At 39.3% G+C, this 62,966-nt stretch overlaps 2 protein-coding genes across 4 annotated transcripts in view; one reads left to right on the top strand and one right to left on the bottom strand.

Moving 5' to 3' along the window:
* Positions 1–2,528: 2,528 nt before the first annotated feature.
* LOC135203495 (uncharacterized) lies at positions 2,529–42,679 on the top strand. Of its 2 annotated transcripts, none has more exons than XM_064233222.1 (3): positions 2,529–3,081; positions 33,012–33,081; positions 40,724–42,679. In XM_064233222.1, exons 1-3 carry the CDS (start codon positions 3,017–3,019, stop codon positions 40,859–40,861), a joined length of 273 nt encoding a protein of 90 aa, XP_064089292.1. In that variant the 5' UTR covers positions 2,529–3,016; the 3' UTR covers positions 40,862–42,679. The 2 variants fall into 2 exon arrangements, with proteins under 2 accessions (XP_064089292.1, XP_064089293.1); XM_064233223.1 differs by lacking the exon at positions 2,529–3,081 and adding an exon at positions 29,215–29,294.
* A 4,528-nt stretch (positions 42,680–47,207) lies between these two features.
* The window catches only part of LOC135203492 (armadillo repeat-containing protein 2-like), a 136,636-nt gene continuing 120,877 nt past the window's right edge, over positions 47,208–62,966 (bottom strand). For both annotated transcript variants that reach the window (XM_064233218.1, XM_064233219.1), the window contains exons 9-19: positions 62,632–62,766; positions 59,220–59,395; positions 58,366–58,641; positions 57,087–57,283; positions 55,366–55,534; positions 54,102–54,239; positions 53,703–53,919; positions 53,050–53,163; positions 52,398–52,530; positions 51,147–51,307; positions 47,208–50,645 (exon numbers count right to left, since the gene is read on the bottom strand). In XM_064233218.1, coding sequence (XP_064089288.1) covers positions 50,482–50,645; positions 51,147–51,307; positions 52,398–52,530; positions 53,050–53,163; positions 53,703–53,919; positions 54,102–54,239; positions 55,366–55,534; positions 57,087–57,283; positions 58,366–58,641; positions 59,220–59,395; positions 62,632–62,766 — 1,880 coding nt within the window. In that variant the 3' untranslated portion in view covers positions 47,208–50,481. The remainder of the gene's footprint in view (positions 50,646–51,146; positions 51,308–52,397; positions 52,531–53,049; positions 53,164–53,702; positions 53,920–54,101; positions 54,240–55,365; positions 55,535–57,086; positions 57,284–58,365; positions 58,642–59,219; positions 59,396–62,631; positions 62,767–62,966) is intronic.

Genomic DNA, 62,966 nt, shown 5'->3' with positions numbered 1-62,966 from the left:
AATAATAATAATAATAACAATAATAATATATAATAATAATATAACAACAATAATAATAATAATAACATTTTTGGTAGAAGACCCTCTTTTAGGCAAATTCTGTTAAAAAGAATGGCAGAATTAAGCGAGTTGATTTTATATGTTTTTTCTATTTTCCTTACAATTCGCTTCTCAGGCTCAGCGATGTTTCTGAGTAACTGGCCAATATTCATATTGGGAATTTTCAAAAAATTGTAAATGCTGAAGGAATCTTTTATTAGAACAGGATATCAGGTACAGGTCAAGCAGGGGTCGTCATCAGTGCCGGTATTATTCCGTAAGCGTAGTTCAGTTCGGGCCAGGGTCGTCTTTGGTTTAAGGGCTGGTATTGGTGCTGGTATCGCTGGTATCACGTGACGTTTCGACCTTCTCGAAGATGACCTACGAGAAGGTCGAAACGTCACGTGATACAGCTATACCAGCACCAATACCAGCCCTTAAACCAAAGACGACCCCTGCCCGAACTGAACTACGCCTACGGAATAATACCGGCACTGACGACGACCCCTGCTTGACCTGGACCTGATATCCTGTTCTAATAAAAGATTCCTTCAGCATTTACAATTTTTTGAAAATTCCCAATATGAATATTGCCAGTTACTCAGAAACATCGCTGAGCCTGAGAAGCGAATTGTAAGGAAAATAGAAAAAACAATATATAAAATTAACTCGCTTAATTCTGCCATCCTTTTTAACAACAACAACAACAATAATAATAATAATAATAATAATAATAATAATAATAATAATAATAATAATAATAATAATAATAATAATAATAATATAATAATAATAATAATATCAGGATGCAACCCGGAACCCCACACTGTAAATACCACCCAGTCGAATTGGAGGACTGAAAGACCAAAAATAATAATAATAATAATAATAATAATAATAATAATAATAATAATAATAATAATAATAATAATAATAATAATAATAATAATCATCTCTTTCTAAGCGGGAAAGACGTTTATGTAAACAAAGACTGGGTGACAAAAAAAAAATATTAATAATACCTTGACCACATCTTATCAATCGAATACCAAAACATAAGTTGAAATAAGAAAAATAAGCGAAAATAAGAATGTAAGACTGCATTATGCAACGAGGGCATAAAAAATATAATCGCAAGATTTGCAATCACGTTGGTTTGCACGTTGCAGAACGTGAGTCTCTCTCTCTCTCTCTCTTCTTGAGAGCCAAGATTATTAGTTCAGTGTAAAGATACATGCACTATTCCTATAATGTTTACAATATCTATGTAATTTATAATTAGTATGTATATATATATTATAATATATAATATTAATATATATATATATATGTAATATTAATATATATATATATTATTATAATATATTATATGTAAAATATATATATAGAAAACCCACTTTCTCTCTCTCTCTCTCTCTCTCTCTCTCTCTCTCTCTCTCTCTCTCTCTCTCTCTCTCTCTCTCTCTCTCTCTCTCTCGTGAACCGTGTATGATGGAAGATGTAAGATCAAATACGTCTCTGTCTATTTAATCTTTTATTAAGGTCCTGTCGTCTGCTATTTTTTTTTTATTTTATCTTTTGTTTGTGCTTCCTTTCTGGCAAATTATAGAAACAGCTTTGTTGATATTGTCTAAATACTTTCAATAAAAAAATCTGGTCCGTCCATTGTATTGGGTACAACACATAAAGATTGTCTCAATTGTTCAGCTTATAATAAGAGAAAATCCTCTTTGTTGGATAGCTGGTCAGCTGGTATAGTGGTTAGTGTCGTGCCATGCCACCCAGATAGCGCTGGGGTTCGCGTCTCCCCCTGGCCAATGAAAAATGAGTGGCTCTGTCATGATCAGTTCCTGCTGCAGTGTTGGGGGTCTTAAGCGGTGTGAGGTTGGAACAGACATTTCTTTGGAAGGTTGAAGAATTTCGAGTCAGTGGGCCCTTTGGTGGGCTTGTTCCTTGTGAATAGGTTTCATATACTGAAAATAATAATAATAATAATAATAATAATAATAATAATAATAATAATAATATAATAATAATAATAATAATAATAATAATAATAATATAATAATAATAATAATAATAATAATCTTAAAACGGATTCCAGTGTTTCTGTAAGATGGATTTGGCAGTAATTGCATTAGCGATGATGTAGATTCATAGCAATATAATGACGAATTTATTAAGATTGTGACTCTGACTGAAAATAAATAACCAGACACAAAGACGTGTGATTACGAATCTCTCTCTCTCTCTCTCTCCTCTCTCGTAGATTCTTGAAACTGTCCTCGTATCTCGAATGCCAAATTATTTGTCTAGCCTCTAGCATATTCAAGCTCTTAATGATCTATCGTCCTGAAATATATTCAACATATTTTCCCCTTCGTCATTCGTCCTTTCTCCCTCCTCCTCCTCCTCCTCCTGCTGTCCCTGGCAACGCAGCAGTCTTGGCCCTGAGGAGGGAGAACTATTCTAAGGGCATCATACAGTCTCATAGCCGGCACACTCACTCACCAGACGAACTCACAGCAACACATACATTCACCTCCTCCTCATATAAAATCATCTCGCTTATCTCCCTCATTCCTCCTTTCGATTAAGTCTCTATTCCTTCCTTAAATCCTAAACTACCCCCTACCCCCCTTCATCCTACCCATTAATGCCCGCCTTCAGCGCTTCGGTGTCGTCCCAAGACAAGCGGGAATCCAAGAACAAAATACGAGAGGTTCATCATTCCTCGCGGCGTCGGAAGTCTTCGTCGAAGTACGAGACCCCCTGTAGCGAGCTCTTCCGTTTTTGCTGAATCACGCACGTATCCTGTTGGGGCAGGCTGTACAGGCACAGACAAACAGACAGGCAGAGAGACAGGCTGTTGGCTGCACGCAGGCAGGATCATCGACGTCCCTGACTGGTGGCATCCTATCGTTCTGAAAAGGTCCTCCCTCCCCTCTGGTGAAAGTGATTCTCACTCGACGAGGCCATGATTGGCGCCAGTAGGCAGCAGTTGCTAAGAAGAGCTGTTCGCGTTCAGCAGTACGTGTGCAGGTTAGTGCTGTGCGGTGCTCTCTCTCTCTCTCTCTCTCTCTTCTCTCTCTCTCTCTCTCTCTCTGTCTGTTTTCGTATTTTCTGAATATTATTCGTCTCTTTCTGCTGCTGTTTTCAATTTATTTTTTGTTGTCTTGACAGTGATTCATTATTCGTCACCATTACGTGTCCAGTGATTGCATTATAATGCTTTTTCTCTTTCAATTTTATTATTTTTTGTCTTAACAGTGACTCATTATTCTTCACCATTTTGTGTGTCCAGTGATTGTATTATAGTGCATTTTCTCGACTCATTATTATTCACTATTACGTGTCCAGTGATTGCATTGCTAACAGTGATTCATTATTATTCACCATAACGTGTACAGAGATTTATTATAGTGCATTTTCTCCTTCAGTTTTTTGTCTTAACAGTGACTCATTATTCTTCACCATTATGTGTGTCCAGTGATTGCATTATAGTGAATTTTTCTCCTTCAGATAGATTTCTTGTCTTAATAGTGACTCGTTATTCTTCGCCATTATGTGTACAGTGACTGCATTATAGTGCACTTTCTCCTTCAGCATATGTTGTGACGAATATGTATTTTGCTTAATTACTTATAAAGTGATTTCTACTTTTCCATATGTGCAGTGATTTCCAAGCCGTGATGTGTGAGGTTTATTATGGTGTAGATGTCATCATAATAATTATAAAATAAAGATTAATAATGTTACAAATGTGGTGCTGACAGATATTAGGTTATTTTTCGTAATTTATTACTCAATTCTTAGTACGTGAATTCATCCCTGCTAGTGATTCGTGTCTAAAATAGTACTACTATTCAAATGGTACAAAAAAAAATGTTATATGCAGATAGTGAAATGTCGTTTTGAAAGTCTGTGCTATTTTCTTATTGGCCCAGAAATTAAAATGTGTCCAAGTGTTTAAGAGACTGTGCTTGTTTCCTTTGAAGCTGCGATGCCAGGTATATGAATCGACGAAGCAACAACAGTCGTTGTATATACAGTCAAGGAAACTCTCTCTCTCTCTCGTTCTGCCTGGGGGGAGTTTTGAAAGTTTTCGATTATTCGGGGAGTAAGCCTACAAAGTACTTTGTTGTTGTTCTTCTTCTTCTTCTGTTGGGGGTTAGGAAAGATCTATGGAAGAGCCTAAAAAGGTCTGAAAAAAAGGTGTTTCGCGTTGAGGTAAAACTACAGGAATTTGAGGATAGGATGGATATTTATGAATTATTTATTAGAATTAAAATGTCAATAATAAATAATGTGCTGGTAACTTTAATAAAATACAGCTTATTTATTTTAATTTTCGTTAAGTGAAACAGCGCTCTATTTGACCATAGATTTGATCAAGTTTTAATCAACGTTAAAAGTTACGAATATAATACTTACAACTTGTGCGTTAGCGAAAAATCTTACATGCGTCTCAAGTAAGCTGGGGGTCAGATCAAGCCTTGTCATTTCTCCAAGGTCAAAGATAAGTTTAAAAAAAGGGACAGCCTGCTGCCCAATACTAGCCCAGGCCAGGAAAAAACAAGTCGAGAAAAAAAGGAGAGATATTGGAAGGGCGTGGCTTTTGTGAATTTAATGCAACTGTATTTCCGTCAGGAGTTTGAACTCAAAAGTTTATATATATATATATATATATATATATATATATATATATATATATATATATATATATATATATATATATAAGCGAATTCCACAGGAAAATGATAGTCAGAAATCCAAGCGCTTTCGTCTTTACTCAGACATCGTCAAGGAGTTAATGAAGAACAATTGGAGAGAAAGGTCTCGGGTACAACACAAGATCAAGAATACCAGATGTTTATTGTCAAAAGGGCAAAAATTAAAAGAGATAATCCAGGATTATCGGATATCACACGGTCACAAACCTAAACAGATTGACCCTAACCGAAATTACAAAGTTTCTTTACAGTCCAAAACATGTAAAAACTGAATATATTAATTTTGTTGCTTATATTTATCTACAACTTTTTTCATTATGAAAGCATCAAGTTTAAATAAACCGAGACTTAAATTTAGAACATTTCTATTATTTGACTTGATGAAACAAGATTCAATGATATTCCTTTAACTGTGTCATTACATGGGATTAAGGCTCTTGATTGACTCCAGTTAATAGGATGGTCTAAATCTCTCTATATGTACGAATTAATGCATTCGATATTTGCCCAGTTCTCACAGAATATTGATGTTGTTTGAGACGTTGTGAAAGAGATTTACCGGTTTGTCCATAATAGACTTTATCACACTTTTTGCAAGGAATTTCATATATACAGCCTGGAAGATCCTTAGGAGAATTTTTGATTACTAAACTCTTGACATTAATATTACTGAAAACAACATTTATGTTAAAAAGCTTTAAAATTCTAGGAATTTTAAAGCTATCATTTTTCTGTGGAATTCGCTTATTTATGAAGTCACGTGCATCTACTGTGATTTTTTAAATATATATATATATATATATATATATATATATATATATATATATATATATATATATATATAATATATACATATATATATATATATATATATATATATATATATATATATATATATATATATATATATATATATATATATATATATATATATATATATATATATATATATATATATATATATATATATATATATATATATATATATATATATATATATCTCAAGGATAGGTGACTAGTAGACAGCCAGTTTTTCAATTAGAATAACATTTATTCGCCAACACGTTTCTTAACATCATGTTACTTCTTCAGGGCTACAATAGAACAATAAAAAAAAAACAGTGAATTCGATATTGAACGATAGTGAAGCTTAATATTTATGAATAAATTTATAAAAACGCGTAAAATCTAAATGATAAACATATAATAGTAGGCTTGAACCGTCGTCACTGTTAGACTTATAATATATTCCCATGACCTCGAGTGTGTATTATAGGTCTAGGATCCCATCCCCTCCTCCCCCTTGTTTGGAAAGTAGGTTACTTATTCCTACCTTGAAGGAAGTTGACCTAGATGTTGTTATTATTATTATTATTATTATTATTATTATTATTATTATTATTATTATTATTATTATTATTATTATTATTATAAAGAAGATGAACCCTATTCATATGGAACAAGCCCACCAAACGGGCCACTGACTTGAAATCCAAGCTTCCAAAGAATACTGTGCTCATTAGAAATTAAGAGAAAGTCAAGGGAGATCGTTAAACAGGATATCTCGCTTATTAAACAAAGGAAAACTTACTTTTGTAAACATCAAGTTGTATAGTACATTTTATGCCTAAAGGCGTAACAATAACAAACATCAAAGAAGTTGCAATATGAAACAATGATTGGAAGAGGGTGGGGAGTAAGATAGAAGTAAGATATATGAATGGAGATACAGTAAAAGGAACGATAGGTTTGAGGCTGCAAAGAAACCTCAATATATGCTTACAGTACACCGCGTGCGGTGCACTGACGGCACAATACCTCCGTTTCAAATCCCGTTCAAAGCGGTTGTACCGAGTTAACACAAGGCGTAACATTTTAACGGCTTTAATAAATGTCACGTCTGGTTGGATTGCTGTGGGTTGCTTCTCTCTTTGTGTTGGTTCGTGTATTCGTTGAGAATTACTTTTCATCGTAATACCGTTTATTAGGATAATAATTGGTCGAGGACGCAATATATATATAAATAGGTGTATATGATACTAGTACTAATCATGGCTTCCCCGAGAGCTTCCGCCATGTTTAGTCTTACAGCATTACTACCAGCATTTGCGTATTAAGGTTACAATGATCGATGCTGGAAATAGATTATCATCACCTATTTTTAAATGGGAAGTATACTGCCGTCAGTGCACCTCGTTTGGGAGCCTGTAGGCATTACTAAAGGTTCTTTAAAGCGTCCTTTCTGCCACCCTAGCTGCAACCCCGTTCCATTCTTCCATCTTGCTATCCACACTCTCCATAACAGTTATTTCATTGTGCAATTGCATAAAGTTTTCCCTCCTGTTACACCTTTCAAGCCTACCTACTCTCTATTTTCCTTTCCAGCAACGCTGAATGACCTGATAGGTCCCAGCGCTTGGCCATAGGCCTAAACTCAATGGTAATATTCCACTGAACTTTATGAGGTGGTGATTTATTTCATTGTCAGATGTCCCTGGTGAAATATCTTATATAATCGACAAATACTCTGCAATATTAGACATTATTTAGCCTTATTTAATAGACCAGATTTTATTGTTCAAATATTCTGCAATATTAGTCATTATGTAGCCTTACTTAATAGACCAATGATTATTGTTCAAATATTCTGCAATATTAATCATTATGTAGCCTTACTTAATAGACCAATGATTATTGTTCAAATATTCTGCAATATTAATCATTATGTAGCCTTATTTAATAGACCAATGATTATTGTTCAGATATTCTGCAATATTAATCATTATATTGCCTTACTTAATAGACTAATGATTATTGTTCAGATATTCTGCAATATTAATCATTATGTAGCCTTACTTAATAGACCAATGATTATTGTTCAGATATTCTGCAATATTAATCATTGTGTAGCCTTACTTAATAGACTAATGATTATTGTTCAGATATTCTGCAATATTAATCATTATGTAGCCTTACTTAATAGACTAATGATTATTGTTCAGATATTCTGCAATATTAGACATTATTTAGCCTTATTTAATAGACAAGATTTTATTGTTCAAATATTCTGCAATATTAGTCATTATGTAGCCTTATTTAATAGACCAATGATTATTGTTCAAATATTCTGCAATATTAATCATTATGTACCCTTACTTAATAGACCAATGATTATTGTTCAAATATTCTGCAATATTAATCATTATGTAGCCTTACTTAATAGACCAATGATTATTGTTCAAATATTCTGCAATATTAATCATTATGTAGCCTTATTTAATAGACCAATGATTATTGTTCAGATATTCTGCAAATTCTGCAATATTAATCATTATGTAGCCTTACTTAATAGACCAATGATTATTGTTCAGATATTCTGCAATATTAATCATTATGTAGCCTTACTTAATAGACCAATGATTATTGTTCAGATATTCTGCAATATTAATCATTATGTAACCTTGTTTAATAGACCAAAAATTATTGTTCTCGTAAAAGGTTATTTTTTCGACTTGATACACACATTAGTGTTGTTATTTTATGGACATTGATCTACTGATACTATTCTACTTGCATTTTAATACTTTTTTTTATCTATGTATCGAGTTGTTAATTTATTTTTTTTATTCCTTTTTTCATAAGTGGGATCTATTCTTTCTGTATTTCACTTTACTTCTTAATTATTCCTATACACCATAGTATTATTTGAAAGCTTAAAGAATTCCAAGGCAGTGGCCTCTTTGGTGGTCTTGTACCGTATGAATAGGGTTCGATTACTGACTAATAGCCATAATAATAATAATAGTAAAGATAATAATAGTAATATAGCAATAATAATGATATATGACTGAGCAGAGGAAGATGATTTGGCAAAGGTTTCAAGGACAAGTTTGATGGCCGGCGAGCGAAGCATGAATAGTTTTAAAGTTCTCCTTCATATACGACATAATCTGCAACCCTTTTCTCCCCCCCCCCCCCCCCCCCCCCCCCACCCCCCCCCCCCCCGAGCTCCACCCCCGTCCCCGTTCGTCCTCCCTCCCCATCCCCTTCCCCATCCCCATCCCCCTGCCCCTTTAAGTTCGAATGTATAACTGTCATATCCCCCCACCCACCCACCTGTACTCCGATACATAACGGCATTTCTTTACCTTAAAAGCTGTATCGACTGTAAAGGTATTTTATGATATATATTATACTTATCTTATATATATATAGTATATCATATATATATATATATATATATATAATAGTTGGCACTATGGCCGACTCGCTGTAAACATGCATAATAACCTTGCCAGTCACACATTAACCTTCAGTTTAAAAGGGCCACTTTTTGAAGTCTTCCTAGATATATAAAGGAAGTCAGTTTTAAGCGCTTTTTTCCTATTTAAGTATTATCTTTAATCACCAGACTTCCTACGAGGAATCATGGAACGTGATAACGTTTAAGTAATAATGAACTGGCTGCCATTTTTGATTCGTTAGCTAAGTGTCACCTACTACTCCAGGTTCTAGTACTAAACATGGCGGAAGCTCCTTGGGACGCCGGGTTTAGTACTATCCCCCTCTGGGGGCGGGGGCACCAATCATAGCATTATATATACCCGTTTCTATATTGTGTGATCGATAAATTATATCAATAAACGATATATTTGATCCCCGAGGGGCTATTCCCATTGAGCTTCCGCCATGTTTAGTACTAGCGGAAGGACAAGAACGTCCCCTCCGCTTCCTGTAACTCTGACCTCCATAGTTACCATGCTGGGGCGTGGCCGTGGGATCTCTTCCTTAAATAATAGGACTCTTAGGGACTCGTAGGACGAGATGTTGAACCATATCTCAGCCTCCCACTCTCCTACTTCTCCTCCTACGCTTCTATTCATTAGTAATTTAGAGAAGGAATCTCACTAGTAGGACTTTGGCAAAGAACCGGAAGTAGTGGTGTGGTGTTCATGATTTATGCAGATGTCGTCTGTGTATTTGTGTTTATATTACTAATTTCTTTCATTCTTTATCGATTGAAAGAGAGTAATGGACGTTAAATGTCGGGACCTTGTACTTAGAAATGGCTAACGTCCTTGTCAAGGTTAATATAAACGCTCCCAATATTTTAGAATGGCGAACGTGAGCACGAATACACTTTTATGAAATTTGTGAGTCAAGTATTCGCCATTAGAATTTGAGGTCTCGTAATACGCGGAGGTTCTTGCTTGTTACATCTTTCAGGGATTGAGTAACGTATGACGTCATTCAAAGGTACTAAGGGACAGAATGCCAAAACATAATATGCTTCTGGCTGGCTGGTGGTGAATCTTGAAAGCCGGTGGGACATAAAATAAAAATCTCTCTCTCTCTCTCTCTCATATAATATATATAATCTATATATATATATATATATATATATATTATATATTATATAGAGAGAGAGAGATGAGAGAGCGAGAGAGAGAGAGAGATATGTAGTGACATTCAGTGACCGGGTGTGTGGCTAAATTTTACTTTAGACTCAGAGGCCAGGATGTGAAGCAACTTAGCCCCCCCCCCCCCACTCCATTATCTGCCGAAAATATCCTGTGTCGTTGTGCTACTGAATCATTCATTTGGTGTCCCTGCCTTTATATTTTTATTTTCCCTTGCAGTTTCTCTGAGAATTTCATACTTTAGCCTCTAGGTTGGTGGGATGGGATGGGGTTTGGGAGGTTGACACTAGACTAGAAGGACACTACAGCCTTCTGGTTTTTCATTAATTCCTTGGGAGTGAGGTCGCTACCCCTACGCCCTGTTGTCCTTATTTCTTAACAAACTTGAGTTGAAGGCTGCACCACTTAGCCACGGCGCCCATTTTGGCTAATGGCGCCTCTTGCATTGTGGGTGGTCAGATCCATTGTTCATTAGACTAATTTTAGTTGATGTACTCGTCCATTATTATTATTATTATTATTATTTATTATTATTATTATTATTATTATTATTCTTATTATTATTATATTTATTTTATTATTATTATTATTATTATTCAGTATTTGAACCCTATCCATATGGAACAAGTCCACCAAAGGGGCCACTGACTTGAAATTCAAACTTCTAAACAATTTGGTGTTCATTAGGAAGAAGTAAGAGGAGGTAAAGGGAAATACAGAAAGAATAGATCCCACATATTTAAAAAGAAATTAAGCATCAATAAACATATAAAAATGTATTAAAATGCAAGGAGAATAGTATTAGGACAGTAATGCATTAAGCATCTACGCTAGAACATGTTTCACGCGGCAAACTGCTCGGCTTGGGCAACCGTCTGAGTTGGTTTGGGTGACCATTTATTTGACTTGCGAAAGGGGGACAAAAGTATATAGTAAGTCCATGCGCACTTGCACTCATGTTGAGTCGTTCTAAATTCAAAGTTTAATACATAAGTATATTCAATTACAGGTGATGATAAATGAGAAGGTACATCAATCAAGTGTTTTTATTCAGACATTATCACAGACATTTTAAGGTCTATCAATTAGTGTTTTTATTCAGACATTATTGCTGAATTTTTAAACAGAAAATTATTCTTTAAATTTTAAGGAAAATTACAGACATTATTTAAAAAGAAAAAAAATCTTACATCATTCTTTGGCGTATTTTTGGCTTGATTTGATCTTCACTAAGAATATTCAATAACAGGTTTATCAATGACATGGTTTTTATTCAGACGTTATTTATTGCTGACATTTTAAATAAAAATTAGTCTCTAATTTTTAAGGGAAATTGTAGTAATTACATAAAAAAAAAAGAATGTCTGAAAGGTGGACATTAGGGCGTCCCCCCAAAACCGCAATTTTTGGGGGGATAGAGTCAAAAAAAGGGACTGTCTCCCTCAAAGGGGGACGTATGGTCACCCTAGAGTTGGTCGCCATATTGGAAAACACCTTGATGTGTCAAAGCATTGTCCACAGCATCCTGAATAATTCCCCAGAGAGGATTGCGATAATATCATTATATATTTATTACTGTTGTCTGTGGTGACTTTGTCAAATTAGAGTAATGAAACCGAGAACATGAAGTGTGAGGAGACGTGAATGTCATATTGATTATTTTAAGAATATTGGATATTTTCCCTCGAAGTGGGTTGTGGTTGATATCGAAGATATTTTTTCAGGTTGTGTCTGAGAATTTTTGATAAATTAATTGTGTTTGTGTGGCTAAAAAGGTTCATTAACAGAATTGTTTTGAACGTGTTAATAGAACTTTGAGCAATATTACTTTTATAGCATTCTAAGATCGTAGTATCACCAACAGTCATAGAATTGCTAAACGTTCTCATAGAATTTTAATAAATAATGTGTGTAAGCGAAGAAGTTCTTATACAGATTGTTTTGAACGTTTAATGGAACTTTGAGCAATATTTTTATTGCATTCAATGTTCGTAGTATCCCCAACAGTCCTAGAATTGCTGATCGTTCTCCTTCAAGTTTCTGACCAGGCAAGCTCTTGCAGAATTGCCTCTTATTTCATTATACTACGTGAAAAGAATCTTAATTACGAATGTGCACTTACTAAGCACATTAACAAACCCTACTAGCATAATCTTAGCATTCATGAAAGTGATCATAACAAAGTGAAAGCTAGCCCTTCCCTCTCCCGTAGGTGATAATATATCTTATCAGAACTCAGAACTGATAACATACTCGAGGCAGCCGCGTTTTCACTTGTTTGTTTTGACACCCATGGCCCCGTGACCTGAATATCAGGCGTGGCCCTTATAAAGAGTAAGATTTGCTGGTGTTGTTTGCTTGGTTTAGTTCCCTCCCTCCCCAACAAACGCACAAACACACTCTCCGCTTGTGTCGTCTTGTCATCACCTGCAGGTGAAAGTTACACATTCACTTGTATACTAGACTCAGGATCCTGACTTATATACTGTTGACTGTTGGGTGATCAGACCATCATCGTAGGTGAGAATGGTTCCGAGTTTGTATATGTATATGTGTGTGTGTTTTATCTGTTGGGAGCATGTCCGTGTGAGTTTAGTTCATTTTTTCTGAAATACCTCGTTAGCGTATTGATAATTATGGGGTACAATATAAGACTTGTCTGTGTGTCTCTGGCATCATATAGTAGCACGATCAGCTGAACAGAGATTTGCTGGTTCGCTCTGGTGGGCAGGGAGTCTCTCTCTCTCTCTCTCTCTCGTGTGCGTACTGCATGTCACGGCAGTATATTTGTGTGTAAAATTGGCAAGAGTTCCCTGAGGGAAGCCTAGAGAGCTTGTGTTAGTGGCTGGCAAGGCGTACGGGGAGCTCTTCCACACTTGAATCCTTTACTTACACTGTAACTCCACGATACTGAAAAATGTACGTATATTTGTGCCATTTTTATCACCAAAGTAAGCTATTCGCTGGGAAAGTCTTATATTAAGTGGTGATGAGCTTAAATGACGGATATGGCAAGTCCGCAGATCACGGCCAAGGTCATCGTAGACATTTTTTTTTTTTTTTTTTTGCAGTATGCAGAGCCATGGACGGTCCGTGGCAGCCAGCCGGCTTGGCAACAACGTACGATTTAAATCGATACCCGTTATTTGTACGCATGACCATGTTTGCGTAACACGTTTCATATTAATTATATGGAAAACTTCTTAAGGTTATATAGTTTTTAAATACGCAGTTTCGCACAACCTTTAGCCACCGGTTGTGAAGTATAGAGCCGTAGGCGATGTTATCATATATACTTGCAGTTCATTTGTCTCCAAACCCAGTGCTTTATTCTGTAAATAACGATTGATAGGACAATCTCTTTTTTGCGTCATTGTTTTGCCCTCTGTTTGAACCTGAAATGACAGAACACGAGCATAAATGTACCTAAAAATAACATGCGTCGACAACCTTTGTTTGTGGCACTGGCTGGTGCCATGGCGTAGAAAGTGTGAGAAAGTATTGCTTCGATCGAAGCATGAAATGTTAATGTGTGTATTTGTCCCTTATATAAAATATTATTATAAAGTTTGGAAGGAGTATTAACAATATTCCTAAAATATTATATATATAAAACAAAGAAACAGCCTTTGTTCGTTCCGAATAACGTAAATCGTAGTACGAAGATTTCTCTTTCCGTGTGAATATTTGGTCTATATATATATCCATCGTTCTATTACGTATCTGTGAAGTTAATACCAATATTGTCTATTATATTTGAATATTAAAAACAAGAGGAAATAATTTTGTTACGTTTGTGTGTAGATATAACCGTTTCGAAAAACAAAACCACAGGATTTTTCTCTGACATTTTGGCTATTTTATATAATATATAATATATATATATATATATATATATATATATATATATATATAATATTTATATATATATATGTGTGTGTGTGTGTGTGTGTGTGTGTGTTACCGTTATTTTGAATATATTAGAGATATTAAACCGATAAGAGCCATTTTTTGGGGAAAACAAAATATCACAAGATTTAGATATTACCGTTTGTTTTAAATATATTAGAGATATAAAACAAAGAAAAGCCATTTTTTTTATTCCCGACAAAGAAACTCCACCATAATCCTGTCCGGTAGAACTACCCAGAAGACATCGTTGTCGGCTGCTGGAACACACGCCTTCCAGACGTCCTGGAATGTGATATTTTTTAAGCATATTTTATATTTGTAAAGTGTTTTAGTTAAGTTTTTTGCCATATCAACGTCCAGAGAGGTACGTGTGGTTATAGGGTTTTATTGAGGGGAGGGGGAGGTTCTAAAGGTTGTTTCGGTTTTGTCTGGAAATTTGGAACTGTGGACCTAGCTACCTACTAGCCTAGGTACTACCTAGGTACCTACCTATTGCCTCTTTTGTACTAGGGTAGGTGCTAGAAATCTGGGGTATAGCTATAATACAGTTGCAGGAAGTCTGAAGTATATATATTTATATATTGGCCTTTTTTAAAATCTGGAATACCTAGGTGTAGCCTACAAAATAGCTAGTAATTGCTGGAAATCTGGAATCTACATTACTACCTACCTAGTAGTAGTAGCTATATGCTGGAAATCTGGAATACCTAGCCTACTAGACTACACTATTGATAAAATTGCTGGGGATCTGGAATAGCCTACTAGGTATATAGGGTAGATCATCACAGCAGGCCACGCAGGCCAGCTACCATCAATGCAAGCCACCCTCCGAAAAAGTACATTATAACGCGTCTGACACCCGAGATGGGCATCAGTCGCGACTTGTTGTTGGTGAGAAACGGAGCTGAAGACCTCTACTCTCCTTTCGAAGTAAGTATTTTCCCCAAAGTTAGAAATTAAGGCCAAATTTTAAGATTTAAACAGATTTAAACAGAGGGTACTGAAAACGGTCTTAAACGTAGTGGAAACCTCACCAAAACGCGTTCAACATTTTTACTTACAACTCGAGGTATTTAGAAGATGACGCCATCTCGATGTTTACGGAGTAGCTTGTGTCAATAAACTAACCATTTCCTGTGATAAATCCGCACACCACTTGTACCCACAGACGCTGGAGCACTTTTATCACAACAATCGAAACACGATTTCTCATCAACAACAAGCCAGGCGTAAACAGCTGTTGGGGTAGAAGATGACGAGAAGCGTGCTCTTGGCTAATTTTTAAATAAGTAGTAAAACATCAATATTTTTACATATTATGATTGAATTAATTTGAAAATATTCGTTATTGAAAAAGTAACTCGACTCTGACTCAAATTTAAGTAATTATTTTTCTGAATTAGAACGTTCTTTCAAGTTCTGTATTATGACGTCACGACATCTTGACTTTCGTACCTATTGTAAATAATTGCTATACTCAACTGTCATTGCAGAACAGTTTACCAGTTATTCGTGCAGATTGTTATCAGCTATACATGTAATTGTTATAATCGTAATGCGCATATATATCTTTATTATTTACTTTTTGGATATATGAAGATGTTTTACTGCTGGATTATCGCCGTAGTGTGACGCAATCGTTTTCGGTCCATGGGCCTCTGTCTGTTTCGCACCATAAGAAATTATGGGGCCGAATTTGCAATGACCAGAAAGTCGTTAAAAGAGGGAAAGTTAGCATTGAGGGGCATATGTTTTGACTGAGAAAAATACAAATTTATTCAATAGCTAGCTTGTAAAAAATACATACTTGGTTATAAAAACTTGATTGACAACTAAGCAGCATGTCTACTATGGGTTTCAGAGACAGTGCAAGCACGTTTTTGGGCAATACCTATTTCTGTAACGAACACTCGTAACAGAGCGAGATTTTTCTTTAGTGCATTACCCCCAGTGCCGTAATTTATAAGGGTATCGTGAATCACTAATCGTAAAGAATAACTACACTTGTCCTTGTACTAATAGACCAAAACTCCATTATCCAGAAATGGATAGGAAACACACCAGTAAACAGCTCCACCTACCCTCTCCCCCCACCTCCACCGCCACCCCTGTCCTTCTTCCTTCCTTCACCTTCCCCTTCTCTCAGCCAGATGTACGAAAACGTTAGAAACATTTGATTTTATCTACGTTAGAAATATCTGTAATTTTTCGGGGTAATTTGGTTGCAAAAAAGGGATAATATACATGAATTAAATTAAAATTTTTAAATAACAATGTAAATTTAAACTAAATAACGAGTAAAGTAAACAGTTTAGGGAATAAAACTTTGCAGTTTCGTCGTCTGTCGTCGTCTGTCGTCGTCTGCTGTTTGTAATTGTGTTTATGGCGCGCGCGCTTAGAAACCAGGAACAGCAACGGGTTTAAAGTGCAATGTGGAGTGAACTGAGACCAAAATGTGTATAATAACAATCAAATAAGCACTGTGGAGTTTCAGTTGTGATGGCAGTAAGGATAAAAACCGCCGATTACAAGGTAAGAATGAATTCAGTTCCAACCATAACCCCGGGAATAACAAGTTTCATACTTTCACTAATATAGGCAACAAAATGTTGTTTTATTGTGCTGATTACAACTGCAATCTTGAGTAAGATCAATAAACGTTACATACATACGCTAACATTGTTCAAATGAGTGCTGGGAAGGCTGGGGAAAGATGGTGTCCGTCACTGATGAGAACCGTCCATGAAAAACGTAGCCGCCATATTGGATTTCAAAACTGCCTTGAAAACATATTTTACGAAGAGCTCACATGCTTATTTTAGTTCGTATGGGGCTTTCATATATCACAATATGTTGACGAAACTTCAGTCTTTTAAATGGTATGCTTAGAGTTGCAATTGTATTCATGTTTCACCAATTAAATATCGAGTGAATAGACCCGTCTACCGTGATGAGGGTTGGCCTGTACTGATGTTTCCCCCTAGGTAGGCTAATTAGTGGCTGGGTGTAATTCTTCAGAAGCAAGTCGCTTCTGAAGAATTACACAGGCTAATTAGTGGACTGGCCAACTCACCGACTACCGAGGTTTTGGCCACCCTCCGAAAAAGTACTTTTAATGCGTCCTGACACAGAGATGGTTATCAGTCACGAGTTTTTGGTGGTGAGAGAAGGAGCTCAAGACCTCTACTCTCCTTTTGAAGTAAGTATTTTCTCCAAAGTTAGAAATTAAGGCCATATTTTAAGATTTAAACAGAGGGTAAAGAAAAGGGTGGCCAATGCAGTGCCCACACCACCAAAATGCTTTCGAAATTTTTACTTACAACTCCAAATATTTTGAAGATTGATGCCATCTCGATGTTGGATCGCTTGTGTCAACAAACTTCCCATTTCCTGTGCTAAATCCGCACACCACTTGTACCCATAGACGCGGGGCACTTTCATCACAAAAATCGTACACCCAACCTCTAACCATACTTATCGAAGGGGACTACGGCATTCTTTGCGGCGTTTTATGCTCTTCAATTGTTTATCTGTGTTGTCAATTGGTATGTGTTTACCCTCCAAACTGGGTATTTCTGGCTCAGCTCGTGTCGCTGCGCGAAATATCCTTTAATCTATTATTTCTAGGGTAAATGTACTAACACATACCAGAGAATAAATAAAATAAAGAAAAAGGTCAGTATAACTGACTCGCTCACCCTCCAAGAGGGTGTCGGTATGAACACTAGGCGAGTGAGACCACTACCACGAGCCAAATACCAATAGAAATCTCCCACAACAAAAACCCTCCATGAGGAGAGCCGACCCACAGAGTGAGCAGCTCGTACTACTACTACTCCATCCCATGCTGCCGACTGCTGCGCCTCTGGTGGCCATCCTTTCAAGTTAGCGCACACGAGTCGGTTGTGATATTTTTCTCTCTGTGTTTTTTGTGCCCTTTCGTTGGATTTATCTATAATGGAGCGTGCAGCTATTGCAGCAGCTAAGTTAAGTACTCAGTAATTATGGTTAGTTGATTCTTTTCGGCCCTCAGTCAGTATTTGCCGTTTTTTAGGTATAAATACGAACTCGGGGTCGGAAGCATGGCAGCATGGTTCTGCCGCGTGGTGGGTTCGTTCTCGGTCTCCCATACCTAGAACATCCCCTTATATATGTACGCTCTATATTAATTATCCGTTTTACTTAGGGTACTGTCTACTCAGGTTTGCCATGCATGCATGTCTTTTACCTTATGTAGGCTTCTTCTTTCCAGACCCTAGTCCCGGCTCTTAGTATCGGCCTCTGACTAGCTTTGAGTGGTAGACTTTCCTTCGGGTTAGTCGTACACTCCTGGATTTTTTTCTCCTACTTTATTGTTTTCTTTCTTTTATTTTATTTATTCCATGTATTTTGTTATGGTTAGGTTAGTTAGGCGTCTGGCTTAGCCTAGGTCCTGGCTCATCGAGCCTATGCTACCGCTCATCAGTTCGGTTGCTTCCTATAGCATCTCTCTGATCAGTCGGTTTTGGCCCAGTGGGTCTCCATGCTACCGCTTTTCAGTTCAGTTGCTTCCCGATAGCATCTCTCTGATCAGTTGGTTGGTCCTAGGCTTAGTTGTCTTATGTTAGTCTTACCGTCTCGTGGTCACTACGCGATCACGAGACAGCCAGACGCCTGCCCAGTCCCCTTCCCCCCTCCTCTCGCTCTTCCATTGAGTCGGGGGAGGGTGGGTCGGTCTGCCCACGCTCGCTCCACATACCCGAGCATGCCTCCCTCTCCCCCCCTCAGGCGGAGGGGCCAGGGAGACGGGACAGACCCAGACTGGACGCGATCTCTCCGGCTCATCGGTCCGGCCCGGTGGTAACGTGGTGGAGGGTACTGGCCTTTCCCCCCATCCGTTGCTTCCTGGTCGCTCCGGTTCGCTCGAGCCTGTATGTCTCCTCGCTCTTCCCGACCTTACTTGGACTCCTTTCCTGATCGGAGTCCTAGCAACCAGCGGGAAGATGTTAGTCCACCCAGTAGAGTGGACCGGAACATACAGTAGGTCCCTACTAACCTTACCGTATCGCTGAGTTACTACACTCCGCCACGCACTGGACTCGTTCCGGTTCGTTTGAGTTTTAGGTTTAAGTGTTGTTAGATTAACTATAAGTTTATCTTAAGTACCTTAAACCTTCCCCCCCCCTTACATGTCTTACCGGATATCTCCGGGATTATAGCCTATTCAGGCGATGCAGGGGGGGGTTATGCCCAAATTTTTTCCGAGCTCCGGCATGCAACGGAGTTCTTCTGTCCTTTAGCCTGTAAGTGTTATTCTTTAAGATACTCATGTGTCTTCCCACTTACAGGCCACCAACTGTGAGCATCCGGGATGCGCCGCCACACTTCAGGACCCATGTGGACACGAAGTTTGCCGGTCCCATGCTCCATGCGCGACTCTGCACGGGGATATCCAGGTCTGGTACCATGAGACGTGTACCATATGTTACGATCTGGTGAGCCAGCTTTTAGAAGGGGTGAGTATTCCATCTCCGGTAGCTGCTCCGCTTCTGTTTTAGTGCTTAAGTTTTCATCATCCACTTTAACTTAAGGCATCTAAGTTTAAGTTATATTTTAAGTTTAGTTTTAAGTGATTCTTAAATCTAATCTTCGCCCTCTCTTCCAGGCGCCGGCAGTGAAAGATACCGCTCTGGCAACCCTGCGGGCCTGGGTCGGCGGTTTTGGGAAGAACGCCGCCAAGGGTATGCCCTACATCTTGGAGAAGCGGTTGGCGCTGTTAATCTTCCCCGGAGGCAAGGCGACAGGATACGTCGACCCAGTAGAGGCGGCCCCTACTATCGCCTTCATCCAACAACAGCTGGCTGCCTCATTAACCGACCAAGACCAGGATATCTCCACGGACGTCGCGACTTTAGATATTAATGTGGAACCTATGGTAGGTGTAGACGACCTGTTGGTCGAGGTAGGTATGGTGGACACCCAAGGGTCACCCTTGGGTGTGACTGTTTCTTCTACTCCTGCAACCTCTCCTCCTTCCAAGGCTTTACAGGTGATGAATTATATACTCCTCCTGACGCTTCGGTTAGACCTAAGGTCAAGGGTCAAGCAGTGAAATCCTTGACTAAGACGTCGTCGTCTTCTAAGAAGTCGACTTCGGCGTCTTCCTCCTCACGTAAGTCTCCGGCTGGCAATCCCGGAGCAGACAGGTCTAAAGCTTCTGGCTCCGGCTCTAAGTCCTCGAGGAGTAAATCCTCTAGAGAGAGATCTCGCACGGCAGAGTCACCAGTTCCGCTACCCTTGGTTCCGATTCAGAGCCACCCCTCCACCTCCGCAGCAGCTCCGGCCTTGGACTCCAATGCTGGCCTGTTGCAACAGGTGGGCGACCTGGTTGGGTCCTTAAAGAGTAGCATGGAACAAATGATCTCTCGTCTGTCGGATAGGATTACTTCCCAGGACTCCATTATAGCCGGACTGAGAGAAGCCCCTCTAGCCTCTCCTTCACTTTCCAATACGAGTGGAACTCAGCTTCCTCCGTATGACTCACTACCTCCGTTCTCGATGAACAATCCATGGAGAGTAGCGTCATACGCCCCCTTCCAAGACGGTCTCATCTCCATACCGGAATTCGGAACTCGAAGGATAGAGGACTTCGAGTTCTTTCCGGAAGACCTCCAGCCTCCGTTCATAGGCTACGCAAGGCTTACAGCTTCAGCCATGGTTCGGGATGATAGGGTACCAAAGGAGACAGTCCTCTATTCACGAGACCAGGCTCAGAGAGAATGGCTCAGATGTTTAGAGGACATGGATTGTTCTAATACCAGGATACAACCTTTCAAGAGTCCCTTTACCATTTTCACAATGGAGGAGAGTACCCCGCTCCCGTTCCTGACAAAGATCGCTAGGTCTACCATCCCAGCGGCCCAGAAGGGGGAACCCATGCCTCAATTAAAGGAAGCAGATCCCACATCTCCGTTGCTCCCCTCAGCCGGAGAATTGTGGAGGACTTGCCAAACACCTTCTCAGCTGGCAAACTCAAACCGGACTGTGCTATGGAGCAGTTTGGTGAAAAGCTACCCAGGCTCCCAGATAGCCTTATTCAGGCTGAATTTGACGCGAAATCGCGATTAGCCAGATCGATTAACTCTATGGCTATGTCCGAGGTAGCAACCATAGCTTATGGCTCAGAACCCCGCTTTTTAAGCTCATGACCAAAGCCCTGACTCAAACGGTACAGTCGGATATGTTTGAGTTTGCCACTGCTAGAACGAATTGTAGGAAGCATGTCCTGCAAGAGGCAACCATTCGACATGAGCCGAATAGGTTACTCTCGTCTAACATCTGGGGAGCAGATCTCTTCCCAGAAGCTATGGTGAAGGAAGTACAGTCAGAGGCTACGAGGCTGAACCAGAGCCTTAAGGACCGTTGGGGCCTTACGGCTAAGAGGAGACAAGACTTAACACCTAAAGGTAAGGGACAGAGGAAACCTAGGCGTTTCCATCCTTACCAGAAAAAGCAGCCACGCTTTCCTCAGCAAGTTCCAACGGTGCCCTTAGTGCAAACTGCCCAACCTTCCACCTCTAAGGCTCAATCACAGCCAATTTATGTGATATCCCCTCAGCCTCAGCCCTCCACCTCTTACGCCATCTCCCCAGCTTACAATCAAGCCTTCGAGAGTCAAGCTTCGCAGAAGTATGACCGCTCGGGTAAGGGAGGCAGAGGTAAGCGTTCCTTTCGTGGGAGAGGATCGGGAGGCCCCTTTAACAGGGGAAAGCACTTCAGAGGAGGCCGAGGCGGTTACCAGAACCAATGAAGAACTTCAGGTAGGAGGGAGGCTGTTTCACTTTCGCCACCGGTGGAACTTCAGCGAATGGGCTCAGAGCATAGTGTCAAAAGGCCTGGGTTGGAGCTGGTTGACGAACCCACCTCCATCCAGACCTTTCCGTCAACTTCCTTCCAAGGAATTGACAGAGTACGCAGAGGACCTCCTTCAGAAAGGAGCTATAGCGAGAGTCAAGAGATTAAAATTTCAAGGTCGCTTGTTCAGCGTGCCAAAGAAAGGCTCACAAAAAGAAGGGTAATCTTAGACTTGTCCCGCTTAAACTTAGCCATCCGCTGCGACAAGTTCAAGATGCTCACGATCTCACAGGTGCGGACCTTACTTCCCCGTGGGGCCGTCACCACCTCTATCGATCTTACAGACGCCTACTATCATATCCCTATTGCAAGACACTTCCGTCCATATCTGGGTTTCAAAATAGGAAACCAGGCATTCTCCTTCAAGGTAGTCCCCTTCGGACTCAACGTGGCACCCAGGGTGTTCACGAAACTAGCGGAAGTGGTAGTACAACAACTCAGATCGCAAGGGATTATGGTAGTAGCGTATCTCGACGATTGGTTGATCTGGGCTTCAACAGTCGAGGAATGCAACAGAGCTACACTGAAAGTGATTCAGTTCCTGGAATATCTAGGCTTCAAGATAAACAGGACCAAGTCAAGACTCACTCCAGAGTCAGACTTTCAGTGGCTGGGCATTCAATGGAATCTATCCTCCCATACTCTGTCGATTCCATCAACCAAAAGGAAAGAAATAGCGAAGTCAGTCAAGCAATTTCTAAGTCACAAACTGGCGTCAAGGAGAGCTCAGGAGAGGATCCTGGGTTCTCTCCAGTTTGCATCAGTGACGAACGTCTTAATGAAAGCCAAACTGAAAGACCTAACCAGAATCTGGCGCTCACGAGCAAATGTCAGGTCCAGGGACAAAACTATCCTCAGTCCCTCTGATTCTAAAGAATCGACTTCGGCCGTGGGCGAAAGTCAAGAATTTGTCAGTGTCAGTACCCTTCAGTTCCCTCCACCAGGGATTACCATCCACACAGACGCGTCCTTAAGCGGTTGGGGAGGGTATTCCCAGGTCCAAAAGGTTCAAGGAACTTGGTCACCTCAGTTCAGTCAGTTCCATATAAACGTACTGGAGGCAATGGCAGTGTTCTTGACTCTAAAAAGGGTGCGCCCACCAAAGTACTCCCACATAAAGCTAGTTCTGGACAGCGCAGTGGTAGTACATTGTATAAAAACAGAGGAGGCTCCAAGTCACGTCATCTAAATCATGTGATGGTAGCCATCTTCTCCCTGGCAGACAAGTTCAGTTGGCATCTCTCCTCCACTCACATAGCTGGAGTGAGAAACGTCATAGCAGACGCGTTATCCCGATCAGTACCCTAGAGTCGGAATGGTCACTGGACAACAGTTCGTTCCAATGGATCCTTCAAAGAGTCCCAGGGCTACAGGTGGATCTCTTCGCGTCCCAAGCGAATCACAAACTCCCCTGTTATGTAGCCCCCAACCTGGACCCTCTGGCTTATGCCACGGACGCCCTGGCTCTAGACTGGAACAACTGGAAGAAGATTTATGTCTTCCCCCCAGTGAATCTTCTTATGAAAGTTTTAAACAAACTCAGGACGTTCAAGGGTCAAGTGGCTCTAGTAGCCCCAGACTGGCCGAAGAGCAATTGGTATCCCCTAATTCTGGAGCTGGGCCTTCGTCCTCTTCGGATCCCCAATCCCAGGCTCTCCCAGTCAGTACAAACGAAGACTGTGTTCGCTTCCTCAGGGATTCTCAAAACCCTAACTTTATGGATTTCATGAAGTTTGCGGCAAAAAGAGATGCGAATATTGACCCTCAGAATATTCTCTTCCTGGAATCCGATAAAAGGGATTCAACTTTGAGACAGTATGATGCTGCTGTCAAAAGTTAGCAATCTTCCTGAGAGAATCTGATATTAGAATCATGACAGTTAATTCAGCTATATCCTTTTTCAGATCCTTATTTGAAAAAGGTTTAGCAGCTAGCACGATTACGACAAACAAGTCAGCCTTGAAAAAGATATTTCAATTTGGGTTCAACATAGACTTGACGGATTCCTACTTCTCGTCTATTCCTAAGGCATGTGCTAGACTTAGACCTTCTGTAAGGCCTACGTCAGTTTCATGGTTCTTAAACGATGTTCTAAAACTGGCTTCAGAAACCGATAATGACACATGCTCGTTTATAATGCTCTTAAGGAAAACACTGTTTTTATTAAGCTTAGCTTCAGGAGCAAGAATTTCAGAACTGTCGGCTTTGTCCAGAGATCCGGATCATATTCAATTCCTTCCCACAGGGGAGGTACTACTTTCTCCGGAACGTAGCTTTTTAGCAAAGAATGAAGATCCTTTGATGAGGTGGGAACCTTGGAAGGTACTACCCCTTCCACAAGACGTTTCTCTTTGCCCAGTTACAACTTTACGAGCCTTTCTGTCCAGGACCTCCTCATCCTCATCGGGTCCCCTCTTTAAGAGGGAAAAAGGTGGAACTTTATCCATTAAAGGCATCAGGCAACAAATCCTGTACTTTATTAAGCAAGCCAATCCTGACTCTTTCCCGAAAGTACATGATGTCAGGGCAGTAGCCACCTCAATTAATTATTTGCCAACACATGAACTTCGATGAGTTGAAAAAGTATACCGGATGGAAATCGCCGACAGTGTTCAAACGCCATTACCTTAAGTCCTTGGAAGCTCTGAAATTTTCAGCAGTAGCAGCGGGAAACATAGTTTCCCCTGATTCTAGTTAAATTGTAGTAGAAGATTCAGTCCTCCTTTCTACCTGCTTCACCCAACAGTTCGTCTATTCCTACCGTGTTCATTTACATTCACCTGGTGTCTTAGCTGCTTTATGATGATGTAGTGTGTGCCCCCTATTTTTGACTAGGGACACTCACAGATGATTATGGATTTTGATCTCATGGATGTTACCCCCTTATTTTTATGCTAGGGGATACATCTCATTTATAATGGTTATGGGTTTTGTATATTAAGTCATATGCATTCCTTATATATTATCCTTGTTGTTTAATTTGTTCATTTGATTATTTTAATTGCTATTATATTTTGATACATGCCTTTACACAGATACCATTTTGTTACATGTAAGCCAATTTACCTCTGTACATATGTAATTACCTTATGATAAGAAAAACATGTTTTAGAATTAAGGGTAATTTAAGCATATTTCTATTTGTATCACTGTGTATTTGTATCTTTTTAGCAATTATATTCTTTTTTATATTTACTTTATTTTTTATTTGAGACCTATTCTGATTTATTTTATTACTTTTGTTTACAATCTTGTGCTATTTCTCTGTACGATTTCGCGCAGCGACACGAGCTGAGCCCAGAAAAGGGATTTTGACGTAAGGAAAAATCTATTTCTGGGCGATTGGCTCGTGTCGCCAGCGAAATCCCACCCTACCCATCCCTTCGCCCAAGATTGTCTGCTAACTTCAGGATGGCCACCAGAGGCGCAGCAGTCGGCAGCATGGGATGGAGTAGTAGTAGTACGAGCTGCTCACTCTGTGGGTCGGCTCTCCTCATGGAGGGTTTTTGTTGTGGGAGATTTCTATTGGAGTATTTGCGGCTCGTGGTAGTGGTCTCACTCGCCTAGTGTTCATACCGACACCCTCTTGGAGGGTGAGCGAGTCAGTTATACTGACCTTTTCTTTATTTTATTTATTCTCTGGTATGTTGTAGTACATTTACCCTAGAAATAATAGATTAAAGGATATTTCGCTGGCGACACGAGCCAATCGCCCAGAAAATAGATTTTTCCTTACGTCAAAATCCCTTAAGACTTACACAAAACCGGGAAATAAGTGAAATTAGCGTAGCTATTTGTAGTATACGTATATACATATTACAGCAATTTTATCATTACTGCATTACTATGACAACTAGAATTTATGGAGACAGTTTGTAAATTCATTGGCGTATGTGTGAAGCTCCACTAGATTGGCAAGGTTGAGCCTTTTTGCCATCGTCTGCTCGTACTTCAGAAAGTTCTGTAATTTTTCGGGGTTAATTTGGTTGCAAAAAAGGGATAATAGACAAGAATTAAATAAAAATTTTGAAGTAAAGTTAAACTACATTTTGAAGTAAAGTTAAACTAAATAATGAGTAAAGTAAACAATTAAGGTAATAAAGCTTTGCACCTCATAAAGAGCGCAGTCGTCTGCTGCTTGTAACTCTGTTTGTGGAGTGAGTGCTTAGGAACCAGGAACAGCATTGTGGTTCAAGTGCAATGTGGAGTGAATTAAGACCAAAATGTGTATAATTACAATCAAATAAGCACTGTGGAGTTTCAGTTGTGATGGCAGTAAGGATAAAACCACCGATTACAAGATAAAAATGAATTCAGTTCAAACCATGACCCCAGGAATAAAAAGTTTCATACTCTCACTAATATAGGCAACAAAATGTTATTTTATTGGCCTGATTACAACTGCAATCTTGAGTAAGATCAATAAATGTTACATATATACACTAACATTGTTCAAATGAGTGCTGGGAAGGCTGGGAAAGATGGTGGCTTGTCTGTGGTTAGGCCGGCCAGCCACACGATTGCCGCCATATTGGATTTCAAAACTGCCTTGAAGACATTTTACGAAGAGCTCACATGCTTATTTTAGTTTATATGGGCTTTCATATATCACATTATGTTGATGAAACTTCAATCTTTTGAATGGTATGCTTAAAGTTGTAATTGTATTCTTGTTTCACCAATTGAATATCGAGTGAATAAGGCCTGGCCAGCGCGATGACGATGGATCGTCCACGGTTGTTTACCCTATTTTCAATGAAGCTGATCTTATATTCTTGAGGAATTGTCATCTTAACCCCCTTTTCCAATAATAATCATAACAGATGCATATTAAAGACAAGATCACCGAGTTATCGGGTGGGGGGGTTGGCTGCGACCCTCCCACTTCGCCACTATATTAAGTTATAGGATGAACGGTGAACACAAAAAATTGAAAATAGAATGGCTTAAAATACGTTGCGGTAAATTTTTAGTTTCAGCCAAATTTGGAAAAATGCAATAAAAATATATTTGTTGCATCAGAAATAGTGTGGTTTCAATGAATTTAACGTTTATTTTGACTGCAAACCAACCGATTTAGAGATTTAGTATGTATACCCTAGTTTCATCCCCCACCAATTATGGGGGACACCCTTTGGGAACCGGGGTTTTGGGTGGGGGAAGGGGGGGGAGGGTGTTGGGGCATTGAATGAGATTTGCAATAAATGAATAATTAATGTTCCAGCACCCCTCCCCCATACCCCTAACTAGGCCTACCGGGGGGCGGGGGGAGGGGGGTAGGGCCCCCCAGCAACCCCCCCTTAAAGCCACAGTAATTTTCAGGGCACCACAGAACCTAACAAACCCACCTAACCTAACCTAGGGGCCCTGTACCCCTACCTAGGCCTAGCGGGGGGGCTCCGCCCCCTGCGACCCCCCCTTAAGGCCACAGTGATTTTCGGGGCACTACCGAACCTAATACAACCACCTAACCTTACCTAGGGCCCTGTACCCCTACCTAGGCCTAGCGGGGGGGGCTCCGCCCCCTCTGCGACCCCCCCTTAAGGCCACAGTGATTTTCGGGGCACTACCGAACCTAATACAACCACCTAACCTTACCTAGGGCCCTGCGACCCACCCCTTAAGGCCACTACCTAACATCCATCAAACCAAATCCAAAGTGATGGTACTGCTGTATACATCGTTATACTACCACCATTATAATATACTCTATAAATTAATGAAGCTTACCTTAAACTGTTGGTTGATAAAAATGTGCTGGTGCTTTGAGGGAAAACGTGAAGCCGTTGCAAGGTTCCCTGACATGTAACTTAAAGTAGGAAGTGGCCAGGTACCCGACGACCACATTGCACTGCAAACAATCGGTAGGAAATCGAAGGTCTGTCAAAATTAATGCCAGAAGGGCCAGCCACTACCTCTGCCATAGGTACAGGAAGACAAAATGCCGTTTTTTGCTTCATTATTCGAGTATTCAGTCAAACAAGGATACCAGTGGACACTAGACAGGTAACTGTATTACTCCGCTGAAATGCTAGTGAAACTTAGTTTTCGACTCAAGTCATTCGTAATTGGTTATGAAACCCATGACGTCATAACGATGTCACACCTCTCAGCCAATAATGAGTAACTGGAACTGCTTTTGTTTGCGTAAGAAAGTAAGTTAGAGGGCTCATTAAAAGTAAACATTACCGTAGAGGAAACACCTCTCCCGACTTAGGAAAAAATTCGATGTAAAAACTTAATCTTTTTTTTCTCTGTAAGTATGCATTAGCGACAATAATGTATTGAGAAGAAGTGTTTTGTTATCACGTGCTTTACTCGGGAAAAATATCAATATAATAGATTTCCCATAATGGTTGAAACTAAAATATTACCGTTGCACATAGATATCCTACCCAGTTGTGTTTCCGTCGTCCATACTTTGAGACCAAGCGCTTCACATCCCTCCACCATCTTTTTATGGTATTTGTGTGTGCAAGGGTCACAGGATCCCCAAAATTTAGGGAGTGGTTCACCTGCAAGTGCTGGTACCCTAACTCCTCTAAGCAATTATAAGCCATCCAGCAGTCGCTAACTATTGTCGTACCAGGCTCAATAAATTCCTGTATAATGGGCATCAATGTTTCTGCTGACCTAACCTTCACTGGGACTAGAAAACATTGCCTTGTTTCACGGCATATACCACCAAACACCCACTGCCCATCAGTAACCCTACCAACATTATATTTTCTCTTCCCAAATTTAGATTCGTCAACCTCAGCAGTTAGACCGACACCACCAATCTTACCACTACTTCTGAAAACCCAACTTACTGCGACCTCTCGGCAAAATGAAGCCCAATCACATATTGTCGCTTGGGAAAGCTGCAATTTCCCTTGAGCCAAGTTATAAGAAAAGTTAGGACTACACCATGACTTAACATAATTCAAATTAACTTTAAAACAGAGATGGGATTTTTCAAACCACGTTCTTTAGACAAGGAAACATTAAAATTACATCGCTTATGCCGACGTCCTTTCGTCACTACAGAGGGATCACACCTAAAGGCGTTCCTGTTGTAGTTGACCCTACAAATATCTCCACAACTTCTTTACCATCACTAGACAAATAATGATAAAATTCACCGTAACCCACATTGCACTGCAAACAATTGGTAGGAAATCGATGGTCTTTGTCAAGATTAATGCCGGAAAGGCCAGCCACTGCCTCTGCCATAGCTACAGTAAAGCAAAATGCCGCTTTTTCCTTCATTATTCGAAGTATTCAGCCAAACAAGGACACAGTGGACACTGGACAGGTAACTTTATTACTCCGCTGAAATCCAAGTGAAACTTGGTTTTTGACTGAAGTCGTTCATAATTGTTTTGAAATCCATGATGTCATAATGATGTCACACCACTCAGCCAATATTGAGTAATTGGAACTGCTTCTGTTTGCGTAAGAAAGTGAGTTGAAGGACTCATTAAAAGTAAACTTTATTTATCAAGCTCATTTAATTCCACCTCGTTCAATCTCTCATATAATGACTATACTTTTTATATAGCTTTTCACATACTCTTTCCATGTAGGTGATTATTTTTTTTAATATCCAGTGCGGCATGCTTCAGAAGTTTTACCGTTGCTGGAAATCTGGAATCTACATTACTACTAGCCTATAAGTATTTGCTGGAAATCTGGAATAGCCTACTAGGCCATACTGTTAAAAAAATTGCTGGAGATCTGGAGTAGCTCATACAGGCTAATATAGCCCAGGTGTTGGAAATCTGGAATACTAGCCTAGGGTAAACGACCGGACGGCGACATGTTCACTCGCAGAACAACCCCTTTTTTCGTTCGATATTTAATTGGTGAAACAACATTACAATTAAATCTTTAAGCATACCATTCTAAAGGTTGAAGTTTCATCAACATTAGTCATTACATATCCAGTTCTATAGCTTACGCCTTTATCAGTCATTGAGCGGGTTGAAAGTACTTTTTCGGGATGTGGTCGCCTTCCGGGAGAGGTGGCTGTAATGTTGCTGTTTGGTTGTTCACCCAAGTGACCCTTGAGGATTCTCAAGGGGTCGTTATCTAAGAGTAATATTTCTTTGAAGTCATTGTCTTTATGGTATTTACAGTCTTTTGTTTATGTGTTTACAGTTGTCCCAATGGGCTTGTATACGAAACATGCAGCAAAGGTGGATATATGCCAAATTAAAATCCTTTTTGTTGGTCACTATCTTGGAAAGGTCCAGCTACATATTCAAATCCTGTTATACAGTAAAAATATGTTAGCGCATTTGTAAAGATTTTTAGGCATATAGTTGAATAAGATTTACATTTAATCCTTTTCTTTTAAGGCTATGCAAAAACTACCGGAAATTAGTAATACGAGATTAAGAGCTGTTTATTTGAAAAGTATTTTCACTCCATTTGGCTTCATTCTCGTTCTTCCTGACCATAGGCTAAAGTACTGGCTATTGTAACACTCAATTTTTTTTTTTTTTTTTTTTTTTTTTTACTTGATTAATAATTAAAGTTGGTTCTTTACTATTAACACTACCAATTAAAAGTAGCATAGAGATTTTAAGCTAGTTAATTATTAGATATTTGAAAACTTATTTAAACATTTAACACATTAGACCTCTCATACAAAGCAGTAAGGGAGAACCTGACTGAAAAGCAATGTTCTCAAGTCAGGTTATTTTAGTCTTAATGGTTTTTTGTTTTTGCACACTCACAACCCTGGTCTCCCCTTGTGCCTCCCTCTCCCTCTCCGCCTCCTGCCTGCAGTATTATTAGACGTAGAGGCTAGTGAAAAGGGTCAACCAACCAGTTCTAGCAGAAATTTGTATCAAATATATCGGGTTCACTTGAAAACCTACCACAAAGGTAATGTCAAAATTGCAAATCACATCAGAAACTATCAGACAAACTCATTTTGTACGCATGTACAAAATTAATTCTTAGTTTTATATACCATGGAGAGCCCATAAACATAATTGAGCATCCCCTAAATACAGGCAGTCCCTGGGTTACGACAGGGGTTCCGTTCTTTAGACGCGGCATAAGCCGAAAATCGTCGTAAGCCAGAACATCGTCAAAAATCCTAAGAAAACCTTACTTTTAATGCTTTGGGTGCATTGAAAACTATGTAAACTGCATTTTTATGGCATTTTTCATCAAAAAAACCTTCAAATATTGATTATTTTGCATTTTTGGTGTCATATTTCATCTGCCAGATGAGCGTTGTAGGCATTGTAACCCTGGAACATGCGTCGTAACCATGGAAATAATGTCTGATGAATATAATTGAAAAGTGTCGTAACCTCGGAACGTCATAAGCCGAGACCGTGGTAACCCGGGGACTGCCTGTACACACTTCTCCACAGGGAGGAAAACTTCACTGACTACTCGGAGATACCTTATGTAATAAAGAAAAAAAAAATATTGTTATTCCTGACAGATAAGGAATATTTTTATAAGTATAGATTAGCTTACTTTAATGAAACTGCTGAATCACTATTTTAGGCTGCCTTTGGGCTCACCCGAAGGATTTGCTTTGATAGCTGAAAGTTGGAACGAGGTGAAAGACACTCCACAGGGAGATAGTGCTGTCAGTGCACCTTATGTGATACACCGTAGGCATTACTTAAGGTTCTTTGTAGTGTCTCTTCACCCCCTAGCTGCAACCCCTTTTTTTCCCCTTTCTGTATCTCCATTCATATTCTCTTTCTTCCACCTTACGTTCCATCTTCTTCTAACAATTAATTCATGGTGCAACTGCCAGGTTTTCCTCCTGTTACACCCATAAAACCTTTTTACTGTCAATTCCTGTTTCAGCACTGAATGACCTCATAGGTCCCAGCGCTTTGCCCTTGGCCCAAACTCTAATTTCAATTCAATGCAATCACCTTAGGAGGGAAGAAAAAACCACAGCGGCTTTTATGGTAAAGACATGACAGCAGTTGTATTTCCCCCTTGAACTGCAAGATCATCTCACGCTGTTTGGTCAAGTGACGTCACTAGTGACACAGATATCTAACCCGGGCGCTGAAGACATTCCACACAGGGTACTTGCATACTTGTACTGCAACGTCATGGCTTGACTTGCAAAACCTGTCGAGAAATTTTCAGAGAGAGAGAGAGAAAAATATAGAGAGGATACCTCCTTTGTTTTTTGGTTGTTTTTGTACAGTAATTTGTGTAAGTCGCATTGGAGATTCATGTTTTGATATTGTACCTTACCCTTCAGCTAATTGCAGCCAGCTTCAGCCTTTTCTTTACATGACATTCATTTTTAAAGTTATTTTGCCAAGTTTTAAAATTGTTTCTGAATTAGAAACTTATTTGTTTATATTGGGCATTATGATTCAACCACAGCGAGTTAAAGTCCCTCTTCAAGGGACACCGTTGGATGGCGTAGGTAGAACTCAGTGCATTAGTGTATTTCCAGCAGAACTTCTGTGTACTTGTTGTTTAGGTAGGGTATAGTACCTTTGGATAAGTTGGTTATGTTGCTGTAGCTTTTAAATGTATTGGAGAATCATTACTCAAGACATTGGGCAGGAAACCAGGTTATAGCATTTATTTTTGCCCCTTTATTTAGAAAGAACACCAATATAGTATTATTATCTCAAGGCTTCAGCTTTTGAATGCTTAAGGTTGTGTTTTGTTAGATGATCTTGGGTTTAGTTTGACCAAACTGGACTTGATAATTGTACTGTCCATATTATGCCTTTCTGATTTTATCTGGAGGATGAGTCAATAGCTAAGACTGCAGAATAAATTAGGCCTTTTGTTGACTGAAAGGGAAATCCTAACTAGGATATATATAACTCAAAACAAATTTATCTTAGAGCATTTCCTGATAACTGTACTGTCAGTCAAATCAAGAGGCAAGTAACCAGTTGGCTCTGGTATTTGTATTGGTGATGTTCTTGTTTAAGGAATGGCCTTGAAAAAGCATTCAGGATTGCTTTAGAAAATTTTGTATATTTTTCCCTCAACTTATTAAGAACCTTCTTTCCAGACTGTTATTTGGAGACATGCTCGCTCAAGTTTCTCGATATCCACTAAGAGTACCCATGCGTATTGCAACGGTGAGTTGTTTTGGTTTTCATGTTATTTATAGATTATACATTAGAAGGTTAATGTATGCATTATTTGGTTTTTTATGAAAATTAAATTTTATATTTGCTGGCTAGCTTTTCAGTCACTTGCATGCTTGATTTTATGCTTACAGTAAAATAAGAGATGTCGGTGTTATGTATATAGATTTCAGGAATACAGGCAGAACATTCTTACATAATTAATGCAGGTTATTTGTGATTTGAAATATTACTAGTACAGGGAGTCCCTTAGTTAAGGTGGAGATCTGTTCCTGAGGTGCAACTTAAGTGGGATCTTAACTTTAAAAAATTTATATAGATAAAAAAAGTAATGAAAGCCTTACTTTTAATCCTGTGGGTAACTTGCACACGAGAAGGATGGCGACACTTACCTACTTACGTGAGGGAGCTCAGAAACTAGCCTAGTGTCTCCTTAATTTCAGGACCGCCATGAGTCGAAGACAAAAATTTTATGAATATATTTGAAAAGCTTCATAAGATCAGATCGACTTACGTTGCGACTGCCTTTTGTAATCAAAAGTTTCATACATTCAACTTACCTGTCAGATATATACATAGCTATCGACTCCGTCATCCCCGACAGAAATTCAAATTTCGCGGTACTCGCTACAGGTAGGTCAGGTGATCTACCGCCCTGCTCTGGGTAGCAGGACTAGGAACTATTCCCGTTTTCTAATCAGATTCTCTCTGTCGCCGGTAGTATCAACATTGTTGTTACTTCCTCCTGACTGGAATTCTTTTTTCACAACGCTTTTGATCATCTTTCGACTGATTTTTGGTGACGTACTTGGATCGTTGTTTGGCATTCGCTATCGTGGACTGGTTTTTGGACTTCGCTTTGGATTTTCGTGAATATGTCTGATTCTAGTGTTAGCTTCAGAGTGTGTGTGAATGAAGGCTGTAAGGTGAGGATTCCGAAAGCTTCGGTAGATCCTCACACTACATGCAGTGGTTGTAGAAAGGTTGAATGCTCAATTGAGAATACGTGTAACGAGTGTGAGAGATTGAGTGCGCAAGAATGGAAGAATCTGACTTCTTACTTGAAGAAGTTAGAGAAGGATAGAGAGAGGAAGGCGGCTTACAAAAGCCGGAAAATGTCTAGTAGTTCTGTAGCTTCTTCTTCTTCTCTTAATTATGCCCATTCTGTTTCAGCCCATTCACAAGTTTATCCCTCTGATTCCGCCTCAGAAATAGCGGAACTCAGAGCTTCCCTTCAAAAAATGCAAGAGAAAATGGAAGCATTAGAAGGTAAGAGAAGTGAATGTGGTTTCTCGAGTGATTTGTTAGTGTCCCCAGTGTAGTGGATGGGGCGTCTGGGTCGTCCCTGCGACGCTCCCAGGCCTAGACCTCTTCCAAGCTCCCTGGCCCAGAGGAGAAGGAAAGTCGAAAGCCTTACGGGGGTCGTGGGAATCCCCAACGATCAGGCGTCCCTTCGGCAGAATCGTATACATCTCAGTCTGCCAGGGACAGCTATAGAAAAAGCGTCCTTCGTGAGTGCTTTTCGTCTTCTAGTTCGCCTTCTCCGAGAATAGGATGGAAGGAATCGAAGCTTTCACGTCCGCTAAAAAGGACTGGAAAGAAACCTGAGCTTAATTCTAGCCCCGAGCGCTTCTCTGAAGAGGAGGCGCCTTCGGTAATCAAGAAAGCTAGAAAGGATTTAGATCCTTGGAAGGGAAAAGACTCTCGAGCGCCTTCCAGATCTCCTTCTCCTGATTCGATTGAGCCTTCGACCAGGAGAATTTTGATGAATGTACAGGAGCAAATAGCGTCTTTGGTAGGAGTACTTTCTAAGGAGCCTACTCGTAAAAAGGATGACAGGCTTTCCGATTAAGAGATCCAAATACCGATCTCCTGTCGGGCGCGACGAACCCTCCAGGGGAGTTGTCGCACAAGCGGCCATCTCTGGGGGGAGCGGTGTGTTAGGCAGGCGAGATGTGGGAAAGGAAGTAACTCCTACCAAGCGTCAGGCGCCCAACTAGGAGCCAGGCGCCAAGTAGGCGCAAAGAGCCTGACTTTACTGTAGATCGTTCTAGGCCCAGATCTTCATCCAAGCAACAAGAGCCAATTGGAGAGGAGAGAACTCCTGATAGGAGTATAGCGCCCGCTAAGCGCAATATACTTGCTATTCGAAAGGCGCATTCCATGAGCGATACTCCTACCAAGCCTCAGGAGTATTCGGAACTAGATGCGCCTTCCGTAGGTCAGGAGTATTCGGGAAGAGATACTCCTGCCAAGCGCCTTGATTACTCTGGCCTCGATACTCCTCCCAGGCGCCAGGAGTATTCTGGACTTTTTACTCCTACCAGGCGCCAGGAGTATTCGAAGCGCGATGCGCCTACCAAGCGCCAGGAGTATTCTGAGCTTAATACTCCTAACAGGCGCCAGGAGTATTTGGAGCGAGAGATGCGCCTTCCAGACGGCAGGAGTATTCGAAGAGAGTAACGACTGTCAGGCGCCAGGAGTATTCCAAACAGGTTACTCCTACCAGGCCTCAGGAGTATTCTCAGCGAGATACTCCTGCTAAACGCCAGGCGCATTCTCCTCGTGAAGAGCTTGACATCCGACAGGAGTCTAACAGGCGTAGAGCAGTGATACGTGACTCTCCTAATGATAAACATAAGGAGAGAGTTACTCCTAGCCCATCTCCTTATAGAAGTGCTTCTTCTTCGGAAAGGAAGAAATCTAGAGAGGAGACAGAGGAGGGAAGGGAGCCTTCTTCTTCCGATCCTATTAATTTAGATGACGTCTCGGAGGACGAAGTTACTAACAGAGAAGGGCTCTCGAATTACAAAGTTCTTTCTGCTCTTCTCTTAGAAGAATATGGAGATGCATTAACTCCAGCCGCTCCTCCTTCTCCTCGCTCTCTATTTTCAAGTACGAAGGCACACAAGTCTTCGTCTTTCCTGAAAATGAAGCCGGCCATATCCATGAAAAGGGCCTTACAATCTCTGGACTCCTGGATCAAGACTAAGAAGGAGTTAGGAAGGACGATCTTTTGCATGCCTCCCGCTAAACTAAGGGGCAGGAGAGGCATATGGTACGAAACGGGAGAAAACATGGGATTGTCTCTGCCTGTTTCAGCTGAATCGGACTTCTCCAGTCTCGTAGACTCGTCGAGGAGACATGCCTTGAATTCAGCAAAAGCAACATGGGGTCTTTCGGAAATGGACCATCTCCTCAAGGGACTTTTTCACACCTTAGAAGTATTTAACTTCCTAGATTGGTCCCTTGGGGTCATTGCTAAGAAGTCCCATGAAAAAGAACAACTAAGCCCTGAAACCTTGCATAGCATCCTTACATGCATAGATAAGGCGGTTCAAGATGGATCGGCGGAAGTGTGCTCCCTCTTCGGTGCGGGAATACTAAAGAAGAGAGCGGTTCATAGTGCCTTTCTCACTAAGGCCGTCTCTCCTTCGCAGAGATCCGCTTTGCTGTATGCGCCTCTCTCTGAGCATTTATTTCCTTCGCAGTTGGTGAGAGACATTGCCCATTCGCTAACTGAGAAAGCCACTCAGGATCTTTTAAGGCAATCCTCAAGGAAGAATAGACCTGTGGCTAGTGAGGAAAAGAAAGCATCTAAGCCAACTCAACAACAGCAGCCCTTTTGAGGAGGCGCTCAGGCTAGATCCATCGTCAGAAGGAAATCAACTGAAAAAAGGGGAAGATCTGCCTTCCGTCCCTTTAAGAAGGGAAAATGAGAAATCTTTCCTCCAGACACCTGTAGGAGCCAGGTTACAATACTTTGCGGGAGCATGGGAAGACATAGGATCCGATCCTGGTCAATGTCAGTAATCAAGAAGGGTTATTATATCCCATTCAAGGACAGACCCCCCTTGACAACGTCACCGAGGGAACTGTCAGCCAGATACAAGGACCCTGTTCTGATGGATACTCTTCGTCAAATGGTGGAGCAGATGTGGGACAAAAGAGCAATAGAGCTGGTACTGGATCAAAGCTCCCCGGGGTTTTACAATCGCTTGTTTCTCGTAGCGAAAGCCTCGGGGGGATGGAGACCGGTACTGGATGTAAGTTCGCTGAACAAATTCGTACAACAACAGAAGTTCAGCATGGAAACGTCTGCCTCAGTACTTGCAGCTCTCCGTCAAGGAGATTGGATGGCGTCTCTAGATCTTCAAGACGCATATTTCCACGTGCACGATTCACCATTCGTCGAGGGAAGTACCTTCGTTCATGTTCCGTATGGGAAGGATCTATCAGTTCAGGGCCCTGTGTTTCGGCCTTTCTACGGCTCCCCAAGTCTTCACAGACTTGATGAAAAATGTGTCAAAACACCTTCACATGAAAGGGATAAACGTCTCCCTATACCTGGACGACTGGCTCATCAGGGCCAGGTCTCAAAAGCAGTGTCTGGAGGATCTGTCAACAATCCTGGATTTGACAAAGACATTAGGATTAATCGTGAACCTCGAGAAATCCCAGATGGTCCCCAGCCAGAACGTAGTCTATCTGGGGATTCAGATGGATTCTCGGGGTTTTCGAGTATTTCCTTCTCAAGAGAGAGTAAGGAAAGGCTGTGCCACAGTATTGAACTTCTTAGAGAAAGAGCGTACTTCAGCGAGGGAATGGTTGAGCCTTCTGGGGACCCTTTCCTCGCTCGAACAGTTCTTTCCTCTAGGAAGACTGCATCTCCGTCCGCTTCAGTACTTCCTGAGAAGCAGTTGGAGTTGGAAGACAGGACAGCTCTCGGACACGTTTCCGATCTCATTAGAAGTAAAGCAACAGTTAAGGTGGTGGTTGACCCCCTTGGAAGAAAACAGAGGAGTAGGTATCCTTAGAAGTTCGGAACCCAAACCTGACATTGTTCTCAGACGCGTCGGAGACAGGTTGGGGTGCGACTCTAGGGTCCGAAGAAGTGTCAGGCACCTGGTCGGAAGAGCAGGTGTCATGGCACATAAATTGCAAGGAGCTCTTTGCGATTCACCTCGCGTTAAGGAGCTTCGAGCAGATAGTCAGAGACAAAGTAATTCAGATAAACTCCGACAATACGACCGCTCTGGCTTATGTCAAGAAGCAAGGAGGAACTCACTCTTTCGCCCTATACGAACTGGCAAGAGATCTGCTGATTTGGGCAAATCAAAGGAATGTGGTCCTTCTAACGAGATTTGTTCAAGGGGAGAGGAACGTGAGAGCGGACAGACTGAGCAGGAGGTTCCAGGTCCTTCCTACAGAATGGACCCTCCACTCGGAAGTCTGTCAGACCCTTTGGTATCTTTGGGGAAACCACAGATAGATCTATTCGCCACGTTTCTCTCCAAAAGGATAGACACATTTTGCGCCCTGGTAGAGGATCCCAGGGCTTATGCTATAGACGCCTTTCTCCTGGACTGGTCAGGGCTAGACGTGTACGCTTTTCCCCCATTCAGATTCTGGGGAAGTAGTCAGAAAGTTTGTGGCCTCGAAGGGAACCAGAATGACTCTGATAGCCCCATATTGGCCATCCCGAATTTGGTTCACGGAGGTGATGGAGTGGACAGTGGACTTCCCCAGATCTCTTCCAAACAGGATAGATCTGCTCAAACAACCCCACTTCGAGAGGTACCATCAAAATCTACCCGCTCTTGCTCTGACTGCCTTTCGACTATCGAAAGATTGGTCAGAGCGAGAGGGTTTTCTCGCAAGGCGGCAAGCGCAATTGCTAGAGCCCGCAGATCATCTACTAGGCGAGTGTACCAATCGAAGTGGGAAGTTTTCAGAAACTGGTGCAGGTCGAAGAAGCTGTCCTCTTCCAATACCTCTGTAACCGAAATTGCGGATTTCCTTCTTTTCCTGAGGGAAAAGTCACATCTCTCTGTACCAACAATTAAAGGATACAGAAGTATGCTTTCGTCAGTCTTTAGAAACAGAGGCTTAGACTTGACGAATAATAAAGATTTGCACGATCTCATCCGCTCTTTTGAAACGTCCAAGTCAGTAGAGCCTAGGATTCCGAGCTGGAACTTAGATGTGGTTCTGAAATTTCTATCCTCGGAAAAGTTCGAACCACCTCATACGGCTTCATTCCGTGATATCACTAGAAAGTGTATATTTCTTCTATCTCTGGCTACGGCTAAAAGGGTCAGCGAGTTGCACGCCCTTGAGTCACGAGTTGGTTTCAAAGAAGATTCTGCGATTTGTTCATTCCAGACTCTTTTTCTTGCCAAAAAACGAGAACCCTTCGAATCCCTGGCCTAGGAGTTTCGAGGTAAAAGGACTTACTAGCCTAGTAGGCAGAGAAATAGAAAGATCACTTTGTCCAGTTAGAGCACTGAAATTCTATCTGGACAGAAAGAAAGAAGCGGTTGGGAGGCTCACAACATGGTCTTTGGTGCTCGGTAAAAGACCCCAAGAGACCTATGTCTAAAAATGCTTTGGCCTTCTTTGTTAGAAGTGTAATTACCGAGGCTCATTAGAACTGCCCAGATGACTCTTTTAATCTATTAAGAGTAAGAGCTCATGAGGTAAGGGGCAATCGCGACATCAATTGCGTTCCAGAGAAATATGTCACTTAAAAATATTTTTGGACGCAACCTATTGGAGATGCAACTCAGTATTTGCATCTCATTATTTAAAAGATGTGCGAGTAACGTATGAGAAATGTTTTTCTTTAGGTCCGTTTGTGTCAGCACAGACGGTTCTGGGTAAAGGAGAGAGCACCGATCCTTAAATATGTGTACGTAACCCTCTTGTCGGATGTGTTCTCGTGTTTCCTGTGCATGGGAGTGTCAGATGTCGCACTGGCGGCCTTCACTTCGCTTCATTAGGAAATCGAGTGACAGCTGACTATTAGAGGGGTAAAAAATTTTTATTTTTGTATGTATGAGTTTCGAGTTTGTTGTTGTTGCTAAGAGTTTGGGGATGACTCTTAGCAATCTTAGAACTAACACGGGTTAGGATCGGGTGATCGGGATCGGTTGTGTGCTCCTTAAAGAAGGCGTGTTGTCATATAAGCGGATTAGCACCCCTTGACGAACGCCAGTTAGGCTCTGCCGAGTAAGTGGATAAGACCCCATCGACAGACCAGCAAGAACTCTTGGCCACAGAGCACTATCTCGCTAAGGCTCTTGAGATGAAGCAGACTCCTGGGCAGTAGCCACGAAGTCTTCCATCTAATAAGGTAGGAACTAAGGTTTATTTATACCTACAACATATGTTGTTTACCTGTCTAGTCAGTTAGTTAGCTGTCTCTTGCCCTCCACCAAAGGGTGTCAATCAGCTATGTATATATCTGACAGGTAAGTTGAATGTATGAAAATGATATTGTTATGATACAATAAAGTTTCATACATACTTACCTGGCAGATATATACAATTGAAGACCCACCCAGCCTCCCCGCAGGAGACAGGTGGAAGAGAGAATCTGATTAGAAAACGGGAATAGTTCCTAGTCCTGCTACCCAGAGCAGGGCGGTAGATCACCTGACCTACCTGTAGCGAGTGCCGCGAAATTTGAATTTCTGTCGGGGACGACGGAGTCGATAGCTATGTATATATCTGCCAGGTAAGTATGTATGAAACTTTATTGTATCATAACAATATCATTTATCATCATTTATAGTCAAAGTTTATTATCAGTGCTGTGCACCCTCTCATACAGATTCATTTCTTGTTTCAGGGTGGAAATGGTCCAGTTCAGGGTGACCGGGTCATTCAGCAGGGTGCTGCACTCCTTGTAGGTCTGGGCCTGTGCATCTCTTCCTTTTCCCTCAAGAAACTATCAGCCATGCCTGAGAAACCAAGACGCCTTCTCTAATAAGAGTCTCACACCTTCCTTTTATTTCCCAACAGCATAATTTCGTGGCACATAATGAAGTTAAATCATTTTCCAGTACATGTATTGGTGCATCGTAGGACATTCATAACTCGTCTTAAGGTGCAATGAAGTAATGTAAGATGATTTATGAATTTGTTTTTATTTCATTAGGTAGTTTATTTATTATACACGATTCTACTGAAGGCTGAGATAACTAAATTGAATTTTGAAGTAAAATATTTAGTCATTTGTGTTTTAAATCAAAAGATTAGTTGTGAAATTCATGTTAAGAGGTAATAAGAATTTTATATTGTGTTAAAATATTTCAGTTTGTCAAGTGGTGGTTCTATCCTGGTTTTAATTTTCAAAATTATCTCAACCAAAAGGTAAATTCATTCATTCATTTAATATTTCAGTAAATGCCATGAAATTTCTTACCTGTTTTCAACAAATTGTGGATGACCTTGGGAAAATGCAAGCATTTATTACTGACGTTTGATTGTGATTAATGGATTACATTGTACATATTGTCACATACAGGAAGACACACTTTCCAGGTTGTTGACATTTACCTTTAGAACACATCACATTCTTCTAATAACACGTGCATTATTTTGCTCTTCAGTGTTGTAGGTTAAAGCCTACCACCGCTGGATATGCTGTAGTCCGTTTATTACTGTTCTTTTATTTACCAGGTTACAAGGCATCTTATTCACATGTATATCTTCTTTTTAACAACCTGAGGATACTGAAATGTGTAGACAGTTCAGCCTTTTGAAATGTGTTGACAGTTCAGCCTTTTATTGTCACCCTTCTATGGCTTCATATGCGGTGCATTTACCCTCTTAATGCGTTTGTTTTTGCAAGGTCATCATGGCAGTGAATTCTCTATGCCTGTTGGTGTTGTCCAGTTCAAGCAGGTATTTATATCACCAGTCCAGCAGTCCAGTTGGTTCGTTATGAGCTTTAATTCGTGCTCTTAGTTGAAAAATTTTTTCGTTTAGATAGGTAGATGCTTATGTAGTGTAGGGTATAGTGAGAATGCAAGTGTTAAAACGGCGTAATCATATGGCTGTCATGCTTTTTCTCACGGTACCTTACACGTCTGTCCTAAGATCTGTACATTGGTTTACACAGATACTTAGAGCTTGGTAGGGTTCTTGAATATATCTTGTATTATTAAAGTAGGCTTCTCTCTGTTAGATATGCATTATTTTTATGATTATGTTCATCTTGTGATATGGTTATGTGATGTCATACACTGTATGTTATTTCAGTGAACTAGATGGCTCTGTTAGGTATCGTGCAATAGGGAATGAACTTCTATTGGAAAATCTGTAATATATTGTACAGGTATTTTGATACTCTGCATTTGAATATTTATTGGTCACCATTGGAGTACATTATTAGACATGCTATTTAATTTAAGAATTATAGTCATCCTTGTCATATACATTTGATCACCTCTGTCAGAATTTCAGTCCAGGAACCAACAGATAATCAGTGTATAGCAATTTCCTGTTTTGTTTTGCCTCTGATTGCAGCTTTTTGGGTCAAAAAGTATCAGTAGAGGCAGATTATCGAAACTAGACACACAAATTAGTTCCCTATTCCAAGCACATTTTCATCCATTCAAGTGTCGACTCACACATTCATGGTTCCAAATTGCACGAAGTTGTGCTGTATTTCTTTGTCTCACTGTTTCTCGGTTTACATTGTCACTGTTTAGCATTTGTCAGTAGGACCAATAGATTGTCATGTATCATTTTAATTTTCTTTTAATTCATCACTGCTTACAATAAAAATCATTATCAAAAAGGTATTTTCAATTAACATGAGTAAATTAAGTCAATTTGATTGGGTGGTTAACAATTAAATTATCATTATTATAACAAAAAGGCACTGTTTATGTCCTATGAACAAGGCTTCATCTTTTCATTAAAGCCTTCCAACCACAGAAAGTATGTAAAAACTTCTTTGCATAACTTCTTTGCAGGAGGAGGCCCTGAGAGTCATGCGATTGTAAAACCTGGGCCTTAAAAAGTCTTTTGAGAAAAAGCTGCACTAGAGTGTTTCAGTAAGCAAGATTAGAATTCTCACCTGTACAATTCTTGAATTATGTTATTGTACAAACACCACCCTACTTGTTCGTAAAAGTACAATATGATATGAAGTCAGTACATTACTGTATGTTTTTCATCCTTAAACACAATAGCAGTACGTACACTGTACATAGAGTATGTACTGTATTTTATAGAGTACTTCTCCTCTTCTTCTTCTTCTTCTTCCCAGCTTGTTCCCATTTTTATATGGGGTTGCCGTTTCGGATGAGCCGTCTCCATCTATTTCTATCTTGTGCTTCTGCCTCATCAATTCCCTTCTCATGTAAGTCTCCTCTCACACAGTCCTTCCATCTCTTTCTTGGTCTCCCTCTTTTTCTTCTTCCTTGCACCTCCACTCCCATAGTATGTCTCCCAGCGTGGTCCTCATCTCTCCTCAACAGGTGTCCATACCATCTGTATTTTATAGAGTACAGTAGTACTTTATTAAAATGACTGATAGATAAAACATAAATAAATTGTCATGATAACTTACGAGTGGCATTCTGAACAATTTTAATTTACGATCACTTTTTTTCGCATCTGAATGTTCGCAAGTAGGGTAGCATATATAGATATCAGATGCTGTATATGGAAAGGAGTGAACAGGATGTTGCTCTGTTGCTTTGCACTCTCATTGCACATGCTTCGAGTGTAACATGGATGAAGGGACAACCCAAGATTTGTACAGGCAGGCCCAGGTTATCGGCGGGGGTTCCATTCTGGGAGGGGTGCCAATAAGCGAAAACTGCCATTAACCAAAACTTGGTTTTGTTTGTTTGTTGTATTGACAAGTAAAACAAACAAAACTTGGTGATTTATGGCGCCGTAACTCTTATTATTGGCGCCATAAGACGCCCATAACCGGAACTTGGCCCATTATGGTTCTATAAATCGCTGAGTTTATGGTGCTAGACAAGCCCTGCCGATAACCAAGTCCACTGATAATCGGGGACTGCCTGTATGTGATAGAAGAGAGACAGACGGTGATGTAAAAGATAAAGAATTCATGGAGAATACTGAGAGAATGGGGATTGTAAGACTTAAAAAGATATATATATATATATATATAATATATATATATATATATATATATAATATATATATATATATATATATATAATGATAATTTGCTTGAATCAGCATATAGAACAAAAAAGACAAGCAATAGCAGTTATTTAATGAGAAAATGCAGGAGCCATGTATTTTGGGATGTGAAACTTGATCCATGCCCATTTTAGAGCTTGCACAGCAAAATATTGAGATATATCACAAATAATTCTTCACAGGCCACTGAAAGCTGATTATTTCAGCCATTACAAAAATTGGTCTCGTATATTTGAAAGCTTTAACATCCAACCTCAGGACAAGTATTTTATTTTGAGTCACTGATTTATACATCAACTTTTCTTTGGCTTGCTTGTATATTCTTATACTGTAGGATTTGTTCTGCTTTCACAGAAAGTTGGGGATTACGTGGTGGTATATACAGTCAAATTGTTTGATTTTTCCATTTTAATGAGTGGAGAAATATAAACAGTAAGTTTGTAATTCTTTTTAATGATACTGTATTGAGTAAATGTGATTTTGGAAGTTAGTTTTTTCAGGAATTGGTTATATTTACTTACCAAGGTAATCACATTGCTCTATGTAGTAGTAGTAGTAGTAGTGTGCAGGTGGTAGCACTAAGTTCTTGTTTTGCAGTAAGTTGAGTTTTGTTCTGATTGACAGCTGTTTACCAAATTATTGTATACAAAACCATTTGTGCTGTTCCGGTCAAAAGAAATCCAAGTAGTATATAATATATCAAGATGTTTATTCCATGAGAAATGTTAAGTCATGCTGGTTTGTGGAAAGTAATACGTACTCAAGTTAGGATGCAGAAATTGAAGGAAAATATTGTTAAGGGAAATGCGTTGTTAAAGTGTGTGCCATTACTTTTACTAGTTGTGTCCCAAAATTTCTTTGGCACAAGCAAATCCATTAATTCCTAAAAGCTTCGTTTGTTGCATTATATGTAACTTCAGTAGCTTCTATGGACTTCTGTTTCTGATAGAAAATTTTGCTGGTCTTTACGTGATAGCCGCAGTGATCAGGTATGGCGTATGGCCCACCAAATAATTAATAATTAAATATTTTCATGTACATATGTCAGTCATCATTTGTATATCAGGTTTCCCTTTATGGCTGCAGATGTCATATGAGTACTGTGCATTGTTTAGTCAAGGGCATCATCCGTCAACTTTGTGGTCCTTGCTCTCATCTTTAGCTATTCTCCTTGATGTCCAGGCCTCCAATTGGTCATGCTCCTTGACTTCCTTATGTACTACTTTTGTAAGTGCTCTCATTTTATTACATGCCCATATTAGCAAGTGTTCCCTTTGTAAAGTTTTGAAATAGACAGCCAGTTTGAAAGAGTAACAGTGCAAAATCAACACACCTGGGGGATAGAAGGACACTGCAAGGGTCCTTAATTGTTGCTTGCAGTGCTTTTGTGGTAAGAGACAGTAACCTACTTGGTTTATCCTCTAAAGGTCTTGAAGCTAGTGAATGTGACAACTGAAGGTGTACTGTATGCAACTTCTTTGGTTGATTGAAATTTTGTCTTTTTTTTACATTTACAATTTAATCTTGTTTATTCAGCAAATTTTATTGAGTAATTATGGTACACTACGTCACCAACTTGCAGCGGATTCAATCTTATAATGCTTTATCAGTGCTTTACAGCGCTAAAGGCAAGAATGGGGCTGTTACAGGATGCAACATCAAGTTATGGTGCCATTAAAGCTCCACGGCGTAAATCAACTTGCGGAGCGGTGCTGGAACGGATCCCCCACCGTAAGTCAAGGACCTACTGGAGTGTATGCTTGTACTGTACTTGAAATTCACATCTATGTGTTTAGTGGCAGGCAAGAATGGAGAGCAATATCTGCTGGCATAGATATCTGCTACTTCCTAGCCTGAGGGTATTCACTGATGGAGATCAAGGCGATTGACATTTTTGTCCCTTAAAGTTCTCTCAAAATATCCTTGAAACTATATAAGGTTCTCCCTTCACCCTCATGGTGGAGGGGAAAGCTTCAAATTTAAGGGTAGGTTTGAAGAACTAGAGTTTTAGCAGAGACATCATTGTTATAGGTTTGATGTGAGCATGATGATGTCAATGAACAGCAAACAATGATTCAAAATTACATATATAAAGAAAATCAAAACTACTTTGAGTCCTTGCAAATCAAGAAAAGAACCTTTACTAAGGTCACTGACTATCAGGAAAAGTGGTGCATTAACATTGACCCACTGAAGATGCAAATCTACATTTATTGGTCTGTGGATCAGCTTTCGACTGCGCGTCTATCCTTGAAGAAAGTGCAAGGATAACCACAACAAGGTGTGATGCTAAGAACAGATACCCAACAACCACCACCATTGAAGGTTATATGAGGGGTCCCAGTATTGGAATAGGAAAATGAGCATCTATTTCATTCGGTTTGTATGATGTTAAGCTTTTTGGGTGCCTTACAATCAGCACCATAAGTTGGCTTGTTGCAGAGCATTTAGCTATGTAGTAATGCAAGTGTCATTACAAGGAGTTCCTTCCTAGCCTAGTCAACAAAATGAAAACAGGAAATACGTTACATATTAGGAATGATGCAGTGTTCATTCACTATAGTGTGTTTGAGGACTTCACAGACCATTTTACAGTTTTTTCTTTACACCCAAACCATCTTGGAGTCCTTAAACTGGATCACCAAAAGTCAGTAAAACCTTATTGCCTTTGACATTGGAGTAAAGCAAATGGTGAAGAAATATTTCATAAAAGCTGTTGATGGAACTGTCTGGGCTCTTAAGTTTCATCCCAGTTGTCTTCAGATGAAGGGGTGAAGTTGTGCTTTTTTGAGTCACTATTTTCTGTCATTATTGGATGAGGTGCTGAGTTACTGTGATTTGCTCTGGTCAAAGAAACTTGCATTTTTAGTACATAAACACAAGTTTGTGGTTTTTAATATTCTTAATAATTTTTTTATTCTCCATATTAGTACTGTCCTTACCATTATTATGAATACTATCTTTTTTTGCTTCTGCAGCTGTGTGGATATTGCCAGTTATCCTTTTTACCGTTTTATCTTGTGTACCTAGATTGTGTGTTTGGTACATATTTGTATATTCCATCAATATGACCCTGAGCTGAAATAAAGCACGTCATTATTATTATTAGTAGTAGTAACGTGGAAAATGAAAGTGTTGACCTGATCATTTATCTTTATTTCTTATAAAGTGCCTGTGAAGAGATGTTTTCTTACTTCAGAAAAAAATATCTGCAAACAGAGTACATAAAGTATTTTGTAATGAAACCTTATTTTTGTTGCTCGTCAGGCTGTTTTTGTCACGGAATGTTTCGTTGCAAGTTCATTACATGCGTATGGACTTAAAATGAAAATAGAAATCAACTTTTGACACCAGATTTATCCATTTACATCGTAGTTTCTACCCAATGGATCTATATACATTAATGTGACATTATACATTTGTAGATGATATACAGTCTGTGGAAATAATCATTCAAAGATGCTACAAACTAAGTTTTAAAGATATTTAGAAAATTTAAATTCTTTGGATATATTATTAGTAGTTATCAAGCATGTTACAAGTTTCTTATGTTGCTTTATCTGCACCTAGTAATTCATATACACAAACAAATCTGTACTGTTGATATATCTACTTTTCTAGATTATGGACGGAGACTCATTGCATCCTCACAGTTCTGTATACAGTTACATGGCATTATCTGATGCTCACCTGTTTCATAGTGATATTCGTGCATGAAGGTTCAAGTCAGTCATAAGATATGCACTCTTCTTAGATGGATACAAATTTTTCATCACCCATTCTGAAGAAAATTGTTTCCAAACACTGTAGGCGGTCCCCGGGTTACGACGGTCTCGGCTTACGACGTTCCGAGGTTACGGGGCTTGTCAATTATTATTCATCAGACATTATTTCCAGGGTTACGACGCATGTTCCAGGGTTACGACACATGTTCCAGGGTTACGACGCCTACAACGCTCATCTGGCAGATGAAATATGACACCAAAAATGTGAAATAATCAATATTTGAAGGTTTTTTTTTTTTTTATAAAAAATGCCATAAGAATGCAGTTTACATAGTTTTCAATGCACCCAAAGCATTAAAAGTAAGGTTTTCTTTTGATTTTTGACGATGTTCCGGCTTACGACGATTTTCGGCTTACGACGTGTCTCAAGAACGGAACCCCCATCGTAACCCGGGGACTGCCTGTATACAATATGCGTACACATATCACTGCACACCAACAAAATATCTGCCAGGCTTCAAGAACTGTCGTCCTTCACAAAAGCTGCAAATAAAGGCATGACCTGTCTGAACCCTGTCCAGCTCCTAGACAAGCCTCTGTAAGCAGTTCATAAGCTGGATCCTTTATACAGTTAGTGGAGGTGGTGAAGTTCTCTAATATTCTTTTAAAGTACTTATGATTGTCCTTTGCTAAACTGTTCATGGAGATTCATTATGGAAAACCTTAACTAATATAATTTTGGTAACAGTTGTTGAACAACAATTTTTACCACTCAACCCATACGTATATGTACTTTGTACATGATCCTTAAGTATACGTAACGACTTATTCAGCGAGGTTACGTAGGAAACTTCAAGTAAGTACAGAAATTTGTAAATAATTTTGTCTCTTATAAATAGATATATATTAGTACCACAGAAAATAGGCTTTATCCAAATTGTACCCCTATACAATGCTGACAAGGAGCACTGGACTACTGTATTTACAATAGTGTAGTAATGTTGATGCAAATTATCCTGAACATCTAATGTTGTGCAATTTATTGTTTCTTATAAGTTTCAGCTATCACATTTATATATCACTTTAGTTATGTTGAAAGTCTAGGAACTTAATGTAAATTGTTTATATTGCAGGGACAGAGACTTCTCATTATAGGTGCTATGTATTAATATATATTAGGGCACTGATGTAAAGTGAAAATTAATATAAGAGGAAGAGGTAAAGAGAAATGTATCTCCTGTTGCCAAATGAGATGAATGACGACAAAGTAGGATGATGTAATAATGTCCTGTGTTAAGTGTCCCTTGCTCAAATAAAGGTGGTGATGCTGTACTGGTGTCATCATTAAGTAGTTTAACAAGACCGGCCAGTCCCATTCCTAGACACTCACAGGGCTCACCCTAAGGATTTATTTTGGTGAATATTGGAGCGAGGTAACGTTGGACAGCTAGGCAGGAAGAACCCAAAAATAAAAAGGAATACTTGTGCTAAAGAACCATTATTGAAAAGGAAGAAGTCTAAATACCACTGAAGTATAGAGAGAAAATGTAAAACAAGCAATCAAAAGCTTCATATAAATAAGTAATTATAATGTGTACAGTACATATTAATTTTAAAATTGTTTTAAATCTTATAATTGTCCCTTTCAATGTTTTCTTGCTCGACAATATTAAATCAAGCAAAGCTTATTATGCAACTCTTATTAAAGATAATGTATCTATATATATGTATATATCTGTGTTTAATGCATATTTTTTACATATGGTACATCAAATGGAGTTTTAGAAAAACTCTTTAAACTGAATACAAATGAAATGCTTATGATCCTACAATATTATATGTATTTCTCTCAATGTTAGCTTTAATATCACTTCTGGTTATTGTCAACACAGCTCGTAGTTATCAAACTATTAAGCAAAAGGCAGGTTGTGTGAAACTTGTGAAGTCTTCTCATGTTACCTATAGTTTATTGTTTTATTGAGAACTAAATAATAGTATGTATTGTTTTACAGTTGATCCATGCATTTTTAAAATGATTAAACAAATTTGCTAGAAATTTTAAGTCGTGTTCTCTGTACCATCTATTCTGAAACTATATATGTACAAGATTTTGAAGAGAACTTCTGGTTGGCTACTGCACATTTATGCAGTCCAGTGTTTCATTTTCTTGTTCGATGGCACTCTGAATGTGATGTTCAATAAGTTTCTTTGAAACGTCAGCATTTTTAATGTGGTTACAACCTTGGATGTAGTATCACAAAATTCAGCATGCCCATGTTTACAAGCTGGAATGTCTGTCATTTGTATCACAGAACTCAAATTTCCTGTTGTGGTTTCAACTCAGAATGCAGGCTTCCCTTGAAACTCATCTTGTACCATTTTATATTACAATCTGGGATGAACATGTTTCTTGAAAACTCAGATTGTTGCTGTTGTGGATACAAACTGGAACGCAGTCAAGTCCTTGAAACTCTGCATAACTGTACTGCAGGTATCAGAATAAATAGCAGTGTTTCCTTTAAACTCAGCTTGTCATTTTTATAGGTACAAGCCTCAGTGTAGTGTTCCATACAATAACCAAGTAAAGGTTCAATTTTAGGTAACACAATATGGAGCTTGCACTGCATATTTATTTAAGTATGTGTATGTACACAAAAGGTGATTTCCTCAGTAGCATTTTTCTTGCTCACTAAGATTTTGTCTCAACGATTGGGAGAGAGTCTTGTTCTTCTATTCTGTCCAGGAGCTTTGTTGCTACATGGGCAAAGTCTTCCCACATCTGGTAGATGATCTCTTTGGTGTCAGGTTCACACTCTCCAAATACCTCTGGGTTGTTGAAGTAGGAGTCATCGTCTGCAAATGGACCAGCGTTAGCAAATTTAATTTTGTCATCAGACAGAACTTCTTTCATCATAGATTTTTATTCCAAAGTCAGTTGTCAGATTTGTTATGAAGGAAGATTGAATTGAAAAATCTTGTTTCGAAGGATTTGGGGTTAAAATGTTTTTTATCAGAAACTTTAATATATTATGTTGATGCATTAATGCTGTAAATATTCATTTAATAAAGTATATGAAGCAATATGGTTTCAACATTTTTTATCCGTTTTATATCAAAGAAAGTCATGCATATATTTTCTTTTTATCCATCATTCACAAGTAGATTTAAATAAATGGCACATAAAAAGTTTGTTTTATTCATCACCTCTTAGAAATTCAAGACTAAAACAAGTTTTGGCAAAGACTGTAGAAAATGCAAGGAAATACTTTTGGTACAAAAATTACTGGTGTTATCATTGTATGAGAAAATATAACTCAAAAGACAAAAGCAAAAAACGTCAATTCTCATCCTTACCTAGAAATTCTTCCAGAACGAAAATTAGTTTCTCTGTCTCCTTATGACCCAAAGTAGACTCCACATCAGCAGCCGAGGCACAGTAATTCCACAAAACCTGGCATGCCAGGCTACACAGTTGCCAGTCTCCATAACCAAAGTACTGAAGGACGTCAATCATTCTGTGGAGTTTCAGGAAAGTAAGTGAAATGAATGGCGAGGAATGTTACGTCTGAGGAAGATGTGGGACTTTAAATAGTTTTGAATTTGAGGACATTCATATGGGACTGCAAGAAGAGTCTGTTGAGTTTGAGGAAAGTGTATAGGATTGTAAGAAGGGTCTGCTAATTTTGAGGTAAGCTTGAAATTGCAAGAGGCCACTTCTCTTGAGGGAAAACTTAGAATTACCTGGAGTATTTTCTAGGATTTTCTGTGGCTTTTAGAGTTCTAATGCCAATGTGTTGCTTTTAATGTTAATCTGGAATATTTGAATTATTCTAACGTTATGCCTTTTTCTTAAGCCTACTTATCACATAACCTTAAAGTGTTTCAGTGTTAGCCTCTTGAATCTTTTTGAGACTTGCTTGATATTGTTGGAGTATATTGAGATTTCATTTTATACATCCGTTTTGTTCTTGTATACGATTCTGTTGAATGCATGTTTTATTCATGTGTTACTACTAATAGTACTATACTGCTACTTCTACTGCTGCTGCTATTTAGTCAAACCCGCTAGTGACTGAAGACTGCAGTTTACTAGAACATTTGATGATGCTGGCAATATTCAGAACTTGTCAAAATGCTTGTATATGATTAAGAAAATTAATGAAATGAGGTCAGTAGAAATAGGTGCTCTTAGTTTCATTTGTTGTTGTATTTTGCTTTAATGGTTATGTTCATGAATGATATATTTGTATAATAATGGACATTTGTTAGTTATTTAGACTTTGCCTCCTGTATAGGTGACCCCCTGTATAGGTAATGGCCTTATTATTGTAATATTTATATATTATATTCTGTAGTAGGTCCTCAACTCATGGCAGGGAGGTCCATTCCAGCATTGTGCGGTAAGTTGGTGTTTCACCTTTAACGGCGTTTATGGTGCCGTAAATTGATGTTTGGCGCCGTAGCTTGATGTTGCACAGTGCCATAAGTGCCATATTAACTTGATGCCTATTCTTGCTGTTAGCACCGTCAATGGGACTTATGGCACCGTGCTGTAATAGTGCACCATTAACGCTGCTGAAAAAGCACTGTAAAATTTATTCTTACCTTAAAACGCCATTTTCACTCTGGAAGATGGATCTCCTGGAGGCGTCTGACATGAGGTTGACCAGGACTCCAGCACAGACATACACCAGTTCTCTGGAGTCACAGTCCAGCATTTCTATGAGGATTTCCAGGACTGGAAAGACGTGATTCATTATTAGTAGGATGTACGGTGTGTTGAAAATTATATTCTCGTAACATCACCCTGTTGTACAGGACTTGTCTATTACGAATTCACCAACACACTTGAATAATAATGATAACATATCACAGGCAGTCCCCGGCTTACGAAGGGTTCGGCTTACGACGTTCTGAGGTTACAACGCTTTTTAATTATATTCATCAGAAATTATTTCCAGGTTTACGATGCATGTTCCAGGGTTACGACGCTTGCGATGCTGATCTGATGGAAGAAATATGACTCCAAAAATGCAAAATAGTCAATATTTGAAGGTTTTTTGATGAAAAATGCAATAAAAATGCAGTTTACATAGTTTTTAATACACCCAAAGCATTAAAGAGAAGTTTTCTTAGGATTTTTGACGAATTTCCAGCTTACGATGATTTTCGGCTTACGATGTGTCTCAGAACGGAACTATCGTTGTAAGGCGGGGGACTGCCAGTACTTTCTTTATGGGCTACAACCAGCACTTACCGGCTTTCTTAGTGAGAATGTCTCTGATTTCCCGGAAGTGAGTCAGGTTTCCGAAGACACGAATAGTCTCCACCAGACCCTCTACATGGTCCATAGGTAGCATGTCACACAAACCTAGAATATATATTGGAGGAATATTAAGGTGTGCAGAATAATATTTCTAGACACTGACCAAGTCATTTCATTTCCATTGTAATTTTGAATTTATTTCATTTTCATTAATATTTGAATTTGTTTAACCAGTGTAGCCAGAACCAAGTTATTCATTATAGTACTACTTAAATGATTATCTGGCTTATAATAACTGATTTTGGAAATGTGATAGCCAGCTCTGTGGGAGGCAAATTACTGGGCAAATGAATTAGGTCTGGTTAAACTGCTTATCAGTGATATGCATTTGGAAATGTGGAAGGAAAACAAAAAATTTTGAATATTATTCAGGAAATGGGCTTGAGCACGCTACACGGCACTGGAACCCGGCTCCCAATACCCTGCCTATCCTGCCCCAAACAGTTTTTCAGGAGGAGGGTTGATTTATCATGTCTCCCCTACCTTCCCAATCCCCTACCAACTTCACGCCCCACCTGGGGCGAACAAACAAGAAAGTTCCACTCAGATTTTGTTATTATAGATACCTTCAGCCCAGAACTTACACTCAGCAAGCTGCATGTGATGAGCAGACATGGGCTGGTCCCTGGTGTAGAAAGTGAGGTTATTCAGAGTTGCCAAAGCGGAGAGGACCAGCTCCTCGCTCTCGTCAACAGATTTGTGCCTCAGAACCGAGATCAGCAGCGACAGACACGTCCTCGACCTTGCCAGCACAGGCCCTACCCGGGAGTTGACTGAGACGTTCGCCAGCACCCGAATTAACTGAAAGGAAGTTATATTTTTTATTCTGATTTTATCCTGGTTTTCTGTTGTATGGTACTGTACTCTACTTTACTGTAGAATCAAAATCAGTTGTACCACATTGCATACTTTATATGTTAACATTACACCTTATTACGTATATTCATTGTATTGTGTATCATTGCTCTGCATTGTATTTTTACCTTGACCATGACGTCCTCTGGGGTGCCACTGGCGGGGGTGAGTGGGTCCATCGTCTCGTGCTGACTCTGTCTGTCTCTCTGCAGGTACTCCGTCAGGAGTTCGAGTAAGGTCTCCGTGAAGCCATCCTCACTGAAGAGCTGTGAGTAAAATTCTTGCATTTGAAAATGTTACTAGGGAAATTCCTGCTTTTTAAATGTCACAGGGAAAATCTTACTTTTTAAAATGTTACCAGAGAAATCTTTGCTTCTAAACATTTTGAAGGGGAAATTAATATTTATAAACATTTTAAAAAGGAAATTCATGCCTTCATTATTTATTTTAAACATTTTAAAGGGGAAATTCGTGCTTTTAAACATTTTAAAACATAAATTCTTGCTTTTAGACATTTTACAATGGAAATTCTTGCTTCTAAACATTTGTAAAGGGAAATTCGTATTTGTCAATGTACAAAGTTAAATTCATGCTTTTCTTCTATTTTTATAGAATTCTGTATGAATTTTATGCTGTTTGAATTATATTTTTGTGACTGATGCAGCTCGTTGTTTTCTTCCAAGTTTTTTGCTAACGATTTAAGATAGATTAAATACATTTCTCAGTGTTTCAGTCATCCATTTTTTACTTTGCCGAGTGAAATTCACTATCATAAATTTGTTGTTGGTTACCTGTAGAAAGAATTTAGAATCCCAAAGTAGGGATAGCTTGAGTTTCAAACATGCTGGTTTTTTTTTCATCTAAAAGTGGATAATTTTCTTTACTTAATCAGTGTATTTCATTTGTTAAGATCCAAATCCCGGAGTGGTACTTTTATAAAAGTATCACGGAGGGATGGGGATAGTTGCAATAAGCCAGACGCACCTCCCTGGTTTTACAGAAACGTTTGCCATCTCATTCTGTACATTAAAGCATCATATAAAATTTAAAATAAAAGATATTGGTGCTGATTTGGCTTGTCATCGAAGCGTCACCTCCTCCTAGGTGCTAGTACTGAACGACGTATAGTAATTATAAAGTAGACAGCTGCTCGAAGATACCATTTATTAATGTAAGTTGTCAAGAACACAATATAGAAATGGGTGTACATAATACTTTGATCCCCGAGGGTCTAATACTGAACACGGCGTCCCAAGGAGCTTCCGCCATGTTCAGCGTCGGCACCTCGGAATAGGCGACGCTTAGATAAACCAAAGTAGCTCCAAAATATTTCTCTACTTTTATGCCCACCAGACAGAGGGAGAGAGTAAAGCTACAGCGACATTTATTTACCTGCCATCTGGCATCATCAGAGTTAGCCATCATGTTCCCGAGGGCGTAAGCCAGTCTCACGACGATGGCCGGGTTGGCAGCGTGGCGTCGAAGGGCGGCCACGGCCGAAGTGAAAATGCCCGGATGAGCAGCAGCTGCGGCGCAGCATTCCTCATGAGTCGAGATGATGCTGTAAAGTGGAGCGAGTGTGGAATGTCAGGAATTAGAATGAGCAATTAATCAAGTAGGTGTATATGAATGTTGAGAAATAGGGAGCAAGTAAGTGTATATGAATGTTGAGAAATAGGGAATAAGTAAGTGTATATGAATGTTGAGAAATAGGAAGTAAGTGTATATGAATGTTGAGAAATAGGGAGTAAGTGTATATGAATGTTGAAAAATAGGGAGCAAGTAGGTGTATATGAATGTCGAGAAATAGGGAGCAATTAGGTTTATATGAATGTTGAGCATTAGGGAGCAAGTACTAGGTGTATATGAATGTTGAGAAATGGGGAGCAAGTAGGTGTATATGAATGTTGAGCATTAGGGAGCAAGTAGGTGTATATGAATGTTGAGCATTAGGGAGCAAGAAGTATATGAGTGTTGAGGGCCGGCTTGAGCATCAGGGAGCAAGTAGTATATGAATGTTTTGAATTAGGGTGCAAGTATTAAGAAAACAGGAAAATGTGTGAGTCGAGAAATGTCGAGGAATGAGGTACACAAAACTCAGAAAATCTAGAACTAGTATTGGTAATGTGTAGGTCTAAGCCATTCGAGAGAGTATGGGAATAAGTAATACAGAGGGGTAAAAGAAAAATTAATTTTGAGAATTGCAGGAGAAGAGCTTCCTAAAAATTGAGAACTATGGAGAAAGTAGATACAATAATGAGTAACTATTGGAATTTGAAAATAATGATGAAGCAAATAACACTATATAAAGTGGAGCAGTTGCAGAGCTGAAGTTGAGATTAACCCAAAAGATTGTAGCAATTATAAAAGTTCCCCAGTGGACGGAGTGGGTTGCATACCCGCCTATCAATCTGGTAGCCTGAGTTCGCTTCCCGCCGCTGCCAGTGAGGAACCAGAGGAATGTATTTCTGCTGATTAGAAATTCATTTCTCGATATAATGTGGTCCGGATCCCACAATTAAGTTGTAGGTCCCTTCGCTAAGTAACCAATTAGTTCCTAGCCATGTAAATAAAATTCTAATCCTTCACGCCAGCCCTAGGAGAGCTGTTAATCAACTCAGTGGTCTGGTTAAATTAAGATATACTTTTTTGTAGTAATTACAAGGGTAGATATTTGAGTGTCTGAACTGGCAAAAACAAAATCGACTAGGTACAGGCAGACCCGGCTTACGACGGGTTCGGCTTACTATGTTCCGAGGTTACAACGCTTTTCAATTATATCTATCAGAAATTATTTCCAGGTTTATGACGCATGTTCCAGGGTTACGGCACTTACAATGCTGATCTGGCAGAAGAAATATGACTCCAAAAATGCAAAGTAATCAATATTTGAAGGTGTTTTTTTTATGAAAAATGCAATAAGAATGCAGTTTGCATAGTTTTTAATGGACCCAAGGCATTAAAAGTAAGGTTTTCTTAGAATTTTAGACGATGCTCCAGCTTACGACGATTTTCGGCTTACAACGATTCTCAAGAACGGAACCCCCGTCGTAACATGGGGACTGCCTGTATTAATTTTAATAGCACTGATGGCGACTAAGAGCTGCCCATACCTTAGTATTCGGACAACGTTTGCGGTGACATCCTGGTCGTGGGAGAAGTGCTGCAGCAAGGCGCACACTTGCGGAACGGCCCCAGTCACGAGCAGGAGAGGGAATGTGCGCTCGCAGCTGCTCACATGCCGTAGCGTTCCAGTCAGCTGCACCAGAGCGTAGTGAGTCTGCTCAGGAACGCTCCCGCTTTCTTGTTGCTGTGTGTAGAAGAGAAAACATTTGTATCTTTTCTGATTGAATATCATTTATGTGTATGGCTGTACCACTTGGCTGTGAGGAGATAGTTGAAAAAGAGTTGATATTTTTTATATTCTAGTGAATGAAACTGAAAAAAAATCGTATATAAACGGAATTCTTGAAGATAATGATGTTTTGACTTATATTTACAAATGTCTGTCCTATCGTGATCCTTGAACAAACATGTGCTCTCAGTACTGCTCATTGTAAACTAAATATAACCAGGTTCTAATTGATCTGCTTCACGGTAAGCGTACGAGTATAAACACGTGAATGCATAAACATGTAAACATAGTTTGCTATGAACATGACAGAAACAGGTTTGAATATTTTTTTGGTTCAGTGGTCTATGTCCACAAGCAGGCATCTTATTATACCCTTTAACACTTAACTCTGCAATGCATTACTACCCTAATACTACTATCCTTGTATTGTAATATATTTTTATCTGTTTATTATTATTCTTTTACTAAGTGAGATCTCTTCTTTCTGTATTTCCATTTATCTCCTTTTACTTCTTCCTAATGAACTCCATATTCTGTGGAAGCTTAAAGAATTTCAAGTCAGTGGCCCCTTTGGTGGCCTTGTTCCATATGAATAGGGTTCATCTTCTGAATTAATAATAATAATAGTATAAACCACACTTACAGGCCGCCTTCATAAGAGGGTCCATGTTGGCCCCAATCATGTTTCGGTATAAACCTCACACCAACATACTTGATACTCATGCGGCCTGCGGGGGTGCTTAGTGCTGTCAGTGGACCTCACATGGTGCAATGTAGACATTACTTAAGGCTCTTTGCAGCGTCCAATCCTTAGGCCCCTAGCTGCAACCTTTCTCATTTCTTTTACTATACCTCCGTTGATATTCTCCTTTTTTCCTTCTAACAATTGTTTCTTAGTGCAACTGCTTTGAGGTTCTCCTCCTGTTGCACATTTCAGACCTACTCACTGTCAATTTTCCTTCCAGCGCTGAATGACCTCATAGGTCCCAGAGCTCTTGGCCTCTGGCCTACATTCCTTATTCTATTCTGATACTCACGTGGTTCACTATGAGCTTCATGTGGAGCACCAAAAGTTCCAGAATCCCCCTGTTGAGAAGCCTCGTCACTAGCTGGGAGTTCATGGTCAGGAATTTGAGGGCGCCGTACCCGTAGACACAGGCCTCTGGTTGTTCCAGGGGTGGGACGCAGGCCACGGCTTCCAGCAGGAGGTCCAGGAGGTTCCCTTCCAGGAAGAGAGCGTCGTTGGTGTCGTGACGGGTGACTTTGAAGACCAACTTGCACACGGAAGTTAGGTTACTTCCAGAGACTTTAAGCTGGAATGGAATATTATTATTATTTGCTGGAAGAAGACCTTCGTTAATACAGGTTTAATGAAGATGAAGGCTATTTCAGATGCGCTTATTTTGTAATAGAAGTTTCCCTATTCCTCTTATTGCTGACTTTTCTTCTGGACTCAAGTTGGGTATTAAAACGCCAAATGGGAGATTCTTGTCAAAATGGTGGTTTGTCAAATTGAATATATCATATAATTTATACTGTATTTTGTATAATTTATTCAATTTGACAAATACCACGTTTTTGACATTGAATTTGTCAAATTGAATATATTATACAAAATGCAGTACAAATTGTATTTTATATTCAATTTGACAAATACCACGTTTATTGGACACGAATCCCCCATTTGGCATTATAATAGCCCATTTGAGTACAGAAGAAAAGTCAGAAGAATAGAGAAACTTATATTACAAAATAAACACGTCTTAAATAGACATTATTTTCAATAAAACCTGTATTATTGTTATTAATATTATTGGTGAGTAAATCCACAATGGAGTTCTATATAGCACAACTGACCGAGATCAAACTAAGCAACGTGCAAAATACTCACAGCCAACATGATCCTGGCGATGTTGGCCAAGAGGGGCCCGTGCTCCCTGTCAACCAGCTTGAAGACGACCCTCAGGACTTGGGAGCGGTATCTGAAGTGCCTTCCTAGCAGGCCTCCGGCCTCCAGGGATCCGTAGAGCTTTCCTACCAGTTCTGCCAGGACGTCCTCGCTCACGGCTGCTCCAGGGGGGAGAAGGAGATGGAGGAAGAGGTCTTTTAGAGTTTTTGTTCATCTGGTTTAGGAAGTATGAGTATTTTTCGCATTTTTTTTTTTATGTTGGACGGGTTGGGTACTTATTATTATTGTAATGAGTCAAGTATGACCAAAAAACAAGGGGGCGTGATCAATATTAGGAAATGAAACTCCCAATTATTTTCCCTCTGCTACATATAATATTATTATTATTATTATTATTATTATTATTATTATTATTATTATTATTATTATTATTATTATTGTTGTTGTTGTTAAGAAATTCACAGTTTCATGAAAACAAATTATTAAAAAATGTCCACAATTATATATTAAAAATATATTTCTATGTAAAAATATATAACAAAGACTTTCGAACACCTGAACGGTGTTTCTCCTCAGTGTAACGTTAAAATATAATGAAGAGGATAGTTTCCTCCCGAAGAGTATCTAAAAAGGTGGGCGGGTGAGAAAATAACAGCCCATCATCGAAGTGCTGGTTCGTGTGTTAGGTAATCCCGAACTCAACAGGCAGTTGCGCCAACCTCCTCGATCTCCGAACCTGTGAAGTTGCTCCTGCTTGCACTGCATAGGTGCTATAGTCTGAAACATCCACTGGGACGTCGGCTATCTGGATGGTGAAGGGAAGAGGAAGCAGAGCATCAGGGTTCACATGGTCAACGTCAGTTTTAAAATTAAAATTTTTAAATATTGCATGGCAATGAAACTGCTTATAAAAGGGTCTTCATTAGTAAACGACTTAATATCCTCAAAGGATATTCCCATGTTTATAGCGGCGCCTTCAACTAGTCTTCTCACGTGAGAATCATCGCTTTTAAAAATAATTTGTGCACCGTCCCAATTGATTCTATGGTCTAAATTAAAACTATGAGCTACCAAAGCGTTGCCCTGTGCATGAAGATCATAGGCTCGTCTGTGTTCCCTTAATCTTACCTCTAATCCCCTACCACTTTCCCCGTAGTAACAACCACCGCAATCATGACATGGAACCTTGTAAACACCGTTTTTTCTCTTGGTACTGTTATTGTTCTTTGTAAGAGCTTTTGGCAAAGTGTTTTTGTAGGTATAAACAATTTCTGTGTCCTTTTGGTGCTTATTTATATAATCACCTACTTTTGAGATTTCATTGTGAAAGGGCAGTGATACACGTTTCTTGTCTTTTATTTCCTTATTATCTTGACCAATGTAAAACTTCTTTTTAGCTCGGCTAATGACGTCAGTAAAAAAATGTTTTGGGTACTTTGAGGACCTAAAAGTGTCTACAACATGTTTGAGTTCTCTGTCCAGAAATGTGGGGTCGCATATACGAAGGGCCCTTAAAACAAAACTCATAATTACATTCCTTTTAACTTGTGACTATGTTCTGGAAAATTTGAAGAAGTAACATGAAGAAGGGACTATCAACTTTCCTGTTCCTTGCGACCAGTTTCTAGACTTGGTTAGAATATGTGTTGACTGTATCATTTTCACTTTTAATGATGAATACTTCCAACAAAAGGCTAGTGTTTCCATGGGTTCACCATTGTCACCAGTTTTAGCCAACCTGTGCATGGAGTTCATAGAAGTTGAAATATTAGAGAGATGTAACCCCAACTGTAAGCCTGCTCTGTGGGTGAGATATGTAGACGACATAATTAGTTTTTTTACGGCGACGACGTAGTTTTAGACTGCTTACTGAATACTGCCAACAACGTTGTCGATTCGATAAAATATACAGTTGAAAAAGAGGTTGATGGTAAGATTTCTTTCTTAGATGTTTTAATTCATAGGGATGTAAACAGTAACTCTTTCAAATTTTCAGTTTTTAGAAAAGCTACCAACAAAGAAAATTATATTCATTATTTTCCCTACCACTCACTCTGGATGGAGAACTCAAACATGTTGTAGACACTTTTAGGTCCTTAAAGTACCCAGAACATTTTATTACTGACGCCATTAGCCAAGCTAAAATGAAGTTTTACATTGGTCAAGATAATAAGGAAATAAAAGACAAGAAACGTGTATCATTGCCCTTTCACGATGAAATCTCAAAAGTAGGTGATTATATAAATAAGCACCAAAAGGACATAGAAATTGTTTATATCACAATAACAGTACCAAGAGAAATAACGGTGTTTGCAAGGTTCCATGTCATGATTGCGGTGGTTGTTACTACGAGGAAAGTGGTAGGGGATTAGAGTTAAGATTAAGGGAACACAGAAGAGCCTATGATCTTCATGCACAGGGCAGCACTTTGGTGGCTCATAGTTTTAATTTAGACCAAAGGATCAATTGGGACGGTGCACAAATTATTTTTAAAAGAATGATTCTCACGTGAGAAGATTGGTTGAAGGCGCCGCTAGAAACATGGGAATATCCTTTGAGGATAATAAGTCGTTTACTAATGAAGACCCTTTTATAAGCAGTTTCATTGTCAGGCAATATTTAAAAGATTTTGATTTTAAAACTGACGTTGACCATGTGAACCCTGATGCTCTGCTTCCTCTTCCCTTCTCCCTCCAGATAGCCGACGTCCCTGTGGATGTTTCAGACTATAGCACCTATGCAGTGCAAGCAGGAGCAACTTCACAGGTTCGGAGATCGAGGAGGTTGACGCAATTGCCTGTTGAGTTTGCGATTACCTAACACAATACCCAGCACTTCGATGATGGGCTGTTATTTTCTCACCCCGCCCACCTTTTAGATGCTCTTCGGGAGGAAACTATCCTCTTCATTACATTTTAACGTTACACTGAGGAGGATCGAAAGTCTTTGTTATATATTTTTACACAGAAATATATTTTCAATATATAATTGTGGATATTTTTTAATATTATTATTATTTTATTATTATTATTATTATTATTATTATTATTATTATTATTATTATTATTATTATTATTATTATTATTATTATTATTATTAAGAAATCCACAATTATATATTAAAATATATTTATATTTCTATATAAATGAAATATGTTTTAATATATAATTGTGGATTTTTTAACAATTTTTTTCACTTGACTGAATTTATTAACAATTATTATTATTATTATTATTGGCAAAATAAATCCACATTTTATTGACTCGTGAGATTATGAGTTTTCCATGGATTATTATTATTATTATTATTATTATTATTATTATTATTATTATTATTATTATTATTATTATTATTATTATTATTATTATTGGTAGTTTTAGTAGGAGGCACTCACCACATCCAACTGCTCGGCTGATTTCGTCCAGGATGGGGGCGACTTTCTCCTCGAAGTAAAGGGCTTGGTCGACGGCTGGTTCCCTCGGGGCTTGTGGTTCCTTGGCCTTGAGCCCTCCTCCTTCGTCCTCGGATTCTGGAGGGGAAGAGGGAATCAGATATTTATTAGAGAGACAGGAACTTAGTTTGGTCTTGTAGAGATAGGGAGGGAGTTGAATGTTTCCTGGTGAGATGGATAATAAGGTTATTGTCAAGTGGAGATTAGAAATCGGTGAATTCCTCATTGTTATGGTGGAAAATATTCATAGTATCTCTCTCTCTCTCTCTCTCTCTCTC

Source organism: Macrobrachium nipponense, chromosome 36, assembly GCF_015104395.2.
Source record: "Macrobrachium nipponense isolate FS-2020 chromosome 36, ASM1510439v2, whole genome shotgun sequence".
NCBI classification, from domain to species: domain Eukaryota; kingdom Metazoa; phylum Arthropoda; class Malacostraca; order Decapoda; family Palaemonidae; genus Macrobrachium; species Macrobrachium nipponense.
The sequence above is the reverse complement of the archived record's forward strand: the minus strand, read 5'-3'. Positions and strand labels throughout refer to the sequence as shown.

Coding starts and splice junctions, on each gene's coding strand:
- LOC135203495 (XM_064233222.1), top strand. CDS start 3,017: ATGATTGGCGCCAGTAGGCAGCAGTTGCTAAGAAGAGCTGTTCGCGTT. Junction 3,082..33,011: donor GTTCAGCAGTACGTGTGCAG/GTTAGTGCTGTG, acceptor CCTTCTTTCCAG/ACTGTTATTTGGAGACATGC. Junction 33,082..40,723: donor TACCCATGCGTATTGCAACG/GTGAGTTGTTTT, acceptor TTCTTGTTTCAG/GGTGGAAATGGTCCAGTTCA.